Raw genomic sequence first — 72089 nt, forward strand, 5'->3', positions numbered from 1 at the left:
CTTACTAAACTCATGTGGGTTATTCAGCGCAAGACGTGGTGGAGGCTTGATCCTCCGTCTGCTGAGCGCCAGAAAGACTCATATTACTGCCCCAACTAGTGCTTATGTTGCAACTCTGCCACTTCTTCATGCTGGTCACAGAGAGAGACGGGCAGTGTGTGATGTGAGTACATGCTGGACTTGATCTTGAGTACAGTTGTGAGCTGTTGACTGCTGCTTACTAAAGAATAAGTTAATGTAGTCCTTTTTATTCAGTGGAATTGACAGTCTGAGCACTGCTGTCCTGCTTCAGTTTATGTCAATCCCATGACCGATGAATAGCACCCAGGTACCTACTTACTGCTAGGTGAACAGGGGTAACGTGTGAACATACTTGCTTCTGTTTTTTCTCTGGCTGCATTCTTTTGTCTCTAATTTAATTCTGTTCTCTATTATTATTATTATCAAAAAGAAGCGCTAAGCCACAAGGGCTATACAGCGCTGCTTCTGTTCTCAAGCTACATTGGTTTAGTCCTTCTCTGGGAACACGCTCCTTTGTCTTCAAGATTCGTTCGGATTTTTTATGCTGTGTAGTATTTGGTTCCTCAGTAATTTACGAACACTGTCGTCAGTGGTTTCACAATGACCCTCGCAAAACCTCTATGTCAAAATACACTCCTACTTCGTTTGTTTCTTGTCTTGCTCTCCTTCTGCAAGTATTTCAGTCACCTCGCTTTTCAACTAATCCCTTAGCTTAGTCTTTTTCTTTCAGTTATCCAAGAAGTTATAAGCCAGTGTGCGTGTGTGTGCGCGAGCGCTCGCGTGTGCGTGTGTGCGTGCGCTCGCGAGTGCGTGTGTGCGTGCGTGTGTGACTCAAACACGACAACACTTAAGCACTTCTTAATTTTCTTTTAAAAATTTTCCAAATTACGTAGGTCCTTCCTACGCTCTAAGGGATGCTTAAGAGGCAACTAAGTTCCTCCGTCTTCTAATAACATATTCATTTTTTCACTCTAATCTACGTTGTCCATAATTACTATCACATTTGCTTTGTCTATTTCGTAAGGTGAAGTCCAGGATCTTTCCTTAATTGATGGCATGACTTAACAAATCTTTGAGGACAGTTGTGTTGCAGAGGTCTGAGATACAGTTACTCTTAAACGTTATTTCGCCTAGATTCTCAACGTATTTCGCCATAGTAACTACCTTGTAATTTTCAGGATGCGTCCCACCGTTGAAAACACACTCGGCAGGAGAGCAAAATCATTGGGAAGCAATTACTGACTGCGAAATGTAGGAAGCAACACCAGCTTAATCATCTTTCTGCAAGACTTGTCACAGGCTATGCTGCCTGCTGAGTCACAATCGTAACATTATGCAAAAACCAGACAGGATGAAAGGGACGTAGGGTGTGTCGAGGAGTGGTCACTGCGCGTACCGAATGTATTCCCCGCGGCAATAATACTCATTCCTGCTTTAATGAGTGAACTTGACACATCTTTCTGGAGTACTTCCAGGTCGTCGCTCGCTCCGAGAAACTTAGTATGATCTTCAACTTGACGGGTGAGCAGCTCGGTCACTCTCTTGAATACGAAGCCATGAGAGAGAATTTCAACACAGAAGTAGGAATACGGGATAATCAGACAAGTGGTCATACACAGTCTGACCGTGCGATAGAGAGATGAACAGGAAGATAGATATAGACATGAATAAAAACAGGCAGATAGATGAACAGTCAAACTGGGGGTTGGGTAGGTTGATAGTGACAAGCGAATAAAGAGACAGACAGTCAGGCAAGCAGACAGAAATTGAAAGAGACAGCCTGTATAGGTAAACAGATAGACACATTTGAGAAGAGTATTATCAAAACATTGGCAAGTATTTTACGTATAATCCTGCAAATATACCCAAAACACTCCTCATTATATTTTAAGAGCTTGGTAATATCTTTCCTTTATCAGTGTCAGGCTGTCTTGGTCAGATTCTATGCAATGAGTGCCTTAAGTACTAAGTTAGATGAAGTTCCGAAAGCTTTTACAGATGAACCTCCCACCAGCGTGGCCGTGACAAACTGTAGCTCAAGACGCTTCAAAGCAGTCATTATGACTCATGAAATCGTAATAACACCATTGCAAACAAACGACGGTTCGGGTAGGATCGAACTGACGGTAAGTGAGTCGGAAAACTCCAGAGCATAAGCCACTGAGCCAGCTGACCATGTTGGCGGGAGATTCTCTATAAAAACTTGCATCTCTGGTCACAGTTGAAGTGTCGGAAGCTTAAGAACTCACGTGATTTGACCTAATTGTGACATTACCTTAACCTCTTCAACCATCTTGTCTCTTGACCTTCCTAAAAATACATCACACTAAAACCTATATATATATATATATATATATATATATATATATATATATATATATATATATATATATATATATATATATATATATATATATATATATATATATATATATATATATATATATATATATATATATATATATATATATATATATATATATATATATATATATAAATAAAAGTTTTAATTTTGGAACAAAAGAATCTTAGAAAACTTACCTAACCTTATTATAACAAGAACAATTTATTTTAGCCTAACCCAACTAAATATATTTTAGATTTGTTTACAATAATTTAATACTAAACAAACACAGTGAAATATATTTTTTTTTCGTTAGGTTCTGAATAATTTTGGCGAAATTATTGCATACACAAATTTTCACTTGTCCTATATGGCAAGATGAACGTTGCTATTTAAGCCAAGATCGCAAGTTCTGCCTATTCGGCACGACATATATATATATATATATATATATATATATATATATATATATATATATATATATATATATATATATATATATATATATATATATATATATATATACATCCTCCATAACAATAGTCTAGTACGGTCCTGAAGATCCTCAGGGTCTCAAACATATGGTTAGTTGTGAAAAGAAGACGGTACAGAAATTAAGCAACACCTATATAGCTTCAAGACTGGTCAGTCATCATTCACAGTTCTCAACCTCATCAACTATTGCTGCCAGTATGTTGATTGGATTCACAATTAAATTACTGATGCTTCTGTAATATTGATTGACAAAAAAAGTCAAATCGAGAATAATCAGGTTTGATAAGTATTCATTTTCATTAACAGTCCTGGTTTATTTAGATTTGATCAATCCATTTCTCGTAAAAATATATTCAAAATATTTTTTAGTTTACTTTCACCCTGCTGGTGGTACTCCCATCCATGTGATGTCATTGGATGGGATTATGTCGGGCCATGTCACAGGCCATGGACTCCATAACATGTCACATGTCAGCCACGTTACAGGTCATGAAGGAAAGCCATATCACAACACAAGTCATGGATCCATGTTAGGTAACATTACAAGTTATGTACCTACGTCAGGTCACCTAATACAGACACACACACACACCATGTGTTAGGTCACATAATACGCACATTAGGAGCTAAGTTACACAACACACACCAGGTGGCAGGTCCCACAATACACACGAGGTGTCAGGTCACACGATACACACCTGGTGTCAGGTCTCACACACACCAGGTGGCAGGTCATACAACACACACCTGGTGTCAGGTAACAGCACACACCTGGTGTCAGGTAACAGCACACACACCTGGTGTAAGGTCACACAACACACACCGGGTGTCAGATCACACAAAACACATCGGGTGTCAGGCCACACACCAAATGTCAGGTAACACACACCAGGTGTCAGGTCATACAACACACACCAGGTGTGTAAGGTCACACAACGCATACACACATACCAGGTGTCAGATCACAGACACATACCAAGTGTCAGGTCACAACACCAGGTGTCAGGCCACACACACCAAGTGCCAAGTCACAACACACCAGGTGTCAGGTCACACAACACACACCAGGTGTCAGGTCTCACACACACCAGGTGGCAGGTCACTCAACACACACCAGGTGTCAGGTCACACAACACACCAGGTGTCAGGTCACACAACAGGTATCAGGTCACACATACCGGGTGTCAGGTCACACACCAGATGTCAGGTCACACAACACAAAGTGTCAGGTCACACAACACATACCAGGTGTCAGGTCACACACACCACGTGACAGGTCACACAAAACACACCAGGTGTCAGATCACACACACATCAGGTGTCAGGTAACACACACACCAGGTATCAGGTCACACACACCAAGTGTAAGGTCACACACCAGATGTTAGGTCACAACACACACCAAGTGTCAGGTTACACACACACCAGATGTCAGGTCACACAACACACACACCAGGTGTCAGGTCACACAACACACACCAGGTGTCAGGTCACACAACACACACCAGGTGTCAGGTCATACAACACCAGGTGTCAGGTCACAACACACACCAGGTGTCAGGTCACAAAACACACACCAGATGTCAAGTCACACAACACACACACCAGGTGCCAGGTCACACATACCAGATGTCAGGTCACACAACACACCAGGTGTCAGGTCACACAAGACACCAGATGTCAGGTCACAAAACACACACCAGGTGTCAGGTCACACAACACACCAGGTGTCAGGTCACACAACACACCAGGTGTCAGGTCACACCAGGTGCCAGGTCACACACACCAGGTATCAGGTCACACACCAGGTGTCAGTTCACACACACACCAGGTGTCAGGTCACACTTCACACACACCAGGTGTCAGGTCACACACACCAGGTGTCAAGTCACACACACCAGGTGTCAGGTCACACAACACACACCAGGTGTCAGGTCACACACACCAGGTGTCAGGTCACACATACCAGGTGTCAGATCACACACCAGGTGTCAGGTCACACACACCAAGTGTCAGGTCAACACACCAGGTGCCAGGTAACACAACACACACCAGGTGTCAGGTCACACACACACCAGGTGTCAGGTCACACACCAGGTGTCAGGTCACACAGATGTCAGGTCACACACACCAGGTGTCAGGTCGCACAACACACTAGGTGTCAGGTCACACATCAGGTGTCAGGTCACACACCAGGTGTCAGGTCACACATACCAGGTGTCAGGTCACACACCAGGTGTCAGGTCGCACAACACACCAGGTGTCAGGTCACACACACCAGGTGTCAGGTCACTCATCACACACCAGGTGTCAGGTCACACACACCAGGTGTCAGGTCACAACACACCAGGTGTCAGGTCACACATACCAGGTGTCAGGTCACACATACCAGGTGTCAGGTCACACATACCAGGTGTCAGGTCACACATACCAGGTGTCAGGTCACACATACCAGGTGTCAGGTCACACACACCAGGTGTCAGGTCACACACATACCAGGTGTCAGGTCACACACATACCAGGTGTCAGGTCACACACACCAGGTGTCAGGTCACACACACACCAGATGTCAGGTCACACACATACCAGGTGTCAGGTCACACACACCAGGTGTCAGGTCACACACATACCAGGTGTCAGGTCACACATACCAGGTGTCAGGTCACACACACTAGGTGTCAGGTCACTCATCACACCAGGTGTCAGGTCACACACACCAGGTGTCAGGTCACAACACACCAGGTGTCAGGTCACACACCAGGTGTCAGGTCACACATACCAGGTGTCAGATCACACATACCAGGTGTCAGGTCACACATACCAGGTGTCAGGTCACAACACACCAGGTGTCAGGTCACACACACCAGGTGTCAGGTCACAACACACCAGGTGTCAGGTCACACATACCAGGTGTCAGGTCACACACACCAGGTGTCAGGTCACACACATACCAGGTGTCAGGTCACACATACCAGGTGTCAGGTCACACATACCAGGTGTCAGGTCACACACACCAGGTGTCAGGTCACACACACACATACCAGGTCTCAGGTCACACATACCAGGTGTCAGATCACACATACCAGGTGTCAGGTCACACACACCAGGTGTCAGGTCACACACATACCAGGTGTCAGGTCACACACATACCAGGTGTCAGGTCACACACACCAGGTGTCAGGTCACACACATACCAGGTGTCAGGTCACACACACCAGGTGTCAGGTCACACACATACCAGGTGTCAGGTCACACATACCAGGTGTCAGGTCACACATACCAGGTGGCACAACTCATGGTATTCTTTATTTCTCGAATATTATCAAAATTTGTCAAAAATACATAAAAGTATTTTATTATCCTACCTTTATTATTCCATTTAATAAGTAAACAAAAGCTAACTGTTAACATTACCCCCATAAAATTATATATTTAAAAAAAATCTCAATAAAATAGGTAATAAGCCTTTTTATGTCAGTCATGGGAGTGAACCCCCCATGACCATACCATAAAGTTACCCCAAAATAATGGAATGTTAAAAAAATGTGTTTTATTACCACTGTATATATGAATATTGTATTTCAATACTATATATGAGTACTGTATTTGAACACTATATGTATGAATATTTTATTTTTAACACTATAAACACTGTTTCAACATTGTATGTATGAACACTATTGTAACACAATATGTATGAGCACTGCATTTTAACAGTATCTATGAACACTATTTTATCACTATGTATGAACACTAACAGTATGTATGAACACTAATACAGTATGTATGAACACTAACAGTATGTATGAACACAAACAGTATGTATGAATACAAACAGTATGTATGAACACTAATACAGTATGTATGAACACTAACAGTATGTATTAACACTAACACAGTATGTATGAACACTAACACAGTATGTATGAACACTAACAGTATGTATTAACACTAACACAGTATGTATGAACACTAACACAGTATGTATGAACACTAACAGTATGTATGAACACTAATACAGTATGTATGAACACTAACACAGTATGTATGAACACTAACAGTATGTATGAACACTAATACAGTATGTATGAACACTAATACAGTATGTATGAACACTAACAGTATGTATGAACACAAACAGTATGTATGAATACAAACACAGTATGTATGAACACTAATACAGTATGTATGAACACTAACAGTATGCATGAACACTAACACAGTATGTATGAACACTAACACAGTATGTATGAACACTAACACAGTATGTATGAACACTAATACAGTATGTATGAACACTAACAGTATGTATGAACACTAACACAGTATGTATGAACACTAACACAGTATGTATGAACACTAACACAGTATGTATGAACACTAACAGTATGTATGAACACTAACACAGTATGTATGAACACTAATACAGTATGTATGAACACTAACACAGTATGTATGAACACTAACACAGTATGTATGAACACTAACACAGTATGTATGAACACTAACACAGTATGTATGAACACTAACACAGTATGTATGAACACTAACACAGTATGTATGAACACTAATACAGTATGTATGAACACTAACACAGTATGTATGAACACTAACACAGTATGTATGAACACTAATACAGTATGTATGAACACTAACAGTATGAATGAACACTAACACAGTATGTATGAACACTAACACAGTATTTATGAACACTAACACAGTATGTATGAACACTAACACAGTATGTATGAACACTAATACAGTATGTATGAACACTAACACAGTATGTATGAACACTAACACAGTATGTATGAACACTAATACAGTATGTATGAACACTAACACAGTATGTATGAACACTAATACAGTATGTATGAACACTAACACAGTATGTATGAACACTAACACAGTATGTATGAACACTAACACAGTATGTATGAACACTAACACAGTATGAATGAACACTAACACAGTATGTATGAACACTAACACAGTATTTATGAACACTAACACAGTATTTATGAACACTAACACAGTATGTATGAACACTAACACAGTATTTATGAACACTAACACAGTATTTATGAACACTAACACAGTATGTATGAACACTAACACAGTATGTATGAACACTAACACAGTATGTATGAACACTAACACAGTATGTATGAACACTAACACAGTATGTATGAACACTAACACAGTATGTATGAACACTAACACAGTATGTATGAACACTATATAAACGATGCATATTTAAATGATGTTTACGTTCTCCTGCCAGACGTAGTTCATCATTTAAGTGTCATTCACACATCTATTGCCTCCATCAACGTGAATAGAACAAAGAAAATTATTGTTGTGGTTAACTAAAATACATTTATGTTAAAAACTTCATTATATTATCGCGAACTCTGAGGGTGATAGAAGTCAAGCAGTTAGACGTCACTTATGCAGAAGTCAAAATCTTGAATTCAGTAAATAAAATAGATATAAATATAAACAATAAATACATATATATATGCAATATATATACACTGGCCAGGGTATGGAACTGGAACCGTCACACGTGATGTGTTGAATAATAAGGTATCCCTGAAAGTGTACCTATAACATGTCCCTCAAAGACAACATCTTCAGGGTTGGGAGGGCCACTAGCTGAGGGTGTGGTGAACGTTAGGGATGAGATCGAAGGGTGAGGTGTGACACTGGTGGTAGCGTTCCTCACATCTGCCGGCCAGTTTACCATGTAACTCAGCCTCCAGGAAGACCTCGTAGTCTGTCCCCTCCTCTGGAGAGTCAGGTCGCCCCGCTAGCGACGCTCTGTAGGCAGAATACTGTACTGCAGATGTGCTGTCAGGGCAGCGAGCGGTTTAAATTGCAGTCACCATATTCAGGAAACCCTGAACATGGCGACTTCCATGATGTATATCGGGAACAATAAAAACATAACTATAATAACACTGATCGCTGAGTAACACACGACAACGACCACATTCTCAGTCAGCCACACCTTAAGCAATATTATCAACCACACCCTGAAAAGGCTTCCTTAGAGATGCGCTCAGCTACATCCTTAGTCATATTCTGTCACTCCCTCAGTTATGCCTTCAAGCCACGGCCTCAGCAACACCGTTAGCTACACTCTCAGCCCTACACACACCACTAACTTCCAAAAAAGGGCGGGCTACACAAGTATGAGGCAATTCCTACATGGGATGCAGTGGGTAAGCGAGCTAGAGGGAAAGAGTAGACGAAATGATGGAATACATGACCACAAAGTGCAGGGAGGCAGTGGAGAAGTTCGTACCAAGGGGCAACAGAAACAACGAAAAGACCGGAGTGAGCTCATGGTTTACCAAGAGGTGTGGAGAGGCCAAAGCCAAGTGTGCTAGAATATGGAAAAAAAAAATATAGACAGCAAAGAACGCAGGAAAACGGAGTTGAGCCGAAGAGCCACAAATGATTATGCATGGATAAGGAGAGAAGCCCAACATCGATAAGAGAATGACTTAGCATCAAAAGATAAATCTCACCCAAAGTTGTTATACAGCCACAAAAGGAGGAAAATAACAGTCAAGGACCAGGTAATCAGGCTGAGGAAGGAAGGAGGAGAGCTTACAGGGAACGACCAGGAAGTATGCGAAGTGCTCAGCTCAGAATTCAGGGAGGCATTCACAGTGGAGGCAGAGAAGCTCCCAGCAACCCAGGGTGGTAGGGTGCACCAGCAAGTGCTGGACACATGCACACAACCGAGGAGGAGGTGAAGAAATTGCTAGGGAAACCAGGTACCTCGAAGGCGGTGGGCCCAGATAATGTATCTCCTTGGGTCCTGAGAGAGGGTGCAGATACTCTGTGTGTACCACTAACAACAATCTTCAATAAATTTATCGACACCGCCCAACTACCTAAGGTGTGGAACAGCAAATGCAGTCCCGATTTTTAAGAAAGGAGAAAGGCTGCACTAAATTACAGACCAGTGTTGCTGACATGTATTGCCTGTGCATGTAAAGTTATGGAGAACATTATCAGGAAAAGAGCGGTGGAGCACCTACAAAGGAATGGAGTACTACATGCTAACCAGCACGGCTTTAGGGAAGGGAAATCCTGCATCACTAACCTATTGGAGTTCTGTGACACGGTAACAAAAGTGAGACAGGAGAGAGAGGGATAGGTAGACTGCTTCTTCTTGGACTCGGGAGATGTGACAGGAAGGAAACAACGTGTGTCGGTACAAGACGAAGTGACAGAGTGGTTGCCTGTGTCGAGTGGTTCTACAAGGGTCAGTCCTAGGTCCGGTGCTGTTTCTTGTATATGTGAATGACATGACGGAAGGGACAGTCAGAGGCGTCCCTGTTTGAAGACGATATGAAATTAAGGAGAAGAATACAAGCAGACGAGGATCAGATAAGCCTGCAAGAGGATGTGGATAGGCTGCAAGCCTGGTCTGACAAATGGCTCCTTGAGTTTAATCCCAGCAAGTACAAAGTTATGAAGCTTGAGAAAAGACAAAGGAGACCGCAGATGGAGTACAGCCTAGGAGATCAGATGCTGCAAAACTCACTCAAGGAAAAAGATCTTGGGGTTTGCGTCATACCGAGCACATCTCCTGAAGCGCACATTAACCAAATAACTACTGCAGCATACGGGCTCCTGGCAAACCTAAGAATAGCGTTTAGACATCTAAATAAAATCATTGACGACACTACACCGTGTACGTCAGGCCCATATTGGAGTATACAGCACTAATATGGAACCCACACCTGGTCAAACACGTCAAGAAATCAGAAAAGATGCAGAGGTTTGCGACAAGACTAGTCCCAGAGCTGAGAGGTTTGTCCTACAAGGAGAAGTTAAGAGAACTCAACCTGACAACATTGGAGGACATGAGGGATAAGGAAGGACATGATAACAGCATATAAAATACTGAGAGGAATTGACAAGGTGGATAGGGACAGAATGCTTCAGAGAAGTGACACAGCAACAAGGGGTCACAACTTGAAGTTGAAAACTCAGATGAGTCACAGGGATCTTAGGAAGTACCTCTTTAGTCACAGTTGTCAGGAAGTGGAATAGTCTGGAGAGTGATGCAGTGGAGGCATGATCCATGCATAACTTTAACAAGAGGTATGATAAAGCTCAGAGCAGGGAGAGAACGGACCTAGCGAGAAGTAAAGCGGGGCCAGGAGCTATGAATCGACCTTGCAACCAAAATCAGGTGAGTACACACACTACGTCATTCGTACCCTCAGTCACACACCCATCCACAACCTCAGCCCAGCCCCATTTACAACCAACATACTTAGCCACACCCCACACCCACAACAGCAGTACTCACGTGAGGAGAGTGTTGATCACGTCACCGATGAGTCCCTGGTCAAAGGGGGCCTCAGCCACCTCACAGATGGCTCTCAGGAGGCAGCTGGCACCGTCCACCCCAGCACTGACCCACGAAAAACACACACAGGCATGAAGGAGAATAGGAAAAACGTAAATAAATGATGTGGAGAACAGACAAAACACTGCAAAACAAGCTTCTATGCTGTTATTTTCTCTGACTTCAAGAGAAACTGACAGCACAGTTTACCGGGCATATTATTTATCCCAAAACATAACAAAAAATGTAATTAAGTTCCTTGACTAAGGAATAATAACAGTGATAACATTAATAGCAATTTGCAATATAATATCACTGCAAAAAAAAAAAAGGATTTGCACTGAAAGTTGAATATCTCCCAGTGTATATACACAGAGAAGTGTATGTCCTCCAGTGTAAATAAATCTAGCACTCTTAGACAACAACTATACCTAAAATAAATAAATATCTAAATATCTGAGTCTTATGGAAGGAATTATGGCAGCAGTGTAGGACTCACTCTTGTAAGGCATCTTCCATACGCCGGTACAGAGTTGTTCTCTCCTGGCGAGCGATGCGTCTCGACCTGACTAGCTTCTGCAGAAGGCGGTCACGCACCCCGTGTGTGGAGTGCACTCCCTCACCCTCTTCCACCTGGCTCCTCGCTGATCGTTCCTCCACGTCCAAGATGACTATCTCGGGAAAGGGGAACTTGATTGGGACGCCAATTCTCAGAACGGCGTCGTAGTAGGTGAAGGTGTCGAAGGGCAGGTTGGCTGACCACTGTATCTGTGTTCCATTTTCATTGTATTACATAGTTGCTTTACTGCATATATCAGCCTACATCGTAGAAAATGCAGTATAATGGTGACTCAGTTTACAAATTGGAATCATTTCATGAACAACTAAAAATGATGTGGAAAAAAAGACGTGAAAATATTGGGAAATATTCATTTCACGAACGACTAAAAACGCTAGAAAAAAATAAATAATAAAAGTGGAAATATTGGATAGTATCAGTGATGGAGGTTCGAGCCGCCGTCTTGTCTCTGACGAGTCGTACGTTGGTGTGAAGTGTCACTTTGCACTTATTACGTACAGTCACTCACTTGTACGTTACCTGTAGAAGTGTAAAGTGTCACTATGTACTTGCTACGTACAGTCACTCAGCTGTACGTTAGCTGTAGATGAAAGCAGCGCTGACTCACCTGAACCTGCCAAGAACAGGCTAACCAAAGTTATATCTGTTTTCCAGACAGATTAAGAAAAATTACCTGCATTAGTTTGAGCAAGTTTAGCATAGTCATTCTTAGGGAAAAATTTAAATGTAGATTCTAGTTGGTTTTAAAGTCTCATCAACTACACAAGGGTCATTAAGACTGCATATCACCTGTTCACCAGTCGAGAAAATTAATCCCTTAAAACAGGGATTAAAATACGCTCTTAGTATATATACACTGAGAGTCATACACCTCACAGTGTACATTTATATAACTAAAGTGTAACGAACACTTCTCAGTGTTCAGTAATTACCCACATGGAAAGAGAAACTCAGAAGATTAATTGATATGTGTATTTCGATCCCCTTCTGGGATCCTCTTCGGCTGAAGAGGATCCCAGTCGTTCATGCTGAAGAGGACCCCAGAAGGGGATAGAAATGCATAGATCAATTAATCATTTGAGTTTCCGTCTCCATGTAAGTTATTACTTATATCCTATATACCCAATATTCTATATAAAATTACGTTTAATTGCTTACAGTTGAAGGAAATGAAACCCAAAGAGGCGGGTTAAGCTTGAGTGCGCTAAAACTTATGGTAGTTCAGGAGATGGCGGGAGTGGCTCCCCTGGGGTGGTTCACCTTACCATGAATGTCTGAGTTGTTTTGACGACTTAAACCAGTAGCCGAGACTACATTAGAATGTTAAACATTGTTGACTTACCATGAGTGACCCAAAACATGCACGGAGGTGCCGTTCAGGCAGCTTCATGCGGCCAGGAAGCACAGTCATTGTTTGGTTATTTTAACTTATTATCTGGTTATTATAGCTCATTCTTTGGGATGCGATTACTGGAAGGAGGATCGAACCCTCACTCCATGTGCTGAAGACCAGTACTGTTGCCGCACTACACCCCCGAACAGTCTTACCACACTGCCAGCAGTGTATCAGCAGGTACATTGCTAGCAGTGTATCAGCAGGTACACTGCTAGCAGTGTATCAGTAGGTACACTGTCAGCAGTGTATCAGTAGGTACACTGCCAGCAGTGTATCAGCAGGTACATTGCTAGCAGTATATCAGCAGGTACACTGTCAGCAGTGTATCAGTACGTACACTGTCAGCAATGCATCAGTAAGTACACTGTCAGCAGTGTATCAGTAGGTACACTGTCAGCAGTGTATCAGTAGGTACAGTCAGCAGTGTATCAGTAGGTACACTGTCAGCAGTGTATCAGCAGGTACACTGCCAGCAGTGTATCAGCAGGTACATTGCTAGCAGTATATCAGCAGGTACACTGTCAGTAGTGTATCAGTACGTACACTGTCAGCAATGCATCAGTAAGTACACTGTCAGCAGTGTATCAGTAGGTACACTGTCAGCAGTGTATCAGTAGGTACACAGCCAGCAGTGTATCAGTAGGTACAGTCAGCAGTGTATCAGTAGGTACACTGCCAGCAGTGTATCAGTAGGTACAGTCAGCAGTGTATCAGTAGGTACACTGTCAGCAGTGTATCAGTAGGTACACTGTCAGCAGTGTATCAGTAGGTACACTGCCAGCAGTGTATCAGTAGGTACAGTCAGCAGTGTATCAGTAGGTACACTGCCAGCAGTGTATCAGCAGGTACATTGCTAGCAGTATATCAGCAGGTACACTGTCAGCAGTGTATCAGTACGTACACTGTCAGCAATTCATCAGTAAGTACACTGTCAGCAGTGTATCAGTAGGTACACTGCCAGCAGTGTATCAGTAGGTACAGTCAGCAGTGTATCAGTAGGTACACTGTCAGCAGTGTATCAATAGGTACACTGCCAGCAGTGTATCAGCAGGTACACTGCTAGCAGTGTATCAGTAGGTACACTGCCTGACCTCATACAGTATCGATGAAGTACTTTGAATGAGATGCGCGCTCACACACAACAATCAGACCGCAGTTAACAGACTATAAAATTAGAACGGGAGGAGAGGGTGAGAGAGAAGAAGGGGAAAAGGAGAAGGGAAGGGGAGGGAGAGACGACAGGGGGAGGTGGCGGGATGCAGCAGGTGTTTTCAGGATACTGTAATTCAGTTTCTTCCTCAGTATGACACACGAAATCGTAATAACAGGATTGCAAAGAAACCACTGTAACGGGTGGAGTTTGAAATTATAGCATGTCAGTTGTAAAACTCCAGGCCACTTGCTGAGTGGTTAACGCACTGGCCTAGAGTTTTACGACTCACTCGCCATGGTTCAAACCCCATCCATTCTGTGGTTTCTTCTTCAGTATCATTGATGTTGAACTGGGGTGAATTTATTGTATTTATTTGATGTGATCTGGGTGTGGGAGGGGAACGCTAAACCAGTAGGAGGTCATACAGCGCCCTGGCGAATGGGAGGCAATCAGATTCGATCCAAGGAAGGGGAGAGAAGCTTCGGTTGCTTAGAGATGCTCTCAGCTATATCCTTAGTCATATTCTCAGATGCAACCTCAGCTAACACCCTCAGCGACACATACAGACACAATCTCATGTATGCCACGACCTCAGCCATACTATACTCTGAGCCCTACACACACACACACACACACACACACACACACACACACACACACACACACACACACACACACACACACACACACACACACACACACACACAGCTGGGGTCATGGCACCAGGAAGATGGATGCAAAATCTAATTTTTTTATGCAGTGTGTAATTCAGTTTCACTTTAAACTGTTTGCAAATGTTTCAGTCACTGATTAACGGGAGAAAAAGAAACCATATTGGATATGAACACAAATGTGACTATATATATATATATATATATATATATATATATATATATATATATATATATATATATATATATATATATATATATATATATATATATATATATACATATATATATATACATATATATATATAAGGTAGTTTGGTTAATTTTTTGGAAACACATTGGTAATCAAATTAGTTTTGCAAGACCACTCAGAACAACGTGCAAGACAACACTGTGAAGGCGAAACTTACCACTGTAAACCACTGAGAACTTGCAATACAACACTGAAGGAACTACTTACCTCCATGTATGACCCAGGGGGAAAACCCACGTACGGCTTCTCTCCAAAATAAGGTTCCTCGATATATTCCCCTGGCAAGCTGGGTTCCCCGACGTATGAATGGTGTTCCAGTTCCTCTTCTGGTAAGCTGGGTTCCCCGACATATGAATGGTGTTCCAATTCCTCTTCTGGCAAGCTGGGTTCCCCAGCGTATGAATGGTGTTCCAATTCCTCTTCTGGAAAGCTGGGTTCTCCAACGTATGAATGGTGTTCCAATTCCTCTTCTGGCAAGCTGGGTTCCCCAACGTATGAATGGTATTCCAGTGCCTCTTCTGGTAAGCTGGGTTCCCCGACGTATGAATGGTGTTCCAATTCCTCTTCTGGCAAGCTGGGTTCCCCAACGTATGAATGGTGTTCCAGTTCCTCTTCTGGCAAGCTGGGTTCTCCAACGTATAAATGGTGCTCCAATTCCTCTTCTGGCAAGCTTGGGGGTCCAGCGTGGTGTTCCACCTCAAAATCTGTGGCTACCACACACGTTAACACCGCCATCATCAATATATGTGATCTCATCACTATTTGTTTGATGAAGAGCATATTTCAAGGCGTCGCGACGATTCTGGTAGTGTGTTTGTGATGACAGCGTTGGTGTGTTAGGTTACACAGGCGTGGTGAAGGTCTGGTGGTGTGTCTGTGATAGCAGCGTTGGTATTAGGTCATGCAGAATGGGAGGAGACCGTGCAGCACACCGCCTTTGCACACCACAACCTGGTTGTAGGCCTGACGCTGTAATGTTGAGCAGCAGCAGCGGCAGAAGCAGCAGCAACCTCAAGCTCCACCCACCCCTCCCTCCCTCCCCCCACCACCTAAAAGGCTCCTCCCACATTTTAAGCCTAAGCCACAAGCTTTCTCGGTGGATTAGGTGACAGTTGAAATGTGTATACAACTTTGTAATTAAACACGGCCTTTAATTACCCGACTCACCTAATACTGTTTTTTTTTATTGCGGTATTCATTATATTCATTGAGATGTCGGATTATTATTATTATTATTATTATTATTATTGAGGAAGCGCTAAACCCGTAGGATTATACTGCGCCTGTGGGGGGTAGGGAAGTGGAAGGTATTCAGGTTTAATTCAGGGAACTGGAGCGCATATTCAGTTCCCTAGATCAAGAGCCCCTCTCCAGCATCAAGGAACCTCCCTTGAGGGGTTGAGATGTCGGAATAGCGTTATCAGGTGAATGAGATACCCGGAAGCCTAATTAGTAACTAAGTAGGATGTTATTAGCAATGGTGTAAATAATAAAAGGCGCAACACCGTGAGAGGATCAATATTCAAATAATCCGTACATAATTTTCTTTCTCTTATGTGCGGGCTAATTGTGTATAGCAATATTTTGGTTTCTCTGGTTTACACATCACGCTGAATTATAACAACTGATGTCATACGAATACGTAATAAAAACACAAAGTGCTGTTATAAAAGCTTCATTAGACAACGTTTCGCCTCTACAAGTGCTGAAGAAGGTCGACTAGTGTGGATCGCATCCTGGGACAAAATTGACCTAATTTGCCCGAAATACTCAGCATAACAAGCGGCTTACTATATAGTAACATGTTATTGATGTCAGCTAGGACTGTATACCTTGTACATGTACTTGTAGAAATAAAGATATTATTTTATATTAATGAACAGGCGGAACGTTTTCTAAATAAAGCCTCATGGAACTACAATAAATATCTTCATTGCATACTAGCATCCCATCTACTATTTTTCCTGAAAGCAGTAGTGACTCTTGCTGACTTGAACTCAACAGTCTCGGTACTGAAGGTGATGGCTACATTAAATCCATGAACTACGAGTACTTTCAGTTCAGAGGAACCATCTATTAGGAACTGGTGGGAATGTTATCATGTACGGTGGTCGGTATGAGTACATCAGACACACCTGACAGCTGGAAATTATTTGGAGTGACACCAACAATACTGTGTCAGGTTTTAAAATAAATGGAATCTTTAGTAAAGTTGTTTGACGCACATGGCAGTTTACTAACCAATAAAGACGCAGCAGTACTACTAACAACTGCGGACTAACGTTGTCTGCATATATTACATTCAGCTTGATCAGTGTTCCAGAGGGAAGTGTAAAAGTTTAGTTCATAATTATTCACCTTTCATGCAGTGGGCGGAGCGTCATGGAGGGTGGGGAGGAGCCAACAATAACTGTTATTGTAGAATATTGAGGTGCCAGGCCTACTACCACACAGCAGTGTGCAAGAGTAGGGTCTTCTCCTTCCTTGCTTACTACTATCCTGCTAGACCTCACCTACGCTGCCAGGAGCAACCTGTGAGACTAAACTTCCAGTCAACCCCACAGTGATGAAACAGGTGTTTCTAGTGATAGTAATAATGTATGTGTTAGAGACGAGAGGAGCACTGAGTGAGGCTTCAGAGTTGTCCAAGAAGATGACTGTAAGTGAGAGGTGGCTGAAACAGCTCCTGGCTGCCATCTTTCAACCTCACTCTCGCCAGAAGCGCGTCATTGGTCTTCCTCTGGATTCTTTTCATGAGGTATATTATAAACTACGCTTCTTTTCCTACCCTCTTGCATGGGTTTATGTGTATCCAGTCATTACTAAAAAATAATTAAAAATATATGTACATATATATAACTATATACGTAAGATTTCTTTTTCAAATGTGAATATTTTCTCTAGTTTCTCAGTTACTATGTTTTCGTATTTGCATAAAATATCCACCCTAGTACATTTATAATTAGTTATTATAACGTTCTTTCTGTAGTTGTTTAATGTATGAGGATACAGAGTTTAAATACACGAAAGTGTGGAGCTTTCGATTCGCCCCCCCCCCCCCTTAGAAATATAGATCTGGAAAATTTATATAATTCTCCTAAATGTAGAACACATAAATGAATAATATAATAACTGCACATTAATATATGATGCTGATTTGACTCTTCGAGAAATTTTGAGTGAGGGGGGGATGCAGAACAACCGGGGGAAGTGACGCCGCGCAGAGGAAGCCATTTGTAATTTGTGAGCACTGGTTGTTGTGGGTAGTTCAGCTAATAATTCGACGTCTTCCGAGGCAGATTGGGGAGTTTTCGGCCTGAATTTCTAATAGGAACCCGTGTTAGTTAATGTCCCCTGCTGTAGATTAGATCTCTAGCTGACCAGTGTAGGGTCTAGGTGTCAGGTAGGTGTTGTAGTGTGATCCATCTACAGTAATTAAATGGTAAGTGGTAATACGATTTTTTTGTGTACCCAGCAAGCCTAATCATATACAGTCAACATTATTTTATAATTTACCATTAATAGTATTAATGTTTAATATTGTAATTATTAATTTAATTATTAGGTCTAGGTTTTTGTGAGTGGTGATGAAGTGGGCATCGAGGAAGGTACAGTCCTGCGACCTACTGTGACTTAAGTCCTACTTATCTCACCCAAATTACTTGCCTGTAATAGTTCAGGTAATACTCTGAAAACCTCATGCAGGCTCTTTGCTCACATAATTCATAAAAGATCTCTTACAATACTGTATATACACCAAAGTGACTTAACTCGCAATTTTAATTAAAATTATCTGTATTGTCAGTATATAGACGAATTGCAGCCATAACACAAGTGCAGTCGATAGGCTTTTTACTTGTGCCTCAAGTGGTAGCACCTGCGACCCACAGCTGAGCAATCCGGGTTCGATACTGACAAGAATGAAAATGCTGGACATGTTTCCTTACCAGTGTTTACCAGTGTTTACCTAGCAACGAGAAACTTCCTTGGGTGTTGGTTGATTATCGTGGGTTGTATTCCGGGGTGAGTGTTGGTATACCTTACGTAAGTCTGAAACGTGTCCTGTTTCCTGACAAACCTAGCCTAGCCTAGCCTAGCTTAGCTTAGCTTAGCCTAGCCTAGCCTAGCCTAGCCTAGCCTAGCCTAGCCTAGCCTAGCCTAGCCTAACCTAGCCTAACCTGTAAATTCAACGTTGTAAGAAAACTAACAAATTAATCTCAATTTAATATAAACGATATTAAACAAGAAACAGCATTATAATGAGTATATTCAAAGCACATACGACATCATGCCACTAGGATGTCAATTGAATATTCTGCAGCCACCAGCTAGCTTATATAATGCCAGCCGGGTAATGCTCTGAAATATATAGTTTTATAAGTAATTTCGAGGATATTTGTGCTAAATATATAGTGAAGTAATTATATAAAAAATACTCTAAATATCAACATATACAAAAAATAGTTGTAGAGGTTTATTCATCAGGAAACAGGACAATATTTTCCTGCAGAGGATATATATGCTGGGAGATTTATTTCTCTCGGCGTATATATACTGAGTTTACTTTAATTCCTATTTTAAGGTTTAAAGCATTCTTGTCCGGTGATGAAAGGGTTACACGCAACCTTAATGACCCTAGCGTAGTCGATACCCAGGTAGGTCAAATGTCAGGTCAGGACAAGTGTTTCCTGACGCGGGTCTTAGATGATGACCCGCAGCTGGAGGTTTTGGTCATCTGACCGAGGATTTTCGCTATAATTATAACCATTTGTCAATAAATGAACGGAAGGGTAGACGAATGGCTCGAACCGCGGTCCGTTAATTGACAGTCCGACGCTCTACCGTCTACACTAACCCATTCCTCTGTCGATACCCTGATTTAGGTTAGGTAAGGTTCGTCAGGAAACAGGACAAGTGTTTCCTGACGCGGGTCTTAGTCAGATGATGACTCGCTTCTGGTTATCTGACCGAGGCCTTTCACTGGCTTACCGGTCCACCCCTTTAAAAATTATGGGAGTAGTTATAACCATTTAGTGGTACCCTGATACTGCACATGTGTTTTAACTGATCAGATTGTCGGTACTGAAAACTACTGATACACCTGTCTGGAAACTGTTGTATCTTATATATATATATATATATATATATATATATATATATATATATATATATATATATATATATATATATATATATATATATTTCCGTTCATTTTTCAACCAGTTTTGTAGGTATTTTATATTTATATTTTTATATGATAGTCACCTATTTATTTAAAAAACAATAAAAATAAAAAGAGTTTAAGTCCGTTATTAGTTTGCAAGACTAGGTTTTGGTAACACTTACTGCAAATACAAGTCCCATATCCACCACATAGCCAAGAAAATTTCCAAATCAGTAGGAATCCTTTCCAAGATACGATACTATGTACCACAAACGACTTTCCTTACCCTGTAACACTCTCTAATATATCCTTACCTCACCTATGGTATTTGTGCCTTGGGCTCAAATACCACCTTTAGACCCTTAATAATCCAACGAAAAGCTGGTGTGCGGGTGATAACCAGCTCCTGGGCTAGACAGCACACACCACCACTTTTCAAAAGACTCAACTTGCTAAATATACAAGATATACACTCTTATTATTGTGCCTACTACATATACAGAACATTAAACCCCACTGTAAACCCTCCCCTAAAACTAATCCTCGACAGTTACAACAGAATGCACAGTCACAACACAAGGCATAAGGCACTTTTCAACATCTCTCGAAACTATGTATTGTGCCAAAACAAAAGCATTCACATTGCTAAACTCACAAACTAGTATTTAGTCACTTAGCCATAATACCAACTTACCTCATAATTTGTAATATTTTAAATTTAAGATCTAATCAAAGTCTGCCCGAAATGCCTAGCCATGTTAGGTGTTCTAGTGGTACACTCTGTAATTATTATTTTACTACATGTAAACCACACAATAACCAAATTCTGTAAATTCAACATTGTAATCCTTATAGAGAATAAACTTTGAATTTGAAGTCCTGGAACTCGCTACCGGAACAAGGAAAGGATCCCCTGACAGCTTATAATTTAGGACTTTGCTAAAAAAACATCTTATCTCACAATATTAACCAAATCAACCAAAACATCTGCTAACTAGTTTTATTATGTGACCTCTAGGCTCTTAATTCTGTCATTCCATAAAATATTACCCACCTGAAGCATTACTCGTAGATTTTGTGTGCAATTTCAGAATTATTTTACCGAACCCAACTCCACCTTACTACCTCTCACTTGTATTAAGTTTAAATAAGATTGTAAAACAGTTAACCACTACTTTTTGTCTAGTTTTAAGTATAGTTACTATGTACTATTATCTTATCTAGTTTTAATTAGTTACTATATATTAGGATTAGTTTGCGCAAAATGCCTGGGCATGATAATGGCTATCTTTGTACTAAGTAAATCAGAATTGTAATTACAACCTTTACAAAGAAACAAACTTTACTAGTAGCGAAGGTATGGTTATACCGGATATGACAGTTGGTTGTAAATGGTGAGGATATCGACAAACTGTGGAAAAGGATACGTGGCGAAGCATTTCCTTCGAGTGTCCTGAACTGTACACAAATGTTCAAGGTTGCCACGGTGACATTCATGGGATCCTGCATCACCGACCATAAACATAAAAATACTTAAAAAAAGTGGATTGCCAAAAATTCTGGGTTTACCAATAAACTGCTGAGGTGACCGCTTGCCTACCTGTGTTGACGATAGTCTCGGCATCATCATATGCAGCTCCGGAGTTCAAATATCCGTTGAATAGTGAATAATATGTTTATTATAAACCCCATACCCATCCTGTGGGTGGTAGTCACCCCATACCCATCCTGTGGGTGGTAGTCACCCCATACCCATCCTGTGGGCGGTTGTCACCCCATACCCATCCTGTGGGCGGTAGTCACCCCATACCCATCCTGTGGGCGGTAGTCACCCCATACCCATACTGTGGGCGGTAGTCACCCCATACCCATCCTGTGGGCGGTAGTCACCCCATACCCATCCTGTGGGCGGTAGTCACCCCATACCCATCCTGTGGGCGGTAGTCACCCCATACCCATCCTGTGGGCGGTAGTCACCCCATACCCATCCTGTGGGCGGTAGTCAAAACATTACAGAGGTACATAATGGGTCCAGGGACTGGGCCCCAAAGTTATGATAGCTGAACTAGTTACAAAGGTAATGAACTCCAGGTAGATCTGGTCACAATCATGACCAAGTTACAAAGGTAATGAATCATCTACACGTCTATACCTGGTTTCAATCATGAACAAATTACAAAGTAATGAGCCATTCACACGTCCACATCCAGTTACATTTCGTTTGGTTTACATCTGGTGGTGATTTAACCTGCCAAAGATACTTGTAACCCAGCCGGAGCCGGGCGGTAGTGACATCCAAGAGTCTGCTTATTTTGTTGGATGCACCGTAGACATGTGGATCCTCCTGCATGATGGAATGATGATAGATGGACTGACTTGTGTCAATCTCCCCGAGTCTTAAGTCAATAAAATTCAGTTGAAGTTCTTTTCGTATTCTCAAACTACTAACTGACAATCCAAGATTGTAACCTACTCCTGTTTGAAAACATACAACTAAGCCAGTTCATTAGTTCTATCATGCATCTGAAGACCGATGTGAGATGGAATCCACAGCATGTGCACTCTGACTCCATTGTCCACCATCCTACCATACCTGTGTCTGGCTTCTGACACAAGCATGCCACAATTTATGCTTAATGAGTTGAGAGCATTTATGGATGACAGAATCAGTTCAGTTAAAGTGTCATTCTTAGATACATGGACGCATTTGAGTGCAAGGAGTATGGCACAATTCTGTTTGAAGGGTAGAGGCCCAGTTATTGATGCGTGCACCAATTTCTTTCTGAGAGCCATCACTGTATGACAACAGCAGCACTACCAGCTGCACCAGCGGATTGGTGAACAGAACCATCAACATAAATAATTTGTGTAAAAGTGTGCTGTGTGACTGAGTTATCAATACAGCTTAAGGCATCATGTTTGGCTTCAAGAAGAAACTTGGGTTGTGATTTAAGAAGTAAATCAGAGGGATGGTAGTTTGGAATTGGGTAATTACCACGGAGCGGGGAAGTGCAGTTGTTGCCGTGACATTATTCATGTGAATGTCGGTTTCAGTTTTTTCGATCCATGTGGAGGGGTGTTCACCAGTGCTGATGAAAGTTTGAAGGGCTTCTGTGCACAGAGCTTCGGCAAACAGACTGGGAAAATTTGTCAATGGTCTCAGTGCTCACACACACTCGTTGTCGTGAGTTCGCATTGTTTTCGTTATTGTAAAAATACAACTGATGTTAGAGGTAAAACGTTTTAAGGAAAATCGGAGGCATGAAGTGATCTGCACTGCTAGGATGGTCGCTGATGTTATTTTCCCTTATTAAACTGTATGATAATGTTAATAAACAAGGGACCGATGGTCAAGTAGTGGTGGAATAAAGAACTTTGTGGTATGATAAACAGGAGTGATAGATGGTGTTCGTGTTTTCTTTTTGCGTCTGATGTACAGGCGAGTGGTTGTATGTAAAGCTGGATTTATCCCATTACAAAGTTAGATATCACTTATGTTCTTCCTCCTGCAGGTGGAGTGGTCGCTAAACTTCCCCTTCGACACCTTCACCTTCTACAGGTCCAAGTTAAGGCTCGCCATCCTCATTCACTCGCCCTTCCCGGTCGGTATCACGGTCAAACGCCGAAAGCGGTTTGCAAACGTTACCCTTGACGACATTCAGTTCTTGGACGACCCATTCGACATCACTCGACCCCTCGCTCACTGGCACCCGGCCGAGCATGGCGACCCTGTACAGTGGCACTCGAAGTCGATGCGTGCCGCCCGACAGGAGCGAGCGTCCCTCTATAAACATCTGGAGGACCTCTTTCGAAAGTAAGTAAATGGTTCTTATTTATGATCTATAATTTGTTTCAATAACTAAAATTTTTATTCATGTGTTTTAAACGTATAACTCGGCACAACACATTTTTAATTAGCGAAACATAGGGATACCATGTCTATTGTGAAGTTTTTCCTGATGGGTTATGAATGTTCGAAGATACTCCCTGCTTTGTTGACACTCAGCAACTTGCCTCGTTGATGTTGACAATAAGAAAGATGCCTCGTTGATGTTGACAGCGATTAACCTGCCTCGTTGATGTTGACAGCGATTAACCTGCCTCGTTGATGTTGACAGCGATTAACCTGCCTCGTTGATGTTGAGAACAGACAAGCTGCCTCGTTGATGTTGACAACAGACAACCTTGCTCGTTGAAGTTAAGAAAAAAGCAGTCTGCCTTGTTGATGGCCACAACGAGCGACCTACGAAGACAGTGTTTCTTCTGTCGAGGACATAGATATGAAAGCGCATCACCAAGCTGTCAACATACTGTAATAAAGTTGGTAGAATTACCGACAATATGTAAAGTAAAAGGACACAAGTGCAACTAATGTGACATTTATTGTGGCAACGTTTCGCTCTCCAGGAGCTTTATCAAGCCATTACAAACAATACATGGACACAGAGGGTATATAAAGGCTCAGAGTGAGGTGAATACTAGTGAGGTACCATTTCGATGTTCACTAGTGGTAGTAGTAGTAGTAGTGGTAGTGACAAAAGTAATACAATATGGTAGAGCAATTAATTCGTACATGAGTAAAAGGATATAAAAGCTATTACTTGGGTAATGTTACCCACATTAGTTGCACTTGTGTCCTTTTACTTTACATGTCAACATACTGTAACCAAGACTCGGTGTTGGGAACGAGAGAAGTATCCTTCGGCTTGAGAAGCCTTCTCAAGCTTTTAGGATAACACCCATAAGTTTTATTTGTGTGGGAAAATTTGTCAGTGCACTAATTTTAAAAAGAAGCTTGGAATTCGTTTGATAACTGGAGACTGCCCTTTAAGAGGCATTAAATTTTCAGAGTTTGTTTTCGAGAAAGGAAAGTTCTCCCATGAGATGGGGTTCTCATGTGCTTTCTTTGATATAATTTGGCTTGAAGCAGCAGTTTTTGTTAGTTACTAACGGTTCGTAGGTCTAGGATCAAATTTGGGTAGCCTAATTTCAGCAATTTTTTTTTTATTTATTTCTTATGTTTTTTTATTTATTTCTTATGTTTTTTTATTAATTTATTTTTTATTTATTTATTAGGAAGAACGAGACCTGAGACGACACTTTCCTTCAAGTTGTCCTAAGTGAATATAAGTGTATGCCGCTGGGAGAGTGTAGGATATTATACTCCGTGAATTATAGTTCTTTTGTTCCTAATCATAAGAGCGTCTAATAAGAGGAGTTTTCTTCCTTTACTTTATTCTTGAACTAAATAATGGGAATTAAATTGTTGAGATGTGTAAAAAATGAAGCAGGATTCTCCCCGTTTCTGGTTCCACTTAGTGACGATATTCTCCTCCTCCTCCTTCTCCTCCTCCTCCTCCTCCTCCTCCTCCTCCGGCTCCTCCTCCGGCTCCTCCTCCTCCTCCTCCTCCTCCTCCTCCTCCTCCTCCTCCTCCTCCTCCTCCTCCTCCTCCTCCGGCTCCTCCTCCTCCGGCTCCTTCTCCCCTCTTCCTCCTCCTCCTCCTCCTCCTCCCCTCTTCCTCCCCCTCCTCCTCCGGCTCCTCCTCCTCCCCTCTTCCTCTTCCTCCTCCTCTGGCTCCTCCTCCTCCGGCTCCTCCTCCTCCTCCTCCTCCTCCTCCTCCTCCTCCTCCTCCCCTCTTCCTCTTCCTCGTCCTCCGGCTCCTCCTCCTCCTCTTTCTCCTCCTCCTCCTCCTCCTCCTCCTCTTTCTCCTCCTCCTCTTTCTCCTCCTCCTCCTCCCCTCCCTCCTCCTCCTCCCAGGTCTGACAGAAATGGTAGGATGGCTCTCGAAATATTCTATATTGTCTAAAAGAGGAGAGGTTCCTTGATGCCGGTGGAGGGCTCTTGATCCAGAAAACTGACTCTGTCCTCTTTTTTGTATCGGACTTGATTGCCTCCTCTTTTCCAGGCGGTATACGACCCTGCGAGTTTAGCGCTTCTATAATAATGAAGGAGAAAGAGAACTACCACTATCATATGTAGTTTTATATGAAAATTATTATTAATTTAATTCGTGTTAAGCGTTAAACTCATGTGGGTTTAGGAAGCGCGTCTGTTTCGGGCTCAGGATACAGAAGATCAAGCCTCTTATCTGAAGAAATCTTCCGGGAAGGTAGTGATCAAACTCACTGGTGGAGGAAATGATTCACGGTGTTGAGATATTTAGTAAGAAATTCACTATATCTTCAAAGAAGAATTTTCTTGGGAAAATTCTGGAGTTGTCAGCCGCGAATGTGACCTTCAAGACTACAGAATGTTATGAGTCACCTTCAGTTCCAGTACTACACAGTGCTCAGCGTGTGTGTGGAGTTCCAGTACTACACAGTGTTCAGCGTGTGTGTGGAGTTCCAGTACTACACAGTGCTCAGCGTGTGTGTGGAGTTCCAGTACTACACAGTGTTCAGCGTGTGTGTGGAGTTCCAGCACTGCACAGTGTTCAGCGTGTGTGTGGAGTTCCAGCACTACACAGTGTTCAGCGTGTGTGTGGAGTTCCAGCACTGCAATGTTCAGCGTGTGTGTGGAGTTCCAGCACTACACAGTGTTCAGCGTGTGTGTGGAGTTCCAGCACTACACAGTGTTCAGCGTGTGTGTGGAGTTCCAGCACTACACAGTGTTCAGCGTGTGTGTGGAGTTCCAGTACTACACAGTGTTCAGCGTGTGTGTGGAGTTCCAATACTACACAGTGTTCAGCGTGTGTGTGGAGTTCCAGTACTACACAGTGTTCAGCGTGTGTGTGGAGTTCCAGTACTACACAGTGTTCAGCGTGTGTGTGGAGTTCCAATACTACACAGTGTTCAGCGTGTGTGTGGAGTTCCAATACTACACAGTGTTCAGCGTGTGTGTGGAGTTCCAATACTACACAGTGTTCAGCGTGTGTGTGGAGTTCCAATACTACACAGTGTTCAGCGTGTGTGTGGAGTTCCAGCACTACACAGTGTTCAGCGTGTGTGTGCAGTTCCAGTACTACACAGTGTTCAGCGTGTGTGTGGAGTTCCAATACTACACAGTGTTCAGCGTGTGTGTGCAGTTTCAGTACTACACAGTGTTCAGCGTGTGTGTGGAGTTCCAGTACTACACAGTGTTCAGCGTGTGTGTGGAGTTCCAGCACTACACAGTGTTCAGCGTGTGTGTGGAGTTCCAGTACTACACAGTGTTCAGCGTGTGTGTGGAGTTCCAGCACTACACAGTGTTCAGCGTGTGTGTGGAGTTCCAGTACTACACAGTGTTCAGCGTGTGTGTGGAGTTCCAATACTACACAGTGTTCAGCGTGTGTGTGGAGTTCCAGTACTACACAGTGTTCAGCGTGTGTGTGGAGTTCCAGTACTACACAGTGTTCAGCATGTGTGTGGAGTTCCAATACTACACAGTGTTCAGCGTGTGTGTGGAGTTCCAATACTACACAGTGTTTAGCGTGTGTGTGGAGTTCCAGTACTACACAGTGTTCAGCGTGTGTGTGGAGTTCCAGTACTACACAGTGTTCAGCGTGTGTGTGTGGAGTTCCAGCACTACACAGTGTTCAGCGTGTGTGTGGAGTTCCAGTATTACACAGTGTTCAGCGTGTGTGTGGAGTTCCAGCACTACACAGTGTTCAGCGTGTGTGTGGAGTTCCAGTACTACACAGTGTTCAGCGTGTGTGTGGAGTTCCAGCACTACACAGTGTTCAGCGTGTGTGTGGAGTTCCAGCACTACACAGTGGTCAGCGTGTGTGTGGAGTTCCAGTACTACACAGTGTTCAGCGTGTGTATGGAGTTCCAGTACTACACAGTGTTCAGCGTGTCTGTGGAGTTCCAATACTACACAGTGTTCAGCGTGTGTGTGTGGAGTTCCAGCACTACACAGTGTACAGCGTGTGTGTGGAGTTCCAGCACTACACAGTGTTCAGCGTGTGTGTGGAGTTCCAGTACTACACAGTGTTCAGCGTGTGTGGAGTTCCAATACTACACAGTGTTCAGCGTGTGTGTGGAGTTCCAGCACTACACAGTGTTCAGCGTGTGTGTGTAGTTCCAGCACTACACAGTGTTCAGCGTGTGTGTGGAGTTCCAGTACTACACAGTGTTCAGCGTGTGTGTGTGGAGTTCCAGTACTACACAGTGTTCAGCGTGTGTGTGGAGTTCCATTACTACACAGTGTTCAGCGTGTGTGTGGAGTTCCAGCACTACACAGTGTTCAGCGTGTGTGTGGAGTTCCAGCACTACACAGTGTTCAGCGTGTGTGTGGAGTTCCAGCGCTACACAGTGTTCAGCGAGTGTGTGGAGTTCCAGTACTACACAGTGTTCAGCGTGTGTGTGTGGAGTTCCAGTACTACACAGTGTTCAGCGTGTGTGTGTGTGGAGTTCTAGTACTACACAGTGTTCAGCATGTGTGTGGAGTTCCAATACTACACAGTGTTCAGCGTGTGTGTGGAGTTCCAGCACTACACAGTGTTCAGCGTGTGTGTGGAGTTCCAGTACTACACAGTGTTCAGCGTGTGTGTGTGTGGAGTTCCAGTACTACACAGTGTTCAGCGTGTGTGTGTGTGGAGTTCCAGTACTACACAGTGTTCAGCGTGTGTGTGTGTGTGGAGTTCCAGTACTACACAGTGTTCAGCGTGTGTGTGGAGTTCCAATACTACACAGTGTTCAGCGTGTGTGTGGAGTTCCAGCACTACACAGTGTTCAGCGTGTGTGTGGAGTTCCAGCACTACACAGTGTTCAGCGTGTGTGTGGAGTTCCAGCACTACACAGTGTTCAGCGTGTGTGTGGAGTTCCAGCACTACACAGTGGTCAGCGTGTGTGTGGAGTTCCAGCACTACACAGTGTTCAGCGTGTGTGTGGAGTTCCAGCACTACACAGTGGTCAGCGTGTGTGTGGAGTTCCAGCACTACACAGTGTTCAGCGTGTGTGTGGAGTTCCAGCACTACACAGTGGTCAGCGTGTGTGTGGAGTTCCAGCACTACACAGTGGTCAGCGTGTGTGTGGAGTTCCAGCACTACACAGTGGTCAGCGTGTGTGTGGAGTTCCAGCACTACACAGTGGTCAGCGTGTGTGTGGAGTTCCAGCACTACACAGTGGTCAGCGTGTGTGTGGAGTTCCAGCACTACACAGTGGTCAGCGTGTGTGTGGAGTTCCAATACTACACAGTGGTCAGCGTGTGTGTGGAGTTCCAGCACTACACAGTGGTCAGCGTGTGTGTGGAGTTCCAGCACTACACAGTGGTCAGCGTGTGTGTGGAGTTCCAGCACTACACAGTGGTCAGCGTGTGTGTGGAGTCCCGATGCGCTCTACCTCCACAATATTGAAGTATCAATAGGCCAATTTGAAAAGCCAAGTTTATGGGATGATCGCATTTTGTATTTTTTATGAATATTAGCAGTAATATTTTGTTATTGTTGACACTGTAGTGTGGAACCTGTATAAAAGTGAATTCATAATTTCATGTGAGAACCTCATCCATTTCCTAGAAGGGCCACATGTGGCCCTCGGGCCACATGTGACCCTCGGGCTGCAGGTGACCCTCGGGCTGCATGTGACCCTCGGGCCGCAAGTGACCCTCGGGCCGCAGGTGGCCCGCGGGCCGCAAGTTGGAGACCTCTGCTCTAGGTGTATATAAAAATTTAATAATTTTCCAGATTTCACAAGTAATTTTCTTGAGAAAATGCAATTGAAAATTTGCATAAATACTTGACGTAAGATGTTTCACTAATTTTTAGTTCTAAAGAAATTACTTTAAAGTTAAATTTCCTGTAATTAGTACGAAAATTGTATATTAAAAAAAATTGTGTTAATTAGGCTTCAAACATTTCGGAAAAATTTATTTATTTAAGCCTAGTATCATAAAAGATAATTTTTTTGTCATTTCTATTATTTGGATATATTGAACGTTCTTATAAATAATTTTGAAATACTAATAATTAACAATAAATGGACAAATAAATATATTCATAAATGAATCAGGCACATGGATAAAGAATATATTAAAAAAACTCGATATCTTCAAATATTTATCATTAACTTATATGTTACAATATAAAAGTACAAGAAATATTACACGAGTGATGTTGATGATCATGAGATCAATGTACAGTGTATATGGCACACGTCACATGTTTATATGGCACACGTCACATGTTTATATGGCACACGTCACATGTTTATATAGCACACATCACAGGTTTATATTAACAATGGTAACTTTATACAAAAAGATAGTTGTGACGATGCTGTCAAACGACGAAGCTGCTGGAGGTTCCCTTCCAAAGGCTGCCTCTGCCAAAATATGTTCTTGCTCAACAACTCCGATAGTACTACAGTAATTTGTATCGCTGAGAGATAATACAGTATCAGAAAACATTCCCGACAAACAGTGGTTCCAGAAGAGCTCCAGTAGAAGAGAGAAGCTCACAACTATAAGAGGTTTTGGACAGCATATGGAAGGAGGTCGAAGACGGAGTTGTGACACTGGTAGAAGCGCTCCTCACACCTGCCGTTCAGTTTACCATGTAACTCAGCCTCCAGGAAGTGGTCATACTCCTTCCTCTCCTCCACAGTGTCTGGTCGACCAGCCAGCGAGGGTCTGGAGTGCGGAGAAGAATGATGTGTTAAAGTATTTCAGAGGAAGATGAAGAAGAAATTAAAGTTGAAGGATGAAAATGCATTGTGGTATAGAAGGGCCCTTGAAACAAAGGCCAGAAGAAGAAAACTTTATTTAGATTAATAATTCCTGAATGTTTATAACCCAGGGTTACCATAGAAAGCCTAGCTCTCTGGCTTATTTCTATGGAGTTCCGTTTAGGTTCTTTCCCAGGACTGCGATCCACAACAGTTAACTAGTTCCTCGGTTTCTATTAGCTGATAGATACCAAGAACAGTAGGTGTTAGGAGACTTGCTCACAAGTCTCTCCTCGACAGAGTTCGACCTCGAATAGTTTTGCTTGTGACAAAACAGTTTATGAAGCTAATAGAAAAAAGTAGCTTAAATATATGAAAAAATGGTGTAACAACTGATAAACAATTGGTGTTCAAGTGAACACTAGCCTACATCACTATTAAGTTATTACGAGAGTCAGAAGTAACAGTGGAAAAGCAGGCATGAGGTGGCTATTTAAATTTAAAAAAAAATGAATGGATTTCCTCATTAAAAATTACTTGGAGAAAAGGAATAAAGGAAAATACTATGAAAATAATGAAAGACTTTATATGACTAGAGGAGTGATAAGTGTTATCAAGGTGCAGAACCAGCTGGTGCTGTGTCATAGACTGTGCCATTAGGTGTTATCAAGGTGCAAAACCAGCAGTGCTGTGTGATAGACTGTGCCATTAGGTGTTATCAAGGTGCAGAACCAGCAGTGCTGTGTGATAGACTGTGCCATTAGGTGTTATCAAGGTGCAGAACCAGCAGTGCTGTGTGATAGACTGTGCCATTAGGTGTTATCAAGGTGCAGAACCAGCAGTGCTGTGTGATAGACTGTGCCATTAGGTGTTATCAAGGTGCAGAACCAGCAGTGCTGTGTGATAGACTGTGCCATTAGGTGTTATCAAGGTGCAGAACCAGCAGTGCTGTGTGATAGACTGTGCCATTAGGTGTTATCAAGGTGCAGAACCAGCAGTGCTGTGTGATAGACTGTGCCATTAGGTGTTATCAAGGTGCAGAACCAGCAGTGCTGTGTGATAGACTGTGCCATTAGGTGTTATCAAGGTGCAGAACCAGCAGTGCTGTGTGATAGACTGTGCCATTAGGTGTTATCAAGGTGCAGAACCAGCAGTGCTGTGTGATAGACTGTGCCATTAGGTGTTATCAAGGTGCAGAACCAGCAGTGCTGTGTGATAGACTGTGCCATTAGGTGTTATCAAGGTGCAGAACCAGCAGTGCTGTGTGATAGACTGTGCCATTAGGTGTTATCAAGGTGCAGAACCAGCAGTGCTGTGTGATAGACTGTGCCATCAGGTGTTATCAAGGTGCAGAACCAGCAGTGCTGTGTGATAGACTGTGCCATTAGGTGTTATCAAGGTGCAGAACCAGCAGTGCTGTGTGATAGACTGTGCCATCAGGTGTTATCAAGGTGCAGAACCAGCAGTGCTGTGTGATAGACTGTGCCATCAGGTGTTATCAAGGTGCAGAACCAGCTGGTGCTGTGTGATAGACTGTGCCATCAGGTGTGATCAAGGTGCAGAATCAGCTGGTGCTGTGTGATAGACTGTGCCATCAGGTGTGATCAAGGTGCAGAACCAGCAGTGCTGTGTGAGAGACTGTGCCATCAGGTGTGATCAAGGTGCAGAACCAGCTGGTGCTGTGTGATAGACTGTGCCATCAGGTGTGATCAAGGTGCAGAACCAGCAGTGCTGTGTGATAGACTGTGCCATCAGGTGTGATCAAGGTGCAGAACCAACTGGTGCTGTGTGATAGACTGTGCCATCAGGTGTTATCAAGGTGCAGAACCAGCAGTGCTGTGTGATAGACTGTGCCATCAGGTGTGATCAAGGTGCAGAACCAGCAGTGCTGTGTGATAGACTGTGCCATCAGGTGTGATCAAGGTGCAGAACCAACTGGTGCTGTGTGATAGATTGTGCCATCAGGTGTTATCAAGGTGCAGAACCAGCAGTGCTGTGTGATAGACTGTGCCATCAGGTGCTATCAAGGTGCAGAACCAGCTGGTGCTGTGTGATAGACTGTGCCATCAGGTGTTATCAAGGTGCAGAACCAGCTGGTGCTGTGTGATAGATTGTGCCATCAGGTGTGATCAAGGTGCAGAACCAGCAGTGCTGTGTGATAGACTGTGCCATCAGGTGTGATCAAGGTGCAGAACCAACTGGTGCTGTGTGATAGATTGTGCCATCAGGTGTTATCAAGGTGCAGAACCAGCAGTGCTGTGTGATAGACTGTGCCATCAGGTGCTATCAAGGTGCAGAACCAGCTGGTGCTGTGTGATAGACTGTGCCATCAGGTGTTATCAAGGTGCAGAACCAGCTGGTGCTGTGTGATAGACTGTGCCATCAGGTGTGATCAAGGTGCAGAACCAGCTGGTGCTGTGTGATAGACTGTGCCATCAGGTGTTATCAAGGTGCAGAACCAGCTGGTGCTGTGTGATAGATTGTGCCATCAGGTGTGATCAAGGTGCAGAACCAGCAGTGCTGTGTGATAGACTGTGCCATCAGGTGTGATCAAGGTGCAGAACCAACTGGTGCTGTGTGATAGATTGTGCCTTCAGGTGTTATCAAGGTGCAGAACCAGCAGTGCTGTGTGATAGACTGTGCCATCAGGTGTTATCAAGGTGCAGAACCAGCTGGTGCTGTGTGATAGACTGTGCCATCAGGTGTTATCAAGGTGCAGAACCAGCAGTGCTGTGTGATAGACTGTGCCATTAGGTGTTATCAAGGTGCAGAACCAGCAGTGCTGTGTGATAGACTGTGCCATCAGGTGTTATCAAGGTGCAGAACCAGCAGTGCTGTGTGATAGACTGTGCCATCAGATGTTATCAAGGTGCAGAACCAGCAGTGCTGTGTGATAGACTGTGCCATCAGGTGTGATCAAGGTGCAGAACCAGCAGTGCTGTGTGATAGACTGTGCCATCAGGTGTGATCAAGGTGCAGAACCAGCAGTGCTGTGTGATAGACTGTGCCATCAGGTGTGATCAAGGTGCAGAACCAGCAGTGCTGTGTGATAGACTGTGCCATCAGGTGTGATCAAGGTGCAGAACCAGCTGGTGCTGTGTGATAGACTGTGCCATCAGGTGTGATCAAGGTGCAGAACCAGCTGGTGCTGTGTGATAGACTGTGCCATCAGGTGTGATCAAGGTGCAGAACCAGCTGGTGCTGTGTGATAGACTGTGCCATCAGGTGTGATCAAGGTGCAGAACCAGCAGTGCTGTGTGATAGACTGTGCCATCAGGTGTGATCAAGGTGCAGAACCAGCAGTGCTGTGTGATAGATTGTGCCATCAGGTGTGATCAAGGTGCAGAACCAGCAGTGCTGTGTGATAGACTGTGCCATCAGGTGTGATCAAGGTGCAGAACCAGCAGTGCTGTGTAATAGACTGTGCCATCAGGTGTGATCAAGGTGCAGAACCAGCAGTGCTGTGTGATAGACAGTGCCATCTGGTGTGATCAAGGTGCAGAACCAGCAGTGCTGTGTGATAGACTGTGCCATCAGGTGTGATCAAGGTGCAGAACCAGCAGTGCTGTGTGATAGACTGTGCCATCAGGTGTGATCAAGGTGCAGAACCAGCAGTGCTGTGCCAGTTCTAGTCATGTTTTTAAGTCATTTGCTAAAGGAAAAAAAATGATTTAATACAAAAACAAAACTAATCAGATGGGAAACATGAATGTTGATGACTCTCATTGTAACATTGTGCTGGAGGTTATTGTAGATAAACACACGCTCCACTTAATGTACAAATTTTGGGTTAAGTGGTAAGAACACCTGATTGAAAGATCTTATAGTAACAATAAACAACAAAATTATCGTCATGCGACAATGTGTTACTGCTAGTAATATGTAACTTTCAAAACATGTAGTTATTAATTCTTGTGTATGTTAAGGTGCGCAACTCTCATGTCATTTCCACACTCAGAGACACATAACCCAAAGAGAAAAAATCTCAGACGTGCAAGAAAAATTTTCCATTCCGGAACTAAGAAATATTTGCCACGAAGAAACTAAGGCCGAAAAAAAATATTAAAATAGTATATGAGATATAATAACCAGCAGTGGTTTCCTGAAAATCTGAGAAAATGTAAATACTTTTGGTACAAAGAGCTGCGTGGACAAGAGGACACTATGAAGTAGCGGGAAAACGAGATAAAATATATTCAAGGAACTACGTATTTGTAAATAGATTATTTGACGAATGAAATAAGCTCTAGGAAGAGAATGCGTGTGCTAAAATTATTTTGAGGTTTAAAAGTAATTCTTATAAATTAAAATATGACGATGGCAAACCAAAAGAAAGACTGATATTGCAGCTACAAATAGGTAATTGCATGTAACTAGCAACACGGAAACTCAAACAAGTAACTACACACAAAGTAATTCTGATGTGCACAATGTGAAATTCATCGACACCATGCCCAGCCCTTCTAGGGTAGGTTAAGTGCCTGAGCCCGAGCTTGCAGCTCATAATCCTGTCATTCCCATTAGCCCCCTTGGGGCGAGGGTGGCAGACCAGAGGGGTCTAGCTTCTCCCTACGAGAAGCTAGGCCTGGGTACAGTTGGTCCTAAAGATGAGGAGGTACTTGTGCCTCCTCCCATGGGAGACTTAGGTCTCAGACACTCCCTAAACAGGGAGTCAACGCCGGGCAACCACTTGGAAAAGGCCCGGGCCGGGAGAATACCGGCGAATCTTTAATAATAATAATAATGTGAAATTCCCCCTAACACTAACATGCTTCAATCCACAGCTACGTCCTCTGCAGTACTCACGTCAGGAGTGTGTTGAGCAAGTCTCCGAAGAGACCCTGGTCGAAGGGCGCCTCAGCCACTTCGCAGATGGTTCTCAGGAGACACTTGCGTCCGTCCATCTCAACTCTGTCCTCACAGAATCAGATTAGTTGTGTGAAAACATGGACAAAAATCATTAAAAGAATTTAGGTTTTTAATTACCAAAAACTAACAAAATCTTTGTACACTATACAAAATATTCTAATTACAGAATGCTGAAATTAAGGCAACATAAAAATCGTAACGTTCATAAAAACGTCAAAAGTTTCATAATTTGTTCCATTATACTAAGAAAAACTTCGTTTCATAATGTATTCAGTCTTAACACACATACGAGTTGGAAGTCAGTTTCTGTGTATGTCAAGGTTGCTTCCTCCATATCACAGAAATGCATTTCAGCTAACACCATATACTGATGACATTATACTGTACAAGTAGGAATCAGCAGTTGGTTATAATTATAACCATGATTTTTAAAGGGGTGGACCGGTAAGCCAGCGGAAGGTCTCGGTCAGATGAGCAAAAGCTCTAACGGCGGATCATCGTCCAAGACCTGTGTCAAGTACCACTTGTCCTGTTTCCTGATGAACTTTACCTAACGTAACTTAACTAACGTTCCACCAGAGTCAGAGATCATGCAAAACTGTGTCATGTGCAACATCTGCCTGGCTCTGTGATCGTCAGCTACTCTTCATGTGAAAATTCAGGAAAAATAACCATTAAAAGCGTAGCAACATGGAGAGAGATTTTAGCACATGACTCACGAAATCGTAATGACACGATTGTAAACAAACCACACCACGGACGGGATTTGAACCCCCGGTCAGAGTCTCAAAACTCCAGACGCGACGGTCTGGAGTTTTGAGACTCTCTGACCGCGGGTTCAAATCCCGTCCGTGGTATGGTTTAGCACATATCTGTCAATACAACGTGAATTTACTCTTGAAAGAAATCTCTGACGAGGAACCTTATCAAAATATGTATAAAACTTAAGATAGATCACATCTGGTACTTTCCTTTCACTGAATATATTAAAAACAAATTTTTAAAAAGTTCATGTTGTATTTTTTTAATTAGTTTGTGATCACTAGAATGTCAACATTGTACAATATAATCTCGACCAACATTTGTTGACCAAATACTGAAGATACGCTAAAGAAAAGCTCTTTATTATTCCCTCTTCAAGATTCGTGTGAAATTTGTAAATTTCCTCTCCAGTGGCAAGAAAAACTTATCTAATCCCAAGCAACTCTTCCCTTACGCCCACAGAAGTCTGTTGCTGATTCTCACATCTATTAAATATTGTGTTGTCTTGAGACTTGAACACAATTCTGTACACTCCAGCCAAGCACTGTTTTGCTTCGTAGGAAATAACAAACTTGCTTATGACTCAACTGGCCTAGATGTAATCTTTCAGCGTCACATACGCACGCGTTATGCTGCTTCCCTCGATGTCTCAGTCAAACAACAAACTGTGTCGACATGTCAACTTCTTTTGCGCTTTATCTGGTGTGCAGTTGATGCTCTTCGACTTGAGCTCCTAAGTTTACATATCATTATATAGCAAGAGATCCGTAATTATCATCCTCTGATCCGCTTGTTAAACCGTGCTAAGGAGAGACCCACATTGACCGTAGGTGTTACAACGTTATTATGAGACCACCAGTGACCACACAGGTGGTCTCCTAACATAGGTGGTCTCCTAACAACGTTGTAACACCTACGCTCAATTTGATTCTCTCCTTAGAACGGGTTAACAAGCGGGTCAGAGGTTTATAATTACGGATGTAATTAAAGTCGGTACCTGACGAGCCGGGCTGTGGCTCGTACGTTGGATTGCGTGCAGCCAGCAGTAACAGCCTGGTTGATCAGGCTCGGATCCACCATGAGGCCTGGTCACAGATCGGGCCGCGGGGGCGTTGACCCCCGGAACTCTCTCCAGGCAAACTCCAGGTATCAGCCGTCTCCATCCGGCTTCCTTAACTGTACTGCTATTATTGCTCAACACGTGTGGAATAAGAACCTTATGATAATTATTATTATACCTCGGTCATAGCGGGAAGATGAATACAAAATATTTGTTCTTAATTCCTTGAAGAGAAGTGTTGGAGGGCACACGATCCACGTAGAGTTATTCTTCCCTCCTGGGACCAGACACTTTCCTCAGGCGTTACTTAACATCCGTTTCAGTCGTTTCCCATAAATATCAAAATCTTCTTCACGGGAGAAACTGTTTTTAAGCGAAACTAAAAAAAAAATATATACATTATTCTAATAATCTTAAACTTGACTCTAAACGCATCTACTGTAAAACTATCAGTTGACCGTGTCCATTAAAACAACTGACGTATAGTGAACAATGTTATAATTACTGCTGATAGAGTTCCAACCTTTATATCAGTATGACTGATGTAGCAGTGGTGATACTTGCTGCAAGATAATACCATCTTATCACATAACTTATGTGCTCTGCACCTTGTACATGTTACACATAAATTATGTTGTAAACACATAACTTATGCCCTCATCACATCGTGCAGGTATACCTGGAGTATACCTGGAGAGGGTTACGAGGGTCAACGCCCCCGCTACTCGTTCTGAGACCAGGCCTCGTGATAGATCAGGGTCTGATCAACCAGGCTGTTACTGCTGGCCGCACGCAAACTGACGTACGAACCATAGCCCGGGTGGTCAGGTACTGACTAGGTGCCTGACCAGTGCCTTCTTGAAGACAGCCAGGGGTCTATTCGTAATCCCCCTTATGTATGCTGGGAGGCAGTTGAACAGTCTTGGGCCCCGTACACTTATTGTGTTGTCTCTCAGTGTACTCCTGGCGCCCCTGTTTTTCCAGGTACATATTATCATGTATCTCTCTCGCTTGCGTTCCAGGGAATACAAATCAAGGGACTTCAACCGTTCCCAGTAATTTAGGTGCTTTATTGTACTTATGTGTGCCGTGAAAGTTATTTGTACACTCTCCAGGTCAACAATTTCGCCAGCCTTGAAGGGGGCCGTTAGTGTACAGCAGTAGAAGTTGAAGAGAATCATGGGCTTGGCGTCCCTAGTTTTGAAGGTTCTCATTATCCATCCTATCATTTTCCTAACAAATGCGGTACATACATTGTGCTGCAGTGGACTGCAGACTAAGTAATGCTCTCAGGAATGTGTACAAGTTTATATACTAGGAAAAAACATCGGGAAAATTTCATACTTATCGAAGACTGCTTCCAGTCGCTTGTAGAGGGTTAAACGTTCCTTCCGGGCGACACATCGCGACTTGCTATGCCAGTCTAGCTCGGGGTCTGGACACTCCATGAACTCCAACTCATCACTGTCTGCGTCACCGGATCGCTTCCCGAGGCCGCCTGTCATAAAGGAGTTTGGGAAGGCCACCTTGATTGGCAGAGCAAACATGATCCTGCCGCTGTAGTAAGTGAAGGTGTCGAAGGGGAAGTTTATTGCCCACTTTATCTGCGGGAGGAAGATGTATGACAGTGAGAACATTAACAAGGAAAGCATAACACAGCTCCCGGCACTTTTTTCCCGCAATACAGTGTATTCTGCCTTCCCTGTTAACGTCTTAAGAGAATAAACTTTGTTCAGGTCACGTATCTGTATGACCCTTGTGGGTTTAGCGCTCGGTTATGATAGTAACAATAATCAGGTCATGTGTCTCTTAATATTAATTTATTAGTTTAAAATACTATTTAAGAAAAAATAATAATAATATCCTTTAATTTTGACACCAAAAACAAAGCTATTACAATGGCGAACTTTTTATTAGTAAGACACATCCTACACATAACATCCTACACATAACATCCTACACATAACATCCTACACATAACATCCTACACATAACATCCTACACATAACATCCTACACATAACATCCTACACATAACATCCTACACATAACATCCTACACATAACATCCTACACATAACATCCTACACATATCCTACACATAACATCCTACACATAACATCCTACACATATCCTACACATAACATCCTACACATAACATCCTACACATAACATCCTACACATAACATCCTACACATATCCTACACATAACATCCTACACATAACATCCTACACATAACATCCTACACATATCCTACACATAACATCCTACACATAACATCCTACACATAACATCCTACACATAACATCCTACACATAACATCCTACACATAACACCCTACACATAACATCCTTCACATAACATCCTACACATAACATCCTACACATAACATCCTACACATAACATCCTACACATATCCTTCACATAACATCCTACACATAACATCCTACACATAACATCCTACACATAACATCCTACACATAACATCCTACACATAACATCCTACACATAACATCTTACACATAACATCCTACACATAACATCCTACACATAACATCCTACACATAACATCCTACACATAACATCCTACACATAACATCCTACACATAACATCTTACACATAACATCCTACACATAACATCCTACACATAACATCCTACACATAACATCCTACACATAACATCTTACACATAACATCCTACACATAACATCCTACACATAACATCCTACACATAACAACCTACACATAACATCCTACACATAACATCCTACACATAACATCCTACACATAACATCCTACACATAACATCCTACACATAACATCCTACACATAACAACATCCTACACATAACATCCTACACATAATATCCTACATAAGAACATCCTACACATAACCTACACAAGAACATCCTACACATAACATCTTACACAACAACATCCTACACATAACATACACATAACATCCTACACATAACATCCTACACATAACAACATCCTACACATAACATCCTTCACATAACATCCTACACATAACATCATACACATAACATCCTACACATAACATCCTACACATAACATCCTACACATAACAACATCCTACACATAACATCCTACACATAACATCCTACACATAACATCCTACACAAGAACATCCTACACATAACATCCTACACAAGAACATCCTACACAAGAACATCCTACACATAACATCCTACACAACATCTTACACATAACATCCTACACTTAAGGACATCCTACACTTAAGGACATCCTACACATAACATCCTACACAAGAACATCCTTCACATAAGAACATCCTACACAAGAACATCCTACACATAAGAACATCCTACACAAGAACATCCTACACATAACATCCTACACAAGAACATCCTACACATAAGAACATCCTACACAACATCCTACACATAACATCCTACACAACATCCTACACATAACATCCTACACAAGAACATCCTACACATAACATTCTACACAAGAACATCCTACACAAGAACATCCTACACATAACAACCGACACATAGCATCCTACATAGAATATCCTGCGCATAACATGCTACACATAACATCCTACACTTTGTAAATGGTCCAACTCGGACCGAAACGTCGTCGTAAGCTCCTCTCTTTTATGTGCGGGTTATTTGTGTATCGTTCCAGTCACGGTATTGTGCCTTTTTTTGTTATTCTACACATAAGAACATCCTACACAACATCCTACACATAACATCCTACATATAAGAACATCCTACACATATCCTACATATAAGAACATCGATTTTAACACAAGTCAAGATTGATGGACTGAACACATCGACTCCAGGCTGAGGGACTGATTACCTCAAACTCCTCCTCATCTTCCATCTTTTTTTGCATTGGACTGAAAAAGCCACTGTAGGGCGAAACGTCTCCAGAATAAAGATTCCCAAATGTTGCACAAGTGTCTCACCATACTGCGAAAGTGTTTACCTCAATATTTGATCCGACGGGAACGCCGACGACTCGTTTCTTGCGTGAGGAAGGCTTGGAACCTGACACAAGACCCTGCAGCCAGCTCAGACCTGCGTGCGTGCTATAAGAAAAGGCGGTGTCTTGTTTTACTGTTGCTTCCGTTGACTGAGGCAGATATATTATCACTGCCACGAGAAATATGTGTAGTCTCATAGCTGCTTTTTCAGTACTGATTGGATTATTAGTAGATGAGACTTGGCTTTGGGCGGTCTGTTCTGGGTGAGGACAGCGTCGGTGGAGAGATGTAGCAAGAGACAGTGCAGCAGATATGACACGGGGCACACAACAGCGTGATGTACAAATGTGTGCTGCTGGCAGTGTACCTACCCTTCACACCCACCTCTCTGCCACAAAGCTCCACCCACCACGTAACAGCACAAACTATCTCATTCATTCAGCTTTTCCGACAAACAAAATTAAACGTACTTTGAACAGTTGATTTATCAGCTTTCGTGTTTGTTTTGCGCTCACCAGTTAGCTTCTCAAGTGTAAAGGGGAAACGTATTTTTAAACCAAACACTACTGCTGCATTATGTGGCTATTTTGGTTTATAAGACATTTAAGAAGGCTAGAGCAAGAACCATGTTTATCTAGAGTATCCATCATGAAGGATGATTTGTCTGTTATACATCATGATGCATCATACCTTCCTCACAACGAGGAACCTGTCTTGTTGGTCACAACAAGCGAACTGTCTTGTTGATGGTCACAACAAGCGAACTGTCTTGTTGATGGTCACAACAAGCGAACTGTCTTGTTGATGGTCACAACAAGCGAACTGTCTTGTTGATGGTCACAACAAGCGAACTGTCTTGTTGGTCACAACAAGCGAACTGTCTTGTTGATGGTCACAACAAGCGAACTGTCTTGTTGGTCACAACAAGCGAACTGTCTTGTTGATAGTTATTACTACATAACATTAGGCAAACTTTCACATTACTGTCTCAACTTCTGTCTACACCAACCACATATAACTGCTGATGTTCCTGTTGGTTTCCATTTATTCTCAGAAAGCTTATGTATTGGGAAGATCAATATAAAAAAAATATATATACACTGGCATAAATTTAAATTTAATATATTTGCAGGTTGAAACTCTTATTTCACTTTTCTGTGTATTTTATAACTGGTCCATGAGTGATGAATCCGACTAGGTCATTGCAATGAGTTCGATATCTCTTATTTGTCTTGATTATGAGTTAGAGAAACATTATTAGTACTATACACAGAGCAAGTTATTCACAGACTATTAAACTACTCTGAAGAATGTGGCAGATAAGGTCGGATAGAATATAACTGCGGTGAAAGCTGAAACATGACCGGAAAATCCATCAGTGCTCTGCGAGGGATGGGAAAATTGCTATTAAAAAGGAATCAACGGGAAAGAAATATTTTATCTCCACTGAACATGAGCTAAAAAAAAAATCCTAAGAGATTCTATCCTCACTGAATCGGAATAAAAATGCAGTTTGTACCCACCTTCCACCAGCAGTGTTATCAAACCTCCAATTCTTTATCTGACAGCAGTAAATTGTCAGAGTTGTTCAGACATTACTAATATTTTCACTTATACTTATAATTATCTTTTACCAGACTCTATAGAGCCATATATTATTTTTAATTACCTTATATTCTGTAGTGTACTGCGCTTATTTTCACCTATACTGCCTTACTTTTACCATTTATAAATATTTTTGTTTTTTATAAATTTCTTTTTAACTGTTATTAAAGTTAATAAGTAATTCTACTTTTTATTAATGTCTGTATTACCAGTTATTCCCTTTTGAAGCAGTTTATAAATATCTTATTATCCATTTATCACAATGTTACTCTATTTTTCCCTTATTTCCCAGTTTATAAATATTATACGTATTAGTATTGCAATTTAGTTTATTCATATCTGTAGTACCGAATATACCCGCCTACCTGGAGGTTACCTGGAGAGAGTTCCGGGGGTCAACGCCCCCGCGGCCCGGGTGACCAGGCCTCCTGGTGGATCAGAGCCTGATCAACCAGATTGTTACTGCTGGCTGCACGCAATCCAACGTACGAGCCACAGCCCGGCTGGTCAGGTACCGACTTTAGGTGCTTGTCCAGTGCCAGCTTGAAGACTGCCAGGGGTCTATTGGTAATCCCCCTTATGTATGCTGGGAGGCAGTTGAACAGTCTCGGGCCCCTGACACTTATTGTATTGTCTCTTAACGTGCTAGTGACACCCCTGCTTTTCATTGGGGAGATGTTGCATCGTCTGCCAAGTCTTTTGCTTCCGTTGTTAGTGATTTTCGTGTGCAAGTTCGGTACTAGTCCCTCTAGGATTTTCCAGGTGTAAAGTATTGTTTATAAATAACTGTTGTTTACCATCTTATAATCATATAGTCCTTAATTTAGAACTGTGCATTTATTATTCTACTATCTGTTGTCAACAACTTAAGTTAGCTTTAGTGTGTTTACATGTCATAGACTGGTACTACGTTGTATTATAAGTTTATCCTATTAGCTTATATCTAGTTAATACTATTAAGTTAATACTTAATACTAGCTTAATACAATGGTCAAGACTAAGTCCATTATGTTTATTAGTTTATACACTCTATCTGACCAACAGGCATTAGTTATACACTTGTACAAATATTCCCTTATTACAGATACCAGTACCGGAACTCAACACATTATACATGATAAAAAGAATTACCACTTAATCTAAATGATGAATGATTACGTCGACCCAGATCTAAATCTATATAATCCAACACACAATCAAAGTTTAATGGAAAGTAACTACCACTATTACACAGCATCACAAGCCAGCACTGTCCTAAATACTTCTAAAAATATTACTCTTCTTAACTTCAATATCAGGTCCCTGAGCAAACACTGTGATGACCTCCTGGCACTCTTTGATTCCCTACAGACAACCTGCTCCTGTATTATTCTCACTGAAACCTGGCTTAACTGGGACACAATTGACATCTACTCACTACTGGGATACACAGTAATTCACAACTGCAGACCATACTAAGTTGGGGAGGTATTGCAATCTATTACTCTAACCATCTATCTTGTTATAACAACACTTGCTTTAGTGATGAATATGGAGAATATATTTTTTGCAAATTGCAAAAAACCTTGACTCCTATTACAATCGGTGCCATTTACCGGATGCCACATACAAACATCCCTAATTTTAGTGATAAATTAAAGACATTAATAATAAACAATAAACTAAAAAAAACACCACCTACTCTTAGCCGGAGACTTCAACATCAACCTTGGCCTAACAGATGACCAGACAGTAAGAAATTTCATCAACAATATGAACTGCACACTTCTCATACCATCTATAACTAAACCAACTAGGCTGACAGAGACAACTGCAACCATAATTGACCATATATGGACCAATATACTAGCTCCACTTAAATCAGGAATAATCACAGACAGCACTTTTTAACAAATCCCTAGAAACTAGCACCTTCTCGATACTACTCAAGACAGCAAGGGTTACACCAATACACAAAGGCGATGACCCCACAGATGTAAATAACTACAGGCCAATATCAAACTTACCGTTACTATCCAAAATCTTCGAGAAACTCGTGCACAAGAGACAATATTCGTTTATAACAGCACACAGCATACTCAACCCTTGCCAGTTTGGATTCAGGAAAAACAAAAGCACAAGCGATGCAATTGTAGAAATGCTAGACCTGCTCTACACTGCACTGGAAAATAAGGAATATCCATTAGGACTCTTTATTGACCTAAGGAAAGCTTTTGATACAGTAGACCACAGCATCCTACTCCACAAACTTGACCATTATGGTATAGGAGGCCATGCACTTACATATTTCAAATCCTACGTTACTAACAGGTATCAATACGACTCCATTAAGGACACAACCTCATCATCACGACCACTTGATACTGGAGTGCCTCAGGGAAGTGTCCTAGGTACCCTGCTATTCCTTTTATACATCAGTGATCTTCCCAACGTATCACAACACCTGAAACCAATTCTCTTTGCTGACGACACGACTTATGTCATCTCCCACCCAAATCTTGCCTCACTCAACACCATTGTTACCTGGAGTTTACCTGGAGAGAGTTCCGGGGGTCAACGCCCCCGCGGCCCGGTCTGTGACCAGGCCTCCTGGTAGCGAAGAGCTCCTGAAAATATCAACCTGGATGACTGCCAATAAGCTTACACTTAACACTGACAAAATCTTCTATATTCTGTTTGGTAACAGAGCAGGTGATGCACAACTCAACATTAAGATCGACAGTGCTCCTATTGCTAAGCATAATGAGGGCAAATTCCTGGGCCTACACCTTGACAGCACCCTGAATTTCAACACCCATATCCATCACATAACAAAAAAAGTATCCAAACCTATTGGGATACTCTGTAAGATACATTACTATGTACCACAATCAACCCTACTCACACTGTACTATTCACTCATCTATCCCTACCTCACATATGTCATTGTGGTTGAGGATCAACAGCAATTACCCACCTAAAGCCAATAATAACCCAACAAAAAGCCACAGTAAAAATTATCACACAATCCAATGCTAGGCAACACACACCCCGACTCTTCAAAGACCTAAACTTACTCACAGTTCAGAACATCCACACTACTCTGCAGTCTACATTTACAGAACCATAAATTCCAATATTAACCCTGAACTAAAACACTTTCTTGATAGTTGTGACAGGACCCATAGGCATAATACCAGACACAAACATCTCTATGACACACCCCACCGATAGCTAACACACCCCATCGGTAGCTAACACACCCCACGGTAGTTAACACACACCACCGGTGGCTAACACACACCACTGGTACCTAACACACCACCGGTAGCTAACACACACCACCGGTACCTAACACACCCCACCGGTACCTAACACCACCGGTAGCTAAAACACACCACCGGTAGCTAACACACACCACCGGTACCTAACACACACCACCGGTAGCTAACACACCACCCATAGCTAACACACACCACCAGTACCTACCACACACCACCGGTAGATAACACACACCACCGATAGCTAACAAACACCACCGGTAGGTAACACACCCCACCGGTAGCTAACACACACACCTCCGGTAGTTAACACGCACCACCGGTAGCTAACACACCACCGGTACATAACACACACCACCGGTAGCTAACACACACCACCGGTAGCTAACACACACCACCGGTAGCTAACACACACCACCGGTAGCTAACACACCACAAGTAGCAAACACACACCACCGGTACCTAACACACCCACCGGTAGCTAACACACACCACCGGTAGCTAACACACACCAACGGTAGCTAACACACCACAAGTAGCTAACACACACCACCGGTACCTAACACCCCCCCCCGGTAGCTAACACACACCACCAGTAGGTAGCACACCACCGGTAGGTAACACACCCCACCGGTAGCTAACACACACCACCGGTAGCTAACACACACACCACCGGTACCTAACACACCCCACCGGTAGCTAACACACGCCACAGGTAGCTAACACACCCCACCGGTAGCTAACACACACCACCGGTACCTAACACACACCACCGGTACCTAACACACACCACCTGTAGGTAACACACACCACCGGTAGGTAACACACCCCACCGGTAGCTAACCAACCACCGATAGCTAACACACACCACCGGTACCTAACACACTCCACCAGTAGCTAACACACACCACCGGTACCTAACACACTCCACCGGTAGCTAACACACACCACCGGCACCTAACACACCCCACGGGTACCTAACACACACCACCGGTACCTAACACACACCACCGGTACCTAACACACTCCACCGGTAGCTAACACACACCACCGGTACCTAACACACTCCACCGGTAGCTAACACACACCACCGGCACCTAACACACCCCACGGGTACCTAACACACCCCACGGGTACCTAACACACACCACCGGTACCTAACACACACCACCGGTACCTAACCACATAAAAAAAACCTAGCTTGCACATATCCAACACAAAATACACTTATTTAATATGTGACTTCCCATAATTTACAGTAATGACTGCCAACATAAAATTTTAAATCAAACTTCTGCTACGTAATTCTTAAGTTAGTCATAAGGTTGTGTAAGACACTCCATTATACCAACTTTAATAAAAACTATCATCCCAAGATGATAAACTAATTGTTAATTTTTAAATATTTTGGACTAACTCACTTTTGTAAATCTAGTTCATCACTACAACTACCTGACTTAAATACCAGTATGATTTATAACCTGTGTCAATAAATAGATTAGTCTGCCAGAAATACCTAGGCATACTAGTGGCCTTCTTTGTAATAAGTATTTTACCAGAAGCAATAATATTTTCTAACATTGTGATATCAATAGAGAAATAAAGTATTTTAATTTTAATTTTTAAATTTTTGTTTTGATAGTAGTGGGTAGACTAGTGATAGTAGTGGGTGGAGTAGTGATAGTATTGGGTGGAGTAGTGATAGTAGTGGGTGGAGTAGTGATAGTATTGGGTGGAGTAGTGATAGTAGCGGGTGGAGTAGTGATAGTAGTGGGTGGAGTATTGATAGTAGTGGGTGTAGTAGTGATAGTAGTGGGTGGAGTAGTGATAGTAGTGGGTGGAGTAGTGATAGTAGCGGGTGGAGTAGTGATAGTAGTGGGTGGAGTATTGATAGTAGTGGGTGAAGTAGTGATAGTAGTGGGTGGAGTAGTGATAGTAGTTGGTGGAGTATTGATAGTAGCGGGTGGAGTATTGATAGTAGCGGGTGGAGTAGTGATAGTAGCGGGTGGAGTATTGATAGTAGTGGGTGGAGTAGTGATAGTAGCGGGTGGAGTAGTGATAGTAGCGGGTGGAGTATTGATAGTAGCGGGTGGAGTAGTGATAGTAGTGGGTGGAGTATTGATAGTAGCGGGTGGAGTAGTGATAGTAGTGAGTGGAGTATTGATAGTAGCGGGTGGAGTAGTGATAGTAGTGAGTGGAGTATTGATAGTAGCGGGTGGAGTAGTGATAGTAGCGGGTGGAGTATTGATAGTAGCGGGTGGAGTAGTGATAGTAGCGGGTGGAGTATTGATAGTAGTGGGTGGAATAGTGATAGTAGCGGGTGGAATAGTGATAGTAGCGGGTGGAGTAGTGATAGCGGGTGGAGTATTGATAGTAGCGGGTGGAGTAGTGATAGTAGTGGGTGGAGTATTGATAGTAGCGGGTGGAGTAGTGATAGTAGTGAGTGGAGTATTGATAGTAGCGGGTGGAGTAGTGATAGTAGTGGGTGGAGTATTGATAGTAGTGGGTGAAGTAGTGATAGTAGTGCGTGGAGTAGTGATAGTAGTGGGTGAAGTATTGATAGTAGTGGGTGGAGTAGTGATAGTAGTGGGTGGAGTAGTGATAGTAGTGGGTGGAGTATTGATAGTAGTGGGTGGAGTAGTGATAGTAGTGGGTGGAGTAGTGATAGTAGCGGGTGGCGTAGTGATAGTAGTGGGTGGAGTATTGATAGTAGTGGGTGGAGTATTGATAGTAGTGGGTGGAGTAGTGATAGTAGCGGGTGGAGTAGTGATAGTAGTGGGTGGAGTATTGATAGTAGTGGGTGGAGTAGTGATAGTAGTGGGTGGAGTAGTGATAGTAGTGGGTGGAGTATTGATAGTAGTGAGTGGAGTATTGATAGTAGTGGGTGGAGTAGTGACAGTAGTGAGTGTAGTAGTGGGTGGAGTAGTGACAGTAGTGAGTGTAGTAGTGGGTGGAGTATTGATAGTAGTGGGTGGAGTAGTGATAGTAGTGACAGTAGTGAGTGTAGTAGTGGGTGAAGTAGTGATAGTAGTGAGTGTAGTAGTGGGTGGAGTAGTGATAGTAGTGGGTGGAGTAGTGATAGTAGTGGGTGGAGTATTGATAGTAGTGGGTGGAGTAGTGATAGTAGTGGGTGGAGTAGTGATAGTAGTGGGTGGAGTAGTGATAGTAGTGGGTGGAGTAGTGATAGTAGTGGGTGGAGTATTGATAGTAGTGGGTGGAGTATTGATAGTAGTGGGTGGAGTAGTGATAGTAGTGGGTGGAGCAGTGATAGTAGTGGGTGGAGTAGTGATAGTAGTGGGTGGAGTATTGATAGTAGTGGGTGGAGTAGTGATAGTAGTGGGTGGAGTAGTGATAGTAGTGAGTGTAGTAGTGGGTGGAGTAGTGATAGTAGTGACAGTAGTGAGTGTAGTAGTGGGTGGAGTAGTGATAGTAGTGACAGTAGTGAGTGTAGTAGTGGGTGGAGTAGTGACAGTAGTGAGTGTAGTAGTGGGTGGAGTAGTGATAGTAGTGGGTGGAGTAGTGATAGTAGTGGGTGGAGTATTGATAGTAGTGGGTGGAGTATTGATAGTAGTGGGTGGATTAGTGATAGTAGTGGGTGGAGTATTGATAGTAGTGGGTGGAGTATTGATAGTAGTGGGTGGAGTATTGATAGTAGTGGGTGGAGTAGTGATAGTAGTGGGTGGAGTAGTGATAGTAGTGGGTGGAGTAGTGATAGTAATGGGTGGAGTAGTGATAGTAGTGGGTGGAGTATTGATAGTAGTGGGTGGAGTATTGATAGTAGTGGGTGTAGTGATAGTAGTGGGAGGAGTATTGATAGTAGTGGGTGGAGTAGCGATAGTAGTGGGAGGAGCATTGATAGTAGTGGGTGGAGCAGTGATAGTAGTGGGTGGAGTATTGATAGTAGTGGGTGAAGTCGTGATAGTAGTGGGTGGAGTATTGATAGTAGTGGGTTGAGTAGTGATAGTAGTGGGTGGAGTATTGATAGTAGCGGGTGGAGTAGTGGTAGTCGTGGGTGGAATATTGATAGTAGTGGGTGGAGTAGTGATAGTAGTGGGTGGAGTAGTGACAGCAGTGAGTGTAGTAGTGGGTGGAGCAGTGATAGAAGTGAGTGTAGTAGTGGGTGGAGTAGTGATAATAGTGGGTGGAGTATTGATAGTAGTGGGTGGAGTATTGATAGTAGTGGGTGGAGTAGTGATAGTAGTGGGTGGAGTATTGATAGTAGTGGGTGGAGTAGTGGGAGGAGTATTGATAGTAGTGGGTGGAGTAGTGATAGTAGTGGGTGGAGTATTGATAGTAGTGGGTGGAGCAGTGATAGTAGTGGGTGGAGTATTGATAGTAGTGGGTGAAGTAGTGATAGTAGTGGGTGGAGTATTGATAGTAGTGGGTGGAGTAATGATAGTCGTGGGTGGAATATTGATAGTAGTGGGTGGAGTAGTGATAGTAGTGGGTGGAGTAGTGACAGTAGTGAGTGTAGTAGTGGGTGGAGTAGTGACAGTAGTGAGTGTAGTAGTGGGTGGAGTAGTGATAGTAGTGGGTGGAGTAGTCATAGTAGTGGGTGGAGTAGCGATAGTGATGGGTGGAGTAGTGATGGTGGTGGGTGGAGTAGTGAAGGTGGTGGGTGGAGTAGTGATGGTGGTGGGTGGAGTAGTGAAGGTGGTGGGTGGAGTAGTGATGGTGGTGGGTGGAGTAGTGAAGGTGGTGGGTGGAGTAGTGATGGTGGTGGGTGGAGTAGTGAAGGTGGTGGGTGGAGTAGTGATGGTGGTGGGTGGAGTAGTGAAGGTGGTGGGTGGAGTAGTGATGGTGGTGGGTGGAGTAGTGAAGGTGGTGGGTGGAGTAGTGATGGTGGTGGGTGGAGTAGTGAAGGTGGTGGGTGGAGTAGTGATGGTGGTGCCTACCTTTCCCACCCTCTACCTCCGCCAGTATCTTCCGTTAAACCAGGTCGTCTGATCTCCAAGGTAAACACAGTCTTATAAACCAGTTTATTTCTTTATATTCTTTTATTATGTTTTTTGTTTTTTTTTTGTTTTATACAATATTTTTTATTTATAAATACATTTTTCTTATTTAAAAACCCGTAAGAAATAAAATTGGGGTGGTTTTTTGGGGGGCTGACACGGATTAATGGTATTTCAATTAATTTCAATGAGGAAAATTTATTTGATATACGAGCAAATTGAGTTACGAGCTCCGTCACGGAACAAATTAAATTCATAAGTCAAGGTAACACTGTAGTTAGGTTTCTTTTATTAAGGCTACATTGTATCACAACCACAGTTCTTATATCTTCTGCTCTTTCAGTGTGAATTGTTTCTTGGCAGGGCAGGGATGGATGGCCACAATTGTCTTTTGAGGATGATCTGTGAGGTAGCAGACGCTCCCTTCGACCAGGGACTCACTGGAGAGATGATCAACAGATTACTTACGTGAGCATTTACGTGGAGAATGGCTGGAATGAAAGATGAGAACATTGCTAAAAGTGTGACTAGGTGTGACCTGAAAATTTTAACTATTCTGAAAGTGACTTGAGTGTGACTTGTAATTTACCTAAGTAGAAACATTTGCATGTTGATGAATTAACCTTTGCAAATATATTTTATTGTTTGTGCTACAATTTTTAGATTTCTCATGTATTCCACTTCTCCCAACATACCTCCAACTTTCCATTTTTTCTACAGAGCGTCTGTGGCAGGGCAACCGGACTCTACTGTCGAGGGAACTGAGTACGAGGTCTTCCTGGAGGCTGAGTTACATGGTAAACTGACCAGCAGATGTGAGGAACGCTACCACCAGTGTCACACCTCACCCTTCGACCTTATCCCTTACGTGAACCACACCCTCATTTAATTCTCAAACCCATTAGATGGGACGGCGTTTGCCTAGGACATCATCTAGTAAGGGCGGCGTCTCCAGTGGACATCTTTGAGAACATTATTTGCAAGAGATATCGTCAAGCAAAGACATTTTCTAACAGGGTATCTGCTAGTGACATAGCGTTGAACTGACATTCTCCAAAAGGAATACATTTTGGCAAGGAAAAGAAGCCGTTTGGTTGTGACATCACCGAAAAAAATTGTCTGGCAATTATATAGTTATTTGCTAATAACATTGTTTTCTTGTCAACATTCACTAATGACATAAACAGAGAACAACACTTGTTAGTATCTTCGTTGTCTGATAACTTTGTATCCTCATCGCCGCCCTCGTGAAGAGCCCGTGTCTGGAACCATCATGTGGCAGCCGCATTGTTTTGTATCAGTAAACTTAAGTAAGTTTATTCAGGTACAGGTACACATAAATACAATTACATAAATTATCATATGTAACAGCATATCTGTAGATTACCTAGGTTAACCCAGAAAAAAGTCACTGGCTTATTTCCTTTGGGTCCTTGTTATAACTCATTATTTAGACCTTAAAAGTTATAACATGTAAGTAACTTAACTATGTGAAAAGCAGTTACAATAAAAGGAGATATACTAAGAATAAGGTAAACTGAGTTATTTACATTAACATTCAAGAGAGGATCCGATCACAGAAATAGGTACATGTATGTTAGCTATACAAGTAATCACTCTCCTCCCTTTCTGTAGCTTCATTTATTTATTTATTTATTTATTTATTTATTTCCAATTTGTGCACACATACAGAGGTACAAAAAAAAAAATACAGATAAGAGCAGTATGCCAAAGCCACTTATACTATGCATAGCATTACGGGCTGGCTTAAAATTAACTTAAGATTAACTAAGCAATGATTATTATTATTATTATAATCAAAAAGAAGCGCTAAGCCACAAGGACTATACAGCGCTGCTACTAAGCAATGATGAAATCTGTGATAAAACATTAATGTAAACAGATAACTATAAAGCACAAGTGAGTATTACAAAGACAGGTCATATGGTTGCATTCAGTTAGGTAGTGATTCTGTTAGGTAGTGTATTTTAAAAATAATAAAGTTAGATTGGGTTTTAGGTTTAACATTTATGTGATATAATTGTGAGAAACATTTAAGATATACAATTTATAATGTTCAGTTATTCAGTATTTATTTGGTTTTGGGTGAGTAAGTAATCTTTGAGAAGAGACTTGAATTTATAAACAGGTAGTGTTTCTTTTATATTTACAGGTAATGAATTCCAGATTTTAGGGCCTTTTATGTGCATTGAGTTTTTGCATAGTGTGAGATGGACACGAGGAACATCAAAGAGTGATCTGTGCCTTGTGTTATGGTCATGTGTTCTGTTGAGGTTGGCAAGGAGATGTTTGAGGGGAGGGTTAATATCAGAGTTAAGTGTTCTATGTATGTAATAGGTGCAGTAATAAGTATGGATGTTTTGTATGGTGAGTAGGTTTAGTGTATTGAATATTGGTGGAGTGTGCTGCCTGTAGTGAGAATTTGTTATCATTCTAACTGCAGCCTTTTGTTGGGTAATTAGTGGTCTGAGATGGTTAATTGTTGTTGAGCCCCATGCACAAATTCCATAGGTGAGATAGGGGTAAATAAGAGAGTGATATAGGGCCAGGAGGGCTGACTGTGGAACATAGTACCGTATCTTCGATAGTATGCCTACAGTCTTGGAAATTTTCTTAGAAATTTGATGTATATGTGTATGAAATTTGAGTCTATTATCAAGGTGGATTCCTAAGAATTTTCCCTCTGTTAGTTTTGTGATAGGTGATCCATTTATCATTATGTTAAGAGGGACATCTGTAGCTCTGTTACCAAACTGAATGAAGTAGGTTTTGTCAATGTTTAGTGTAAGTTTGTTAGTCCTCATCCAGGTAGATATTTTCTGTAATTCGGTATTTACAGTATTGGCTAGCGTGACTGGGCTCGGGTGAGAGAAGACGTATGTAGTGTCATCTGCAAATAGTGTGGGTTTGAGTAATTGCGAAGCATTTGGAAGGTCATTTATGTATAGGAGAAAGAGAAGAGGGCCAAGGACACTTCCCTGTGGGACACCAACTGTAATTGGTTGTGCAGAAGAGTTTGCCCCATTTGCGTACACATATTGGCTTCTGTTGCTGAGGTAAGACTTGAGGGAGTGCCCTCTTATACCATAGTGTGACAATTTTACGTGGAGCAAGTCATGGTCAACTGTATCAAAAGCTTTACGTAAGTCAATGAAGATCCCCAGTGGGACTTCTTTTTTCTCTATTGCAGTGTATATATGTTCTAGCATGTGTATAATAGCATCATTAGTATTTTTATTAGGCCTGAATCCAAATTGGCAGGGGTTGAGTATGTTTTGGGAGATAAGGTAGGAGTAGATTCGTTTATGAATTAATTTTTCGAAGATTTTTAAGAGAGGGTGTAAGTTGGATATTGGCCTATAGTTATTCAACTCTGTTTGGTCTCCTCCTTTGTGGATCGGGGTGACCCTTGCTATTTTGAGTACTGTAGGGAAGGTGGAGGATTCAATGGATTTGTTAAAGAGTGTTGCAATGATTGGTGATAGCACTTGTGACACTTTTTTGTATATAAGGGGTGGTAAGGTATTTAAATCTCCTGCCTTGTTTTTTAGTGCGTTGATAATAAGGGAGACTTCGTATGGGTTAGTCGGAGCTAGGAACAGTGTGTTCGGGTAGTTGCCGGTGAGGTAGTCATTTGGTGGGGTATCTGAGCTTGGGATTTTATTGGCAAGGTTTTGTCCTATAGTGGAGAAGAAATCATTGAGTCTGTTTGCTGTTTCTGTTGGTGGGAGTTGGGGTTCATCTGTTTTTGCTAATTTTATTTCGCTATTTCGTGATATCTTTTTTGTTCCCAGAATTTCTGATAGGGTTTTCCAGGTCTTTTTTATATCACCTCGTAAGTTGGATAATCTGTTCTCATAATACAATTTTTTTGCCCTTCTTATCAGGCTGGTTAGGATTGACGAGTAACGTTTTGTTTGGTCTCTGGTTATGTGACCCATTCTGTACTGTTTTTCATATTGGTGTTTTGTATTTATGGATTTGAGAATGCTGGGTGTTAGCCAGGGACTGTTCAGTCTCTTTGCTGTCATCTGTTTAGTTTTTTTAGGGCAGTGCTTGTTATAGAGGTATTGGTTTTTTTTTAGAAAATTATTAATACATTCGTCAATATCTGTATAGGTTTCTAGCTCAGTGTGCCAATCAATGTTTGCTATTGCTGTTGTGAAGTTATTAATGGCTGCCTCATTGTGAAGTCTGAAGGTGACTTTAGTAGTGTCTTGGGGTAGTTTACCAAGAGTTGTTATGAGGAAAGTAGGGTAGTGGTCTGTGGTATTATCTGTAATTATGCCTGATTTTAAAGGGGATATGGTGTTGGTCCAGATGTGGTCAAGTAGGGAAACACTAGTCTCTGTAACTCTTGTAGGTTTTGTTACTGTTGGTAGTAACATACAGTTACTCATTGTGTTTGTGAATTCAGTAACGTGTGGGTCCTGGTCTTGCAGGAGATTTATATTGAAGTCACCTGAGAGTAGTAAGTGATCTTTGTTCATGCGTGCATCAGTTATCATACTTCCTAGATTTTGACTAAATTGGCTAATGTTTGACTGTGGAACTCTGTAGATGTTTATCAATGTGAGAGGTTTTTGTAGGTACTTTGATTTGAATTTAGCTATTATATATTCCCCATGTTCATCCCTTGTGCAAGTATTAGTGATACATTCTAGTTGGTCTGAGTAGTATATGGCTGTGCCACCCCCTTGTTGATCTGGCCTACAGTTGTGTATGGCTGTGTAACCAGGAATGGCATAGACATCTGTACTATCAGGCTTTAGCCAGGTTTCAGTTAGTGTAATGATGGACATATTGGCATGCAAGGAATTTAGTAATGCTATGAGGTCATCGTAATGCTTGCTTAAAGATCTGATATTGTAGTTAAATATAGTTATGTTGTTGTTGGCACTGAGAAGTGCCTTTGATTGTTCTGCAGTGTAGTAATTACAGTTACTGTTTGATTCATTTAAGTCATTAAATAAGAGGTTGGTATCAGGATCAATGCTTGTAATCATAAGATTTATAGTGAATCTATAGTTTGAATTAAGTATAAAACAAAGTAAATAGTCTTAAGCTAAAAAATAGCACCTGGATTATTTAACAAATGTAAAATAATGAGCTAAGGGACTAATACAAATAAAGTGATGATCAAATAGTGGAGCTTGGGAATATGATAGTAGGTAGTACTATAAAGGTAATTTTTTAAAGTTAGAATTATAGTATAAAATTATAATATAAAAGGGACTAATATAGGTTGTGGTGACCAGTAAAGTGGTAATCAAAAAAAAGAGCTTTGGAATATAATGGCAAAATTGTGAACTTATTCTACTTTAGCACCTTTAGATACCTTTTGGCTCTCCTCATGAACTGGCTCATGCTGTGACAGGCTTTGACCTTTTGGCTCTCCTCATGAACTGGCTCATGCTATGACAGGCTTTGACATGTGCAGGCAGTCCGTTCCACTCCTTTACTGCTGTACAATAAAATGTGTTAGAAACACGACCACCTACTGTGGGTACTACAGAGTAGTGTTCCTTCCCCTAGTACTGTACTTGCTTTAATAATAGGCCTGTAGCCTTGTACATGTACAAGGTATACAGGCCTAGCTGACATCAATGACACACCACTATATAGAAAGCCTCTTAATTGTACAGCATTTCGGGCAAATTAAGTCAGTTTTGTCCCCAGGATACGACCCATAACATTCGACTAACGCCCCTGTACCCATTTTACTGATGGGGGAACATGTGTAAGGAAACACACCCTATGTTTTTACCCCTGCGGGGAATCGAACCACGAACCCTCAGCGTGTGAAGCGAGGGGTTTGCCTACCAGGCCACGGGCCACCTTTGGTTCCCAGCCTTGACAAAATTAGCAGCAAGATATTCTGGATACTGTCTGTGAGTAATTTTATAATCGTGATTTAGCTTCAGTTGTTTTACTCTGTCATCAACATTCAGCATATCCAGCTGCTGTGATTCATTCTGGCCTATATGCTCTCTTGGTCCCAGGTCCAGGATGAATCTCACCATTTTATTCTGGGTGATTTGTAGTCTGTATTTCAGTTTTTTTTTTTGTTATGGGATAGTGCCATGAAGAGCAAGAGTAATCAATATGACATTGTATAAGAGCTAGACATAGGGTCCTGCGAGCCTCAGTAGGTAGATACTGCCTGTCTACCTACTTTTGTTTGGCAATCACTTTCTTTACTACGCTTTTTCCTATCAATTCTCCTGACATGCATGGGTCAAAGGAGATTCCCAGACATTTCACTGAGGAAACTGAAGTGATGGGTTCCTCATTACACAGAACATTAAAATTATTTACCCCTTTCAGTTCATTTTTCGTGCCAAAGGGTAGGGCGTCCGTTTTCCCGAAGTGTAACGATAATTTGTTGTCTACTGACCATTTGCTGCAGGACTCTAGTTCTAGTGATAGTACATTATCTATATCTTGTGGGTCTTTACTTGACACTAACAGAGCACTGTTATCTGCATACAACAGAAGCTTGTATTTTACACTGATGGACATGTCAATCAGATAACATAGGAACAATAAAGGACCCAGAATACTACCTTCGGGACACCCACATTCTATCGGCAGGGTTGCTGATTCTGTGTTGTTGATCTTGACAAATTGTTTTCTGTTTCTCAGGTAGGACTCAAACCAGTCTACAGATAGCTTGTAGTTTCTTACATATGTTGTGGTTGACTGTATCGAAGGCCTTCTGAATTCTAAGGTTACCTTACCTATGAAATTCCCTAGCGACATTTCAGTTCTCATAATCCATCAGATTAATTAAGAAGGTGTCGGTCGAGTAAGATCTCCTAAAACATGATTGGTAACTACGGAGGATGTTTATGTCATTAAGATACTTTGCTTTTGGGCATCACACTGAGTATACTAACAGGCCTATAGTTGCTGACATCAAACCTACTATTTATCTCGATGATAGGAGTAACTCTGGCCTTGAACCTCGCCGGAACGGTATTAGTGGTGATGGACAAATTTATTATGTGCGCAGTGGGGATTGGCAGTTCAGAGGCACCATCTTTTAGGAACCTAGCCGGGATGTTATCTAGGCCGGTGCTCTTAGCTGGGTTTAACTTCTTAGTTTTCTTGCACGAAGTCATGAGATACACCTACTAGTTGGCAACTTGTGCAAGAAAGGTATAAAATACCGACAATATGAAAGTTAAGACACGTGCAACATCTGGAGATCTTTACTGTAGACGTTTCGCCATCCAGATAAAGCCACTGGATGGCGAAACGTCTACAATAAAGATATCCAGATGTTGCACATGTGTCTAAACTTTCACAGTTGGCAACTGTTTGGGGGTGACACCTTTATTAATGTAGCATGTTTTAAACATAGAGTCTGTGTTAAAGGTATTCGATGCAACCGGCAGTGTATAGTGTTGACGCGACAGATGTGTAGTATGAATTAAAACAATTTGCCACTTTAGTTGTTTCGTGGCATACCTCGTTATCGATATTTAGCACTATCTTAGATCAATATACGAGTTTATGGCTATATCTCAGCTGTTTTAGCTATTGCCAGAGCTTGCTGGGGTTATTCTTGTATTCTTCGATTTTTGAGCAGTAGTGCCTTGCCTTTCCTCGTTTTATGAGCGTATGCACTCTGTTCCTCACCCTTTGTAATTCATTTAGCACTGCAATATCCTGTCGTTTTTGCCTTAAATCTTTTTAGCAAATGATCCCTGAATTTTATATTATCTAATATCTCAGTAGTCATCCACGGTTCAGTGCTTCGTTTAATCCTGACCTCTTTAACTCACCGGCAGTGAGTCTGAAGCGTCACTGTGTATTAGCATAGGTATTAAGGAAACATTTGGGGCTATTGCTGGTGTATTCGTCAAGGAATATCCCCGAAAATTATCTTTGTCCTAAAATGGCTCATTCAGTTACGCCGTCCCTATGGCGGTGGTACAAATAACAGTAATGCTTAATAATGCTGGTGAAAGCTGGGTATCCCGTGGCACTGTGTCTGGCCATGGAATCAACAAACACTGGCTTACCCAGTGTGGAACCAGGGGCCAACACGGGCCACGGCAGCAGGGCCCACCGGCTTACTGGTATTGGATTCGGTGGTCTGAGTGGGCGAATACTTCTACTTGTAGAGTTGTCATCTGGTAGAGTAGTTTCGTGAAGATCGTAGTATGAGAGTGACGTTGCATGGCAGCATCTATGTCTGGCACCAATGGCTATTATTCAGTAACCTGTAACACTGTTCCTCTACATTTTTTTCCATTTTCATTTTTTTTCACACACATTAAAGAGCATCTTAACCCTCGCTTCCTCCCCCCTTTCAACAGACAACACACTTTTTCCTTCCCTCCCTCCATCTTTTCTTACTACACAATATTTTGCACGTCCCTCTCTCCCTCTACATCACAACAGGCTCCTGGGGACAAGTATGGGGTTGCGTGATGGAAGGTGGTTATTGTATATTTTGCAAGGGGTGGATGGTTAAGCCAGTGGAAGGCCTCGGTCATATGACCAAAAGCTCCAGGGGCGGGTCACCATATGACTAAGACACACGTCAGGACACACTTGTCCTGTTTCCTGATGAATCTTGCCTAACTTGGAAGGTGGTGCCGAGGGCTCAGCGGTCAGCAGGACTAGGGTGCCTGACGAGGGTGCCTGACAAGGATGCCTGACGAGGATGCCTGACAAGGATGCCTGACGAGGATGCCTGACGAGGATGCCTGACGAGGATGCCTGACGAGGATGCCTGACGAGGATGCCTGACGAGGATGCCTGACGAGGATGCCTGACGAGGATGCCTGACGAGGATGCCTGACGAGGATGCCTGTCACTATGAAACGGTTCTATGTAAACTTAGAGGCCACACCGTGCCTCTGCTCCCACACCTTAACCCTGCCACCACACCCTGCCCCCTGCCTTCCCCTTCCCTTGTTTTAGCACTAATAATGGAGTGTGATACTCTGCAATGATAGATAATGTATGAAGATATTTAGATATTAAACGATGTTTACCACAGTTTTGGTGTTTCTTATTTATCTTACGCAGTGAGGACCAACAACAAACTTGCGCGGGTGTAACAATAGTTTCGTGGGATCAAGAAAAACAAAAGCATTTTCTTATAAATTTCACACAAATCTTAAAGAGGGAATAATAAAGAGCTTTTCTTTAGCGTGTCTTCAGTATTTGGTCAACAAATGTTGGTCGACATTATATTGTACAATGTTGACATTCTAGTGATCACAAACTAATTAAAAACATACAACATGAACTTTTAAAAAATTTGTTTTTAATATATTCAGTGAAAGGAAAGTACCAGATGTGATCTATCTTAAGTTTTATACATATTTTGATAAGGTTCCTCGTCAGAGATTTCTTTCAAGAGTAAATTCACGTTGTATTGACAGATATGTGCTAAAATAAACCATACCACGGACGGGATTTGAACCCGCGGTCAGAGAGTCTCAAAACTCCAGACCGTCGCGTCTGGAGTTTTGAGACTCTCTGACCGCGGGTTCAAATCCCGTCCGTGGTGTGGTTTGTTTGCAATCGTGTCATTACGATTTCGTGAGTCATGTGCTAAAATCTCTCTCCATGTTGCTACGCTTTTAAGGGTTATTTTTCCTGAATTTTCACATGGAGAGTAGCTGACGATCACAGAGCCAGGCAGATGTTGCACATGACACAGTTTTGCATGATCTCTGACTCTGGTGGAACGTTAGTTAAGTTACGTTAGGTAAAGTTCGTCAGGAAACAGGACAAGTGGTACTTGACGCAGGTCTTGGACGATGACCCGCTGTTAGAGCTTTTGCTCATCTGACCGAGACCTTCCCCTGGCTTACCGATCCATCCCTTTAAAAATTATGCCATAGTTGGAACGTTAGTGCTGCTTATGTTGGGCAACGGTAACCATGTGCTTCCCGGGAAGCGCTAGTTAATAACACTGAGGACGAGGAACCCTGGCTACGTGTCTTGATGAACGTGTGATGTTAAGATACATGCAGACGCAGTTCTGTACTAAATATTTTATTTTTTTATAGCACTATTGTTTATGGTTAGGATAGGAATGCAATTTGTTCGTTTTTTTTTTTGTAAAGATCTACAAGGTTTTAGCGACACTCATTTGCAACTCCATGCTGATGTAACAGTGGTTATAGTCATAATAGTACAGTATAATGTCATCCGTATATGGTGTTAGCTGATATACATGTTCGATGTGGTACAGAGGATGGAACACTGACGTACGCTGAAAATGATTTCGATCTCGTGTTTGTTAATGAGTGTGAATAAATTATGAACGTGAGGTTCTCTTGATATGACAAGTGAAACTGTGGAGACTGTTTCTTTGTGTATAGTTGCTTATTTGAGTTTCCGTGTGGTGTGTTACATGCAATTACGTATTTTTAGTTGCAAAAATAAAGTTTTGTTGGTTGATGGGAGACTTGTGAGCAAGTCTCCTAACACCTACTGCCCTTGGTACCTAACAGCTAATAGAAACTGCGGATTTACTTGAGTGTTGTGAGTCGCATCCTGGGGGAGGACCAAAATATGATCCCCTCCCCGCCATAGAAATAAGCCACACTGTTTAACTTTCTATGGTAACCCTGGGTTACTATCTCTCAGGGGCGAGTATTCTAAATAAAGTTTTCTTCTAATCTTTCGTTTAAAGAACCTTCTATGCCAAACTTTTGTTTTAATGTGATGAAAATCATTGTTCATTTTTCTTTCATCTGCGAGTCTTTCCCTTTTTCCTTCGTTTTAAAAATTAAACGTAATAAAACTCCTCAAAATATACCTTGAAAATACTCCATTTTATTTCAGTTTTATTTTCATTAATATCCATCAGTTATTCCTGGTGTTGTCAGTGTTATTTATGTGTCCGGTGACTGCAGTACATGTGTCCGGTGACTGCAGTACATGTGTCCGGTGACTGCAGTACATGTGTCCGGTGACTGCATTACATGTGTCCGGTGACTGCAGTACATGTGTCCGGTGACTGCAGTACATGTGTCCGGTGACTGCAGTACATGTGTCCGGTGACTGCAGTACATGTGTCCGGTGACTGCAGTACATGTGTCCGGTGACTGCAGTACATGTGTCCGGTGACTGCATTACATGTGTCCGGTGACTGCAGTACATGTGTCCGGTGACTGCAGTACATGTGTCCGGTGACTGCATTACATGTGTCCGGTGACTGCAGTACATGTGTCCGGTGACTGCAGTACATGTGTCCGGTGACTGCAGTACATGTGTCCGGTGACTGCAGTACATGTGTCCGGTGACTGCATTACATGTGTCCGGTGACTGCAGTACATGTGTCCGGTGACTGCATTACATGTGTCCGGTGACTGCATTACATGTGTCCGGTGACTGCATTACATGTGTCCGGTGACTGCATTACATGTGTCCGGTGACTGCAGTACATGTGTCCGGTGACTGCAGTACATGTGTCCGGTGACTGCAGTACATGTGTCCGGTGACTGCAGTACATGTGTCCGGTGACTGCAGTACATGTGTCCGGTGACTGCAGTACATGTGTCCGGTGACTGCAGTACATGTGTCCGGTGACTGCAGTACATGTGTCCGGTGACTGCAGTACATGTGTCCGGTGACTGCAGTACATGTGTCCGGTGACTGCAGTACATGTGTCCGGTGACTGCAGTACATGTGTCCGGTGACTGCATTACATGTGTCCGGTGACTGCAGTACATGTGTCCGGTGACTGCATTACATGTGTCCGGTGACTGCATTACATGTGTCCGGTGACTGCAGTACATGTGTCCGGTGACTGCATTACATGTGTCCGGTGACTGCAGTACATGTGTCCGGTGACTGCAGTACATGTGTCCGGTGACTGCAGTACATGTGTCCGGTGACTGCAGTACATGTGTCCGGTGACTGCATTACATGTGTCCGGTGACTGCAGTACATGTGTCCGGTGACTGCATTACATGTGTCCGGTGACTGCAGTACATGTGTCCGGTGACTGCAGTACATGTGTCCGGTGACTGCAGTACATGTGTCCGGTGACTGCAGTACATGTGTCCGGTGACTGCATTACATGTGTCCGGTGACTGCAGTACATGTGTCCGGTGACTGCATTACATGTGTCCGGTGACTGCAGTACATGTGTCCGGTGACTGCAGTACATGTGTCCGGTGACTGCAGTACATGTGTCCGGTGACTGCAGTACATGTGTCCGGTGACTGCAGTACATGTGTCCGGTGACTGCAGTACATGTGTCCGGTGACTGCAGTACATGTGTCCGGTGACTGCATTACATGTGTCCGGTGACTGCAGTACATGTGTCCGGTGACTGCAGTACATGTGTCCGGTGACTGCAGTACATGTGTCCGGTGACTGCATTACATGTGTCCGGTGACTGCAGTACATGTGTCCGGTGACTGCATTACATGTGTCCGGTGACTGCAGTACATGTGTCCGGTGACTGCAGTACATGTGTCCGGTGACTGCAGTACATGTGTCCGGTGACTGCAGTACATGTGTCCGGTGACTGCAGTACATGTGTCCGGTGACTGCATTACATGTGTCCGGTGACTGCAGTACATGTGTCCGGTGACTGCATTACATGTGTCCGGTGACTGCAGTACATGTGTCCGGTGACTGCATTACATGTGTCCGGTGACTGCAGTACATGTGTCCGGTGACTGCAGTACATGTGTCCGGTGACTGCAGTACATGTGTCCGGTGACTGCAGTACATGTGTCCGGTGACTGCAGTACATGTGTCCGGTGACTGCATTACATGTGTCCGGTGACTGCAGTACATGTGTCCGGTGACTGCAGTACATGTGTCCGGTGACTGCAGTACATGTGTCCGGTGACTGCAGTACATGTGTCCGGTGACTGCAGTACATGTGTCCGGTGACTGCAGTACATGTGTCCGGTGACTGCAGTACATGTGTCCGGTGACTGCAGTACATGTGTCCGGTGACTGCATTACATGTGTCCGGTGACTGCAGTACATGTGTCCGGTGACTGCAGTACATGTGTCCGGTGACTGCATTACATGTGTCCGGTGACTGCAGTACATGTGTCCGGTGACTGCAGTACATGTGTCCGGTGACTGCATTACATGTGTCCGGTGACTGCATTACATGTGTCCGGTGACTGCAGTACATGTGTCCGGTGACTGCAGTACATGTGTCCGGTGACTGCATTACATGTGTCCGGTGACTGCAGTACATGTGTCCGGTGACTGCATTACATGTGTCCGGTGACTGCAGTACATGTGTCCGGTGACTGCATTACATGTGTCCGGTGACTGCATTACATGTGTCCGGTGACTGCAGTACATGTGTCCGGTGACTGCAGTACATGTGTCCGGTGACTGCATTACATGTGTCCGGTGACTGCAGTACATGTGTCCGGTGACTGCATTACATGTGTCCGGTGACTGCATTACATGTGTCCGGTGACTGCAGTACATGTGTCCGGTGACTGCAGTACATGTGTCCGGTGACTGCATTACATGTGTCCGGTGACTGCAGTACATGTGTCCGGTGACTGCATTACATGTGTCCGGTGACTGCAGTACATGTGTCCGGTGACTGCATTACATGTGTCCGGTGACTGCATTACATGTGTCCGGTGACTGCAGTACATGTGTCCGGTGACTGCAGTACATGTGTCCGGTGACTGCATTACATGTGTCCGGTGACTGCAGTACATGTGTCCGGTGACTGCATTACATGTGTCCGGTGACTGCATTACATGTGTCCGGTGACTGCAGTACATGTGTCCGGTGACTGCAGTACATGTGTCCGGTGACTGCATTACATGTGTCCGGTGACTGCAGTACATGTGTCCGGTGACTGCATTACATGTGTCCGGTGACTGCAGTACATGTGTCCGGTGACTGCATTACATGTGTCCGGTGACTGCATTACATGTGTCCGGTGACTGCAGTACATGTGTCCGGTGACTGCAGTACATGTGTCCGGTGACTGCATTACATGTGTCCGGTGACTGCAGTACATGTGTCCGGTGACTGCAGTACATGTGTCCGGTGACTGCAGTACATGTGTCCGGTGACTGCATTACATGTGTCCGGTGACTGCAGTACATGTGTCCGGTGACTGCATTACATGTGTCCGGTGACTGCATTACATGTGTCCGGTGACTGCAGTACATGTGTCCGGTGACTGCATTACATGTGTCCGGTGACTGCATTACATGTGTCCGGTGACTGCAGTACATGTGTCCGGTGACTGCAGTACATGTGTCCGGTGACTGCATTACATGTGTCCGGTGACTGCATTACATGTGTCCGGTGACTGCATTACATGTGTCCGGTGACTGCATTACATGTGTCCGGTGACTGCATTACATGTGTCCGGTGACTGCAGTACATGTGTCCGGTGACTGCAGTACATGTGTCCGGTGACTGCATTACATGTGTCCGGTGACTGCATTACATGTGTCCGGTGACTGCATTACATGTGTCCGGTGACTGCATTACATGTGTCCGGTGACTGCATTACATGTGTCCGGTGACTGCATTACATGTGTCCGGTGACTGCATTACATGTGTCCGGTGACTGCATTACATGTGTCCGGTGACTGCAGTACATGTGTCCGGTGACTGCATTACATGTGTCCGGTGACTGCATTACATGTGTCCGGTGACTGCAGTACATGTGTCCGGTGACTGCAGTACATGTGTCCGGTGACTGCATTACATGTGTCCGGTGACTGCATTACATGTGTCCGGTGACTGCAGTACATGTGTCCGGTGACTGCATTACATGTGTCCGGTGACTGCAGTACATGTGTCCGGTGACTGCATTACATGTGTCCGGTGACTGCATTACATGTGTCCGGTGACTGCATTACATGTGTCCGGTGACTGCATTACATGTGTCCGGTGACTGCAGTACATGTGTCCGGTGACTGCAGTACATGTGTCCGGTGACTGCATTACATGTGTCCGGTGACTGCATTACATGTGTCCGGTGACTGCATTACATGTGTCCGGTGACTGCATTACATGTGTCCGGTGACTGCATTACATGTGTCCGGTGACTGCAGTACATGTGTCCGGTGACTGCAGTACATGTGTCCGGTGACTGCATTACATGTGTCCGGTGACTGCATTACATGTGTCCGGTGACTGCATTACATGTGTCCGGTGACTGCATTACATGTGTCCGGTGACTGCATTACATGTGTCCGGTGACTGCAGTACATGTGTCCGGTGACTGCAGTACATGTGTCCGGTGACTGCATTACATGTGTCCGGTGACTGCATTACATGTGTCCGGTGACTGCATTACATGTGTCCGGTGACTGCATTACATGTGTCCGGTGACTGCAGTACATGTGTCCGGTGACTGCATTACATGTGTCCGGTGACTGCATTACATGTGTCCGGTGACTGCATTACATGTGTCCGGTGACTGCATTACATGTGTCCGGTGACTGCATTACATGTGTCCGGTGACTGCATTACATGTGTCCGGTGACTGCATTACATGTGTCCGGTGACTGCATTACATGTGTCCGGTGACTGCATTACATGTGTCCGGTGACTGCATTACATGTATTGAAATTCTCTGATATTTCATCTTTTTTTTAGTAAACATTAGAGCTAATATTAGATTAAAAGCCGATGATCAGTCTACAATGGGGGAAGCGCTAAACTCATATGGATCATACATAACCTGGAGAATGGAAGGTAATAAGGAACCAGAAACGGAGAATCCTGACTCATTTTTGACTCATCTCGATAATTAATTCCCAATATTTAGTCAGCTGCTTAAAAACACTTGAAAGAATGATATCAATAAGTCACTTAGGAAAATTGTAACGACACATGACATGATAAGCAGCTTATTATGCAGCTTCTTACATTATACATTTCTTTTGCCTAGTTCCTTATTATATACATATAATAAGCTTAGCCTTGGAATCGAGGTGAGGTGAATATACATATATATATATATATATATATATATATAGATATATATATATATATATATATATATATATATATATATATATATATATATATATATATATATATATATATATATATATATATATATATATATATATATATATATATATATGTATATATATGCAAAACAACCACTCTGAAAAAATAGAGAAATTCCAAGCGCTTTCGTGACTACTCACATTATCAAGGAACTATGTTCCTTGATAATGTGATATTATCATAGTTCCTTGATAATGTGAGTAGTCACGAAAGCGCTTGGACTTTCTCTATTTTTTCAGAGTTGTGGTTTTGCATATTCTGAAATCACCTGTTTACTGTGATCTTATTGCATATATATATATATATATATATATATATATATATATATATATATATATATATATATATATATATATATATATATATATATATTAATGTTGTTTTGGTCAGCCTCATGGTGAGCGAAAACCACATAACGCTCTAACCCACAGGACCGCCATATCCTACAAGAGTCACGTACCCAGCAGAGCTGGGTGTTTTACCATGATCCGAGGACATACGGTGGAGAAGAGGGTGAAGAGGGGTTGTTGAGGTGGTTTGGTCATTTAGAGAGAATGGATCAAAGTAGAATGACATAGAGAGCGTATAAATCTGTAGGGGAAGGAAGGTGGGGTAGGGGTCGTGCTGGAAAAGGTTTGAGGGAGGGGGGTAAAGGTTTTGTGGGCGAGGGGTTTGAACTTCAGCAAATGTGCGTGAGCGTGTTAGATGGGAGTGAATGGAGAAGAATGGTTTTTGGGACCTGACGAGCTGTTGGAGTGTGAGCAGGGTAATATTTAGTGAAGGGATTCAGGGAAACCGGTTATTTTTATATAGCCGGACTTGAGCCCTGGAAAAGGGAGTTACAATGCCTGCACTTTAAAGAAGGGGTTTGAGATATTGGCAGTTTGGAGGGATGTGTAATGACTATATATATATATATATATATATATATATATATATATATATATATATATATATTATATATATATATATATATATATATATATATATATATATATATATATATATATATATATATATATATGTGTGTGTGTGTGTGTGTGTGTGTGTGTGTGTCGTGCCGAATAGGCAGAATTTGCGATCTTGGCTTAAATAGCAACGTTCATCTTGCCATATAGGACAAGTGAAAATTTGTGTATGCAATAGTTTCGCCAAAATCATTCTGAACCTAACGAAAAAATATATTTCACTGTGTTTGTTTAGTATTAAATTATTGTAAACAAATCTAAAATATATTTAGTTGGGTTAGGCTAAAATAAATTGCTCTTGTTATAATAAGGTTAGGTAAGTTTTCTAAGATTCTTTTGGTGCAAAATTAAAAATTTTTACATTAACATTAATGAAAAAAATATATCTTTAAATGTGTAAGAGAAAATTTCAGAGAGGACTTAATTTTAAATGAGTTCTTGCTAATTGACCAGTTTTACATATTCGGCACGACATATATACATACATATATATATAATATATATATATATATATATATATATATATATATATATATATATATATATATATATATATATATATATATATATATATATATATATATATATATATATGCAATAAGATCACAGTAAACAGGTGATTTTAAAATATGCAAAACAACCACTCTGAAAGAATAGAGAAATTCCAATCGCTTTCGTGACTACTCACATTGACAATGTGAGTAGTCACGAAAGCGCTTGGAATTTCACTACTCTTTCACAGTGGTTGTTTTGCATATATATATATATATATATATATATATATATATATATATATATATATATATATATATATATATATATATATATATATATTTTTTATTTTTATTATCACACCGGCCGATTCCCACCAAGGCAGGGTGGCCCGAAAAAGAAAAACTTTCACCATCATTCACTCCATCACTGTCTTGCCAGAAGGGTGCTTTACACTACAGTTTTTAAACTGCAACATTAACACCCCTCCTTCAGAGTGCAGGCACTGTACTTCCCATCTCCAGGACTCAAGTCCGGCCTGCCGGTTTCCCTGAATCCCTTCATAAATGTTACTTTGCTCACACTCCAACAGCACGTCAAGTATTAAAAACCATTTGTCTCCATTCACTCCTATCAAACACGCTCACGCATGCCTGCTGGAAGTCCAAGCCCCTCGCACACAAAACCTCCTTTACCCCCTCCCTCCAACCCTTCCTAGGCCGACCCCTACCCCGCCTTCCTTCCACTACAGACTGATACACTCTTGAAGTCATTCTGTTTCGCTCCATTCTCTCTACATGTCCGAACCACCTCAACAACCCTTCCTCAGCCCTCTGGACAACAGTTTTGGTAATCCCGCACCTCCTCCTAACTTCCAAACTACGAATTCTCTGCATTATATTCACACCACACATTGCCCTCAGACATGACATCTCCACTGCCTCCAGCCTTCTCCTCGCTGCAACATTCATCACCCACGCTTCACACCCATATAAGAGCGTTGGTAAAACTATACTCTCATACATTCCCCTCTTTGCCTCCAAGGACAAAGTTCTTTGTCTCCACAGACTCCTAAGTGCACCACTCACTCTTTTTCCCTCATCAATTCTATGATTCACCTCATCTTTCATAGACCCATCTGCTGACACGTCCACTCCCAAATATCTGAATACGTTCACCTCCTCCATACTCTCTCCCTCCAATCTGATATTCAATCTTTCATCACCTAATCTTTTTGTTATCCTCATAACCTTACTCTTTCCTGTATTCACCTTTAATTTTCTTCTTTTGCACACCCTACCAAATTCATCCACCAATCTCTGCAACTTCTCTTCAGAATCTCCCAAGAGCACAGTGTCATCAGCAAAGAGCAGCTGTGACAACTCCCACTTTGTGTGTGATTCTTTATCTTTTAACTCCACGCCTCTTGCCAAGACCCTCGCATTTACTTCTCTTACAACCCCATCTATAAATATATTAAACAACCACGGTGACATCACACATCCTTGTCTAAGGCCTACTTTTACTGGGAAAAAATTTCCCTCTTTCCTACATACTCTAACTTGAGCCTCACTATCCTCGTAAAAACTCTTCACTGCTTTCAGTAACCTACCTCCTACACCATACACTTGCAACATCTGCCACATTGCCCCCCTATCCACCCTGTCATACGCCTTTTCCAAATCCATAAATGCCACAAAGACCTCTTTAGCCTTATCTAAATACTGTTCACTTATATGTTTCACTGTAAACACCTAGTCCACACACCCCCTACCTTTCCTAAAGCCTCCTTGTTCATCTGCTATCCTATTCTCCGTCTTACTCTTAATTCTTTCAATTATAACTCTACCATACACTTTACCAGGTACACTCAACAGACTTATCCCCCTATAATTTTTGCACTCTCTTTTATCCCCTTTGCCTTTATACAAAGGAACTATGCATGCTCTCTGCCAATCCCTAGGTACCTTACCTTCTTCCATACATTTATTAAATAATTGCACCAACCACTCCAAAACTATATCCCCACCTGCTTTTAACATTTCTATCTTTATCCCATCAATCCCGGCTGCCTTACCCCCTTTCATTTTACCTACTGCCTCACGAACTTCCCCCACACTCACAACTGGCTCTTCCTCACTCCTACAAGATGTTATTCCTCCTTGCCCTATACACGAAATCACAGCTTCCCTATCTTCATCAACATTTAACAATTCCTCAAAATATTCCTTCCATCTTCCCAATACCTCTAACTCTCCATTTAATAACTCTCCTCTCCTATTTTTAACTGACAAATCCATTTGTTCTCTAGGCTTTCTTAACTTGTTAATCTCACTCCAAAACTTTTTCTTATTTTCAACAAAATTTGTTGATAACATCTCACCCACTCTCTCATTTGCTCTCTTTTTACATTGCTTCACCACTCTCTTAACTTCTCTCTTTTTCTCCATATACTCTTCCCTCCTTGCATCACTTCTACTTTGTAAAAACTTCTCATATGCTAACTTTTTCTCCCTTACTACTCTCTTTACATCATCATTCCACCAATCGCTCCTCTTCCCTCCTGCACCCACTTTCCTGTAACCACAAACTTCTGCTGAACACTCTAACACTACATTTTTAAACCTACCCCATACCTCTTCGACCCCATTGCCTATGCTCTCATTAGCCCATCTATCCTCCAATAGCTGTTTATATCTTACCCTAACTGCCTCCTCTTTTAGTTTATAAACCTTCACCTCTCTCTTCCCTGATGCTTCTATTCTCCTTGTATCCCATCTACCTTTTACTCTCAGTGTAGCTACAACTAGAAAGTGATCTGATATATCTGTGGCCCCTCTATAAACATGTACATCCTGAAGTCTACTCAACAGTCTTTTATCTACCAATACATAATCCAACAAACTACTGTCATTTCGCCCTACATCATATCGTGTATACTTATTTATCCTCTTTTTCTTAAAATATGTATTACCTATAACTAAACCCCTTTCTATACAAAGTTCAATCAAAGGGCTCCCATTATCATTTACACCTGGCACCCCAAACTTACCTACCACAC

The 72089-nt window shown here is 42.4% G+C and overlaps 3 protein-coding genes across 3 annotated transcripts; 1 reads left to right on the forward strand and 2 right to left on the reverse strand.

Annotated features, from left to right (window-relative positions):
- Positions 1-8015: 8015 nt before the first annotated feature.
- On the reverse strand, positions 8016-16292 carry LOC128692528 (uncharacterized). Its single transcript, XM_053781679.2, has 4 exons — positions 15498-16292; positions 11737-12005; positions 11199-11303; positions 8016-8683 (listed from the first exon to the last, which is right to left on the reverse strand). Exons 1-4 carry the CDS (start codon positions 16068-16070, stop codon positions 8515-8517), a joined length of 1116 nt encoding a protein of 371 aa, XP_053637654.2. The 5' UTR covers positions 16071-16292; the 3' UTR covers positions 8016-8514.
- A 655-nt stretch (positions 16293-16947) lies between these two features.
- On the forward strand, positions 16948-54768 carry LOC128692598 (uncharacterized). The gene is made up of 4 exons (XM_053781785.2): positions 16948-18048; positions 23967-24268; positions 51897-52001; positions 52254-54768. The coding sequence occupies exons 1-4, from the start codon at positions 17857-17859 to the stop codon at positions 52420-52422; spliced, it is 768 nt and encodes a 255-aa protein (XP_053637760.2). The 5' UTR covers positions 16948-17856; the 3' UTR covers positions 52423-54768.
- Positions 30339-42077, reverse strand: LOC128692600 (uncharacterized). The gene is made up of 4 exons (XM_053781786.2): positions 41716-42077; positions 39074-39333; positions 35845-35949; positions 30339-31003 (listed from the first exon to the last, which is right to left on the reverse strand). The coding sequence occupies exons 1-4, from the start codon at positions 41908-41910 to the stop codon at positions 30835-30837; spliced, it is 729 nt and encodes a 242-aa protein (XP_053637761.1). The 5' UTR covers positions 41911-42077; the 3' UTR covers positions 30339-30834.
- Positions 54769-72089: the final 17321 nt, after the last annotated feature.

Source organism: Cherax quadricarinatus, chromosome 30, assembly GCF_038502225.1.
Source record: "Cherax quadricarinatus isolate ZL_2023a chromosome 30, ASM3850222v1, whole genome shotgun sequence".
Taxonomy (NCBI): domain Eukaryota; kingdom Metazoa; phylum Arthropoda; class Malacostraca; order Decapoda; family Parastacidae; genus Cherax; species Cherax quadricarinatus.

What these genes read in the sequence shown, in the direction of transcription:
- LOC128692528 (XM_053781679.2), bottom strand. Translation starts at nt 16,070, where the DNA reads ATGCTCTTCATCAAACAAATAGTGATGAGATCACATATATTGATGATG. An exon ending in CCCCTGGGTCATACATGGAG is followed by an intron (nt 12,006 to 15,497) that starts GTAAGTAGTTCC and finishes AATGGAACACAG; the next exon opens with ATACAGTGGTCAGCCAACCT. An exon ending in ATGGAAGATGCCTTACAAGA is followed by an intron (nt 11,304 to 11,736) that starts GTGAGTCCTACA and finishes TTCGTGGGTCAG; the next exon opens with TGCTGGGGTGGACGGTGCCA.
- LOC128692598 (XM_053781785.2), top strand. Translation starts at nt 17,857, where the DNA reads ATGAAACAGGTGTTTCTAGTGATAGTAATAATGTATGTGTTAGAGACG. An exon ending in CTCTGGATTCTTTTCATGAG is followed by an intron (nt 18,049 to 23,966) that starts GTATATTATAAA and finishes TTCCTCCTGCAG; the next exon opens with GTGGAGTGGTCGCTAAACTT. An exon ending in ATGATCAACAGATTACTTAC is followed by an intron (nt 52,002 to 52,253) that starts GTGAGCATTTAC and finishes TTTTTTCTACAG; the next exon opens with AGCGTCTGTGGCAGGGCAAC.
- LOC128692600 (XM_053781786.2), bottom strand. Translation starts at nt 41,910, where the DNA reads ATGAGACTACACATATTTCTCGTGGCAGTGATAATATATCTGCCTCAG. An exon ending in CCGTCGGATCAAATATTGAG is followed by an intron (nt 39,334 to 41,715) that starts GTAAACACTTTC and finishes TTCCTCCCGCAG; the next exon opens with ATAAAGTGGGCAATAAACTT. An exon ending in TTGCTCAACACACTCCTGAC is followed by an intron (nt 31,004 to 35,844) that starts GTGAGTACTGCA and finishes TCCGCACTCCAG; the next exon opens with ACCCTCGCTGGCTGGTCGAC.